Raw genomic sequence first — 72,089 nt, 5'->3', positions numbered from 1 at the left:
ATTAATACCTGGCATATCTTCATATGACCAAGCAAATACATCGATAAATTCTTTAAGTAGATTGATTAAATCGGTTCTTTCTTGTTCATTAAGTGGTAACCCGATTTTAACTTCTCTTTTAATGGTTGAATCATTTGAGATTTCAACCGTCTCAGTTTCCTTGATTATCAGTGTTTTCTTTTCAAGTGTTTCCATTGCTTTAATAATTTCTTTGTCATTTTCAATGTTAGTTAAGCAATGCTCGTCATTTTGGGTTAAAGAAAAACACGAGGAGTAAGAGGAAGAAGACATATTATTAAACTCAAAAATCATTACATCAAAAAGAGAGATGTCCTCAGGGACTTGATTGCTAACTATCCTAGGGGAAGAGATAGAAGGAGGGGGTGCTACAAATAAGGATTAGATGACTTTATAGGAAAAGACTCCGATTCTGACTCTGACTCAGACGACTCTTCGAACATCGGTCCTTTCCCTGTCGTTATGGAGATTCTCCTTCCGCTTGGAGTAGTCACCTTCACTGTCTTACGCTACCCTTGTAGTGACCCTTCTACTAGAGTGACGAGCTTTGAGGGGTCAAAGATTTTGCTTTGTAGGACCGTTTAGATGAGCGAGGAGTTATCCTCTATGTACTTTGGCTCATCTTTTTCTCGCCCAAATAGTAATCCCATGACATTAAAGTCAAAGCATGGGGGTGCTTTCTCCTTGTGAATAGGAGTTGGGATTTCATCTAGAAAATAACATTCTAGGAAAATTTTGAATCCCGGTTGCCTTATGCCATTTACAACAAAAGGTTCGGGAAATTCATAGCATGGAAAGTCCTCTATTTCCTTTATGAATTGTCCATTGAGAGTAAGAGGATACTAATCCATTGGGATTGCTTTCTTTTGGATGCGAGCGTTCCTACCCGCCTTAGACCTTTCCTGGGCTCGCTTGAGATCTTCCCGACTCGATGCAAGTGACATGCTTTGACTTTTGTGTAAGACCATGGGACTTAGTACCTAGACTCGATTAAGGACTTGACACGGTATTATTACCAGTAAAAATTAACCGAATTGATTAGCAAACTGTTCAAATAGACACAAGGTGATGACTCGAGCAATAAACCAAACTGTCGCCAAAACGACAGGACTGGCGCCTCTCTTTGCAGTGTAGCGCCAGACGACAGGACTGTCGCCATGTGCTACGCTCCACAGAGTGGCACTGTAGTTTAAATCAAGGCGCCATTGCTGGAATGTCGATCTAGAACTGCTTTTGGTATTATTACTCTACAGGGTATGCCTTAAGTCTACTAAGTCAAATCTGATTAAATTATTAGACTTTAATTACTCAAATTAATTAATTAATTAGGCAAAGTTCTTTTAGTCATTAATCAACATATTTAGTCTTAACACAAGTCAAACAAACGGTTAGGAAAAACACATAGAGTATGCACAACCAATAATGCACAATTAGTCAAGTAGGCACGATATGATGCAATGAGTTTGTAACCTAACCATGGCTCTAGTTCTCTAAATTTCGGGATATGGGTTAGTCAAAGAGGGTCCATGGTTAATTGTCCGGATGCACCGCGCGGAAGCCTAACCGTGAAGGGTTGGCGCGAGTGGATAGGACACCGCAAATTTAGAAAAACTCGCTTCCATGGTTTGGTGAATTCAACGTTCTCGGATGTACCCTTTGTTGCACAGAGCGTTCAATTAGGTAGATGAATCATGAACTCCCAGATGCTTATGTCCATATGTAGAACACATATGGGTTTCAGAAAAGTGAGAAAAACTCAATCAGGAAGTAGGATCGAGCAAACAGTGCTAAAAACTTGTAAAAATTATAACGCATATTACTTGCTCGGTATTGGAAGAACTTGGCGCCAGCAAACAGAGGTCGGCGCCACAATTTGGCTTTGGCGCCTGACAATAGAGACTGTCACCTGGCGCCAGAGTCAAATAAGTGGCGCTAGACTCTGTTTGTTGACGCTAGTTCTTACATGCCTCAGCAGCTTTCTGTGCTCGATAAAATTTTCAAGTTTCGCGCAGCATTATTTCGGTAATAGTTGTGAAATTATTTCTCAAATTTCCTACATGTAAGAATCCTATGTTTTAACTCATTACGAATGGTCTTTTCAATGAGATCTTTTTTATGCATATGACAATAATGTTAATCAAAATTACGCGCATGAAATACTTAGAACTTTTCAAGTCTCATCCACTCATTCTGAATCATTGCCGAAATAAATTTAAGGAATTAAAATAGAAATCCTCCCCAGTGGAGTCGCCAAAAAGCTGTAGGGAATATTTCATGCATTACCCCTAGCTTGAACCCCACTGTGATCATACACTAAAGCATGGTGGCGTCCAAAGGGAAGGAACATAGAGCAAAAGAGTCGCCTACAAGTTTTAGGAACTTGTAAACCGTTCACGAGGTGAAGGTTACACCCCTTAACGATCTAGGAGATCATCAACTCCAATAGGTCTGGAACCATGACTGGTAGTTCGGAGATGAAGGTACAAATCCAACCTAAAAGAGATTGAACATGCCCTAATAATAGGCCTCTACTTTATTCTGATCGTATGTATTCATGTGCGCTTTCTGAACAACATGCAATCAATAGGATTAACCCTAAACCTATTTATCTATCTTGGTTGAATATTAATGCACAAATAAATCTATTATTGGCGATCACTTGGATTATAATCAAATTAACCCTAAACAAAATTATTAATTATCTTATTAAGCATGATTACAAGTACCAATTCCCTTTAAACATGCATAAAAGGTGTGATCAAGCAATAATAATAAATATCAAGCAACATAATAATAATAATAATAATAATAATAATAATAATAATAATAATAATAATAATAATAATAATAATAATAATAATAATAATAATCATCATCATCATGATTAAAATAATCCTTTTAAAGCATAATAATAATAGCAAGATCCTAGGCATGATACAAACAAGATTAATAACAAATCCTAACATGTCAGTAAACATCAAAGATCAAAGCTTTAACCCTAACATAATACTAACATGAATTTTGGGAAAGACAATAGGAAGCATCGTAGGAAACACAATTGTCATATTTGATATCAGAAATTATAGTTATTACACTAAATATGATACTAGGAAGATCAAAACGCCATAACATGACACTAGGAATTATAATAACAACCTAGACGTGATTTCTATATCATAATAACAATGTAAAAAACTAAAGCACTTACTTGGATGCCTCGTACCTCTTTCTAATAACAAAATACACACGTTAGTAACTTCAAGGAAAATATAAATCAAACAATTAAAGTAAATAATTGAAAGAGAGATTTGGGACCAAACCCTCAGAAATTAAAACCTTTCACGTTTAGGGCGAAGACAACTTCGAACTTGGCTAGGTGTTTCTAGATCTTGTGAATGCGGAATTTTGTAGAGAAAGCTAGAGAGAGAGAGAAGAATTCTTAAAAGCTAGAGAGAGAGAAGAAAATAATTGTTGTTGATGAGAATTGATGATTGAAAACGGAGGTTTTAGGAGGTATTTAGAGAGAAAATCAGCCGGACGGATAGAAAAACAAATCAGAGTTTCAATGAGAATAAAACAAGATTAGCGCCAAACGCTGGTCATTAGCGCAAGGCGCTAATTCCTGTCATCTGGCGCTAATCATTAATTTCACCCGTTTCCTTAATTTTGATAAAATTTTTCCGTACAGAAGGGCAAAATCGTATTTTCCTTAAAAACACTGTTTTATTCTGATTAAAACTCCAAAAAGTCAACCAAAGTCAATTTATTAATGCTAATCGATTTAGGAAATGAAAAGAACCTTCTAGAAGAATCTAGAAGACTAAAATCAATTCTAATTGCATTATGAATGATAAATCCATATTAGGCCCTCCTCTAGATCATTGCGCCGCATATAAACATCAAACCGGGCCCAGTTTAGTAATTTGGCCATAACTTCCTCATTATTCATCTGAATTGGGCTTATAATATATCGTTGGAAAGCTCTTTTCAAACCTGATCCAACTACACCATTATTGGACTCTTGCTATGGACCAAACTAAACTAGATTGGCTGTTTTCTTAAAATAAATTTTCAAAAACAGAGAGAAAGAAAAAATATTAAAACCATCCGCAACACTAGACTTTCCAGACTTTCACCTCATTTGATTATGATTCGACGTGAAAGGTACTCATCACTGGGTTTGGTTTTGGGGAGACACAAATGGGTGTCTACATTACTACATCAACCTCTTAGACCTAAGAGGAATTTACAGAGAACTTTGTCATCTCCACGTCACTCATCACCTTCAAACTACTTTCAGTTTGTCCCAATGGCCACTAAGGAAGATATTGAGAACATTAACAAGTCCATTGAGACAATGTCTAACATGTTACAAGCACTCACTACCAGAGTCAACAAAGTAGAGCAAAACAATGTTACTACGGCTGTAATGGACAAGATCAAAGAGCAAATGAGCAATATTTATGAGGATTTCACCTATGTGGAACGGCCTCCCACTCCTTTGAATGTGAAAGACAGACTCCCTGAAAAGATCTCCACTGCTTATATTCCAAAGTTCAAGCCTATTGACAATCTAATATTCCATTTGAAGGCGTTCTCTACAACCATGGCTCTTAAGGGATTGGACGTAACACTCTTCCCTACGGTGTTCCCTCTCTCCTTAGAACATGCTTGCCAACAATGGTTTTATTCCCTAGATGCCAAGCGTACTGCACCTTGGCAAGATGTCACCGACAGTTTCATGAACCGATACTAGTGTAACATTCAAAGTAAAACTTCTGAACGTGAACTCTCCATTCTCTAACAGAAAGATAATGAAGGCTTCACTGCTTATCTGAACAGGTGGAGGGAATCAACTGCACTGTTGGTAGATGCTCCCAAATAAAAAGATATGATTCGCCTCTTCATCCAAAATTTGACTCACAAGTACAAGCAACATCTCAAATTTCTTCCTTTGAACACTTTTAAAGCTGTATATGACATTGGCACCAATATCGAGGATGATCTAATAAAGACTGCCGGTAGTAACAATAATAACACTTGGAAAAACAAGAAGAACGACCATCCTTCTTCTTCGTCTTCTAAGAACGATACTACCAACAATATAAGCTTAGTTGATCTCAATGAAGTTTTAGCTCTTGATGCTCCATTGCCCAAGAAGAAAAGAACTTACACTTCTTTAGGAATGACTTATGATGCTGCATTTGATCGCCTTTATGGTCAAGGCTTGATCACACCTATTGGACCATTTTCAGAGCCAATACCTGAAGAAAGGAGCGCCAAATGGAATCCTAATGCCCATTGCAAGTACCATCAAGGAAGGGGCCACACTACGGATCAATGTTGGAATTTGAAGGAAGTCATTTAAGACTTGGTGGATGCAAACAAACTTCCTATCCCTCCAGGGGCAAGAAGTAATGAGCACAAGGCGCACAACAGATCATTTGTGCAAGATTTCATGATTTCTTTTATCATTCATCTCCATTCATGTCTAGCATAGGTTTTCCATATCAAATTTTTATATGTTTCATGTGTTTCGTTCACCTTTATTCCATTAATAAAATGAGCAATTTCCTTTACATCTTGATCACAGCATTTTTCATTCACTCATTCTAAAAAAAAAATCAATTACTTAACTAACACACAAGGTACACCAATGACTTGAGGCACCTTTTCAACCCTGTCATTCCCTGTTAACCATTCAATCACATTCCATTTCTTCATCAACCACTTTGAGCCTCGTCTAACGTTTGACCTTCATTTCTTTAACTCACATTCACTTAACCCTGGGATTGGAAGATGTGTAATTGTATAACATTCAAAAAGCAATTAAAAAAAAAGCAGCAAAGCAACAATAAAACAATGTCGAAAGGCAAGTGTTCCAATGTCTTTGATATGAACACGTCTCAAATTGCGTCTCTCATCGAGTGCTTGGTACCGTGCCTGAGAAACATGAATGCTAAGTGAGTGATGGACCGCATGATCTGAGATTGCCTACATTGATTCAAAAGGAAAAAAATAAATAAAAAGAACTACAAAAAAAAAAAAAAATGAAAATAAACTTGCAAAATTCAAAATTTTCAAATTCACAATTACACATCTTAGGGATTCTCTCGGGTCTTGAGCCTTGCACCCTAATATTCTTTAAACGATCAACTTAACCATATTACAACCCTTGAAAGACCTCTTTGAGGTGTACATACACTTTTGGAAAGTTCGGCTAGAGCTACGTTCGACCTGATTCCTAAAGGATACGTAAGCAACCTCACATCGAGGTGCGGCAACATTCATATCCACGTTCATATTCACATTCATATGCTTGATCGAGTCAAAGAATATCCCATGCTTACCCCCACCCATTTAGAGCTAGACTTGGGGGCTTGAACCCACATCATTTAGCCTACTCAGCCTAAAGAGTCATCATCTTTGGCTCTTCTCATATATATTTCCATCACCATAACCCTTGCAGCCAGCCTTAGTATCACATTCACAACCTTCACTCACACATCCATATCCATATCAATCATCCTTCCCTTTAAGATCCCTTTATCATGAAATCTTGTTTCAACACTGTGCATGTTTCATTGTCTTTCAGGACAACATTCATTAGAAGAAACATTGTATACTTGCTTAGCTTCCTGACGTGGGCAATGTTGATTGTTTCATGCATCGCATAATGTGCTGAGAAACATTTATATATCAATGATTTTTAATCATTCAAAGCATATCGTGCTTAGCTCCTTGACCTAAGCCACATTCATTATGCAATACTCAATTAACCACTTCATCTATATACGTGCTTAGCTTCCAGACCTAAGTTATGTTCAAGATAGTTTCTTTACACCATATATGATGCTTAGCTTTATGACCTAAGTTCATTCATCTATTGTGTCACATGATGTAATTGTCCTTAGCCTCCTGGCCTAAGAACATGCATCATGCATACATTTTATTAAAGACAAGCAATTCAATCCGTACAATTCATTTTGTCTTGCTCAACGAGGAAATTCAAAACTTCTTCTCATTTTCATATTTTCTCTTTTGGGGAAACTCAAAAACTTTTTCAAAATTATTTCTCATCAAGGGGAAGTTCGAAAATAAAAGTTCAGTTTTCATGTCTTTCTTTTTCGGGGGAAAGTTGGTACCCTCCACTCGTCTCATGACAAAAATGACTGAAATTTTTTGCTTTTTGCATTGCTAATTGCTTGTGTCTGCTCATACATTCAAATCATACTTATACACACAATCACAAGTCATACACATGTCATGTCGTGACAATTCAAACTTGGCCAGGTCAGTTGGTCAAGTCAATCACAATCTATACGAGTCCCTTGGCAAATTTTATTTTGCAGGTCTCAATTACAACCCACGTTCGGGGAAAATCAAACCATCTACAGCCCACGTCCGGGGACAAGCGGACCATCTACAGCCCACATCCAGGGACAAGCGAACCAATTACATCCCACGTTCGGGGACAAGCGAACCTTTTACAGCCCACGTTCGGGGACAAGCGAACCAACTACAGCCCATGTCCGTGGACAAGAGGACCATCTACAACCCATGTTCGGAGACAAGCGAACCATCTACAGCCCACGTTCGGGGACAATCGAACCATCATCATTTTAGTGATGATGATTCACGATGCAAAGTTCTCGATACACAGAGACTTGCAATCTCATTAGTCGACTTTCCTCAAGCATGAAAAGTATTTCAACAAAATGTCATTCGGTGGATTCCTTCAAGCATAGGAAGCTACCAAACTCATTTGTCACCAATACACTTGTGTGAGATAAGCATTCTATTCCTTTACTCTTTTATTTATGGAACTAACATTTTTTGCAGGTATCGACATATACAGAGTTATTTAGGATCGCAGAACGTCTTAAATCATTCTCTGTCTCTATCGACTACTTTGACTATCGTTTTCGAAATTGACGTTTCTACAAAATCAGTTAAAGTGGGGGCTTCTGTAGACACCTAAAAATGTCTCCCTAAAACCAAACCCAATGATGAACACCTTTCACCGCCATTATTGGCCGGGTTGAGTATTTAATATCTGGAGTGCTTAAATCCATGTTCTATCCAATACATTTCATAAACCAATCCATTTCCTAGGTCATTTCCCTAAACCGTAACTTGTTATCCACTTTTTGTGTCCACATCGCAAAACCGAGCTGAACTGATTTTTTGGTCTTATAATTTTTATCCAATTATTATTTGTTTTGATAGGTCTTGAAATAATCTTTCCAACCAAATATCATAAGCCCAATTCCGAGCTATAACGAAAAAGATATGAGCAAAACACTAAACTCGGCCCAAAACCGACACCCTTCCACTAAAATGGCCATATCTTAAAATCTAAAAATCATTTTGACCTGATTCGAATTTGTTTGGAAAGTGGACTTGATAATACTTTCAATGATATATTATATGCCTTATTCCAAGTTACGGATCAAAAGTTATGATGATTTTAAAAACGGGTAAAAAACTGGAATCACCACACACAGTGCAAAAGCACCGTGTAACAGGAGTGTGCCCCGTCTGACGGTGCCTGGCACCATGTCATGGTACTGAACATCGTGTTACGGTGCTATTTTCAAAGCTTTTTTGCGTCAAATTCCACCGTGGCACGATACCTGTTGCCGTGACACGGTACTGAACACCGTGTCACGGTGCTTTTTCCATGTAATTTCTGTGTTTTCCCATACCGTGACACGATGTAATGTACCGTGCTACGGTGGACACTATCGTGTCACGGAATTTTCTCGCGTTTTTTCCGCGTAAACCCTTCACACGTTTTCACTTTTCGTCGGTAAAATATTTCCCGCGTCACGGGATTTTCCCCCGTTTGACAGTGCCTTCCCCCGTCTGACGGTGCCTGGCACCGTGTTACGGTGTTCTTTACCGTGTCGCGGTGTTATTTTTTAGGGTTTTTATCTTTTTAGGGTTCCGTGTGTTTTCTATGCTCATTTTTCCTATAAATAGGATCCCCCTTTTGCAGTTCGGGGCATCAAATTCTCTCTTTTACACCAAAAATCATTCTTCTCTCTTTTTCTCATATTCTAAGCCTCAAACCTATATTCGTCATTACACCATTCTTCCCTTAAGCACTCCAAGGAGTCTATACTAAACCCGAGGTTCCGTCCTTAAAACAAGGCGTGAAAGGTATAAATAACTGAGGGTTTGGACCAAATCAACTATACTTTTTTTTTAATTTAATTTAATTTTCATTTGATTTATATTTTTTTATTGAAGTTACTAAAAATTTATTCATGATGTAGCAATTTAAAGGAACGCGCGGAATGTGAGTAATTAATTAATTTAATTAGTTATTTTATTTTATTTATTTTTTGATTTGACTAATGCTATTATTGTTAAGTTTCTTACAATATTTATGTTTACTCTATTATTATTTATGATCACCATATTGCATGTTTGAAGGGAATATGTAATTGAAAACCACGCCTAATAAGATAATTTGGACAACCGGTTTAGGATCCTTTTAATCTTATTTTTAATTCAAGTGATCATTAATATTTTAGAATAATGTGTTGCATTAATATTAAACCAATTTAGCCAAATAATAGTTTGGATTAAATTAAATCTTTGTTTGCATGCCTTAGAGATCGCAGGAATCACTTTTCACTATAAGAATCAAGTAGAGGCTAATACTGGCGAATGTGACTCCATGACTCACTTCGTACCATCATCCCCGATCCTCCTTTCGTGGTTCCTATCGTTGTTTCCTATCCTTGTCCCTTATTCGTGGTTGCCTTTTATGATCCGTGAACGGTTTACAAGTTCCTTAAAAACTTGTTGGCGGCTCCCTACTTTGCTTTGTCCCTAATAGTTATCCCTAATCGTAATGTCAATTCCCACTTCCTATGAGTGCCAAACATATTCACCACATGTTTAACGTAGGCGCACTTCGAGTGACGCCTACACTAGTCTTGTAATGTAGCTTCTCTTACTAAGAGGACCTAGCCGCCCGAGTGATGCCGTTATAATCCCCTATTACGGTAGATGTTTGACCATCATCAAAGTGGGCTAGTACTCAAACAAGAAAGCACACAATACTCATGGTCGAGGAAAAAGGTTCCGATAGCAAAAATGAGAAGTATACTTATGACGATTTTTAATCTCTTAAAGTATTCTCATAGGTCGATCCAGTATAGATCTAAACCAATACCTGTGCAAATGATTCATGAAGATCATGTCCTTGTAGCACAAGAAACATTGCTATAAATTAAATTACACAGTAATCTCAAATGGTCATTAATCGTCCATCGTTTAAATGACCCCGATTAGGGATAATTTTTTATTATAATATTCAATGTTCACTTAATAGGTGTTTCCTTACCAAGAATGGTCTTGATGGCCTATTTTGAATATTTCAACAATCGAATGGACTCATTATTTAATTTTAAACCACAATTAAATAGCAAACGGAGTGATAAAAAATTGCATGAAATTTTAAATTACTCTAAAACCTGAATGGTTCATCTTATGATAAATGGTTTTTCCAAATTTTTTGAGAGTAACACTCTTTATAAAACATTTATCGAAATCACCCCCATATCTAATATGCTTGATTTCTTTCATGCAATTGTGAATGTTGTCGTGCACTTATTGCATAGGTTTAGTTATAACTACTTTGCTAATCTTTGCATCTTCATTACTGATCACTTTCATAATAAGATGATAAATTTTGAGAGTGCCATGGATTATATGTGATTTAGGATTTATCTTCAACTTGACAACCTACATTCATTAACGTTCAACAACGAACTTTCCATAGAACATCTTCTTTATTATCGCCTTTAAGGCAACAATATTCTCAACATATATTTTATTAGACTTCTTGATGATGCTTTGCTTGGGTCTCACAATGATTTGGGATACCCTAATCACTTGTGATCATGGAAATTTAATTTAAATTCCCGCCATTACACATGGATGCACATCCATGTTACCATTCTCAAGCCACGACTCATTGTTTGCTCGTGCTTGATTCAAAGTTGTGGCAATATAGTTTGAAGATTGGTAGAGGTTTGGTTTTGAAAAACAGGCTTGATCACTCTTTATTTCATGATTAGGCTAAGCACCAATTTCCAAATTTTTCCACACCCTTACCCCCCTAGCCAACGCTACAACCCTTTCAATATTCTTTTGACTTAGGTTGGTTGAGTCTTTAGTCGATGGTGAGAGGGAGATTTCAAGTATAGTGAAAGGGATGACTTGGTAAGATGTCGGGTTCCCCTACTTTATGTTGTTTTGATTTTTGTTCCGGCTCCTTCGAGGAGTCATGAGATGCTAGCTCCAAGGGTGGATTTGAATCTAGATGAGGGAACACAGTAAGAATGTATCGAATGCGGGGAGAGTGGAGCATGTTAGAGTTCTCGATGCTTAGCATGATTTATCCTTCAATCAACCTTTGGCATCCCCTTGCAAACTCACTTTTACTACTTAGAAAGCTTGCCATCCACTTGTGCTTGTTGTCTTTAAAAGTTTGATTTGATTATGGTTTGTATTTGCTTATTGATTCATCATCTTGTTTTCTCTTTCTTAGTTTGTCTTGAATGCATTTTTATGAGAGTTGTGGGGAAAACCCTTAGGAAACCCTCACAAGATCACAACTCGTCCACATTGGCGACCTTGAGGTTCAAATGGCTTGTTGCTGATGCTAAAAGCAAAATCTGCTTTTCTTTATTAGCTTTAGCTCTCCTAGTCTTCTTTGCTTGAGGAAAAGCAAAAGGCAAGTGCGGAGGATTTTGATGAGTGGCATTTATTCCACTCTTTTATCCTTTGTCACTAAGAATTCTCCCCTCATTTGCGCTTGTTTAAGCTTTTTCAAAGCGCTTTTTCTTCGTTTTTTTGATGCTTTGTCTTTTTTAGTGTTTCCCCCTTTTTTCTTCTTTCTTTATCTCTTTCCTCTGCTAGTTTGCTTATTTTGTGTATGATTGTTTGAGCAGGTTGAATGGAAGGCGTGCATTACCTTTCCTGAGGCTTCGTTTATACTTTGGAATGCTTTGAAAGAGGTGAAGAGTAAGGCATGAAGAGATTTTGAAGATTCAGATCAGGCTGCTGGAGCCGCCGCTCACCCCTGTAGGAAAGGCCGCTCTTATCCGTTGGAGTGGCCGCTCACCCTTTTAGGAGCTTCCGCTCCCACCTGTATGAGTGCCGACTCCTATCAGGGTGAGCGCCCGCTCCCCTAGGTCGTAGATTATGTGTTAACCCTCTAGAGCGCCCGCTCCCCCCCCCCCTCCCCCCCCCCCCCCCCCCGGATGGAGCGGCCGCTCTACTGGGAATTTTGTACTCTTTTATTTTTTTTTAGACTTAATTTTGGGGAATGAGGAGGGTATATACCCTTATGGATGTAATGAGATGATTTTCGGATTTAAACCCTAATCTAAAGAGAGAAATTAGCTTATTCTTCAAGTTTCTTCATTGTATTCAAGATTTGGTCAAGGTTATTTTAATGCAAAAGTTTCAAGCTTTCATCTTTAATTAAGTTCCTCTTTAGTAATATCTAATCCTTTATTTTTGTTTGATTTATTTGCTTTTTATTGCTTATTTTCATCTATCTCTTTAGTTGAACTAGTTGCTATTGTTTTTATTTGTTTTCAATCTTGTTTAGTTTTTCTTGTTGAATCCTTGTTTAGTTTTGCTATGATGGTTAGTTTCTCTTTCCTAGGCTAAGTTTTTAGCTAGGGTAAGGGGGTGGAAAACATGTGTTAATATTGATGATTGATGAAGATCTGATTGAACTTATGCCATAAATTGATAAAAGATATGATTTTTGATAGCTTGAGATTATTAGTAGCACATTATTTGATGTTCCCTAATTTAAATGCATGAGAATGATTTGGATTAGATTAAGATCACCTTTATTTTGATGATTGCATGAAAATGAATTATTTAAGTAGAGTTTTATGTATTGTGCACTCTTAATCTCTTGCATGATTAGTGACTAGTTGGATGCATGAAAATGATCTCAATTAGGACAAGACTTAACTCATTGATTTGCTTAAGCAATTGCATGAAAGTGAGTTGTTTGAGTAGAACTTAGCATTCTATGGCATGTTCTTTATGATAATCATCATTGTCCATCTTTGTTTGATCATGTTTGACACCCCCGTACCCCTAGCATTGTTTATCTTTGGTTTAATCCTTTTTAACTTTCTTTCTATATTGGTTTAGTCTACTTAATCGAGAAAACCAAAAAAATTAATCTCCCATTAACTCTTGCATTAGTGGATTTGATGTTTAACTTGCGTGCTTCCTCGTGGTTCGACCTATACATGCCGCTAACAAGTTTAGCGAAAGGTTTAGGTTTATAAATAATTAATTTGATTAGGTTAGTAGTCCCAACGACGTACTCTACCTTGATCAGGTTTCTTCTGCTCTCTTAATTCCTTCTTCTTGTTTTCTTCTCTTTTTTATTCTCTGTAAATAGAGAATAATATTCTATTAGGATGGGGGACTTAGTTCCCTCTTCCAACAACAATCAGTCCCATGATAGAATAAATTATTACTGGTGTATAATTGGGAGTTTCGTAGGGCATATTCCACCTTATGTGGAGTATGTCTAGCATGTCGTCAATTCAAGGTTGATAAGACGTGGAGACATTATGGTCCACTAAGATGGATTTATTTTCTAATCGAGTTCACGAAGCCTCTGGATTGTCAAGGTATCATAAGGGAACATACGACAATTTTTTATGGAAGAGTAATCGTTTTCAGGCGATACCAGCCTATTGATGTTCCACAACATATCGAATTCTCTATGGCTCATATTTAGATAAGGGTTTATAGCTTACCGTTTCCCTTTTTAACTTCTCACTAGGCTCTTCGTATTTTTGAGCGTATAAGACATAAAGATACACCAGACTAAGTCAATGATCGTGCACCGCGCTTCTCTAACCTCTGTGCTACAATAATTATTGATCGTTCTAAACCGTTGGTGCCGGGGTGCTTTATTCCTATCACTGAAGAAAGGTAGTGTGGGTTTATTTTAGATACGAAGATATTTTTAAATTTTGTAAGTAGTGCGGTGTGGTAGGCCATTTAATAATACGATGCAACCTAACATCTCAAGCTGCGAGATGTAGACTTCGGTAGCGAATGGCTGCTAGGGAAAAATACGGCCTTTGCATCTTGTATGGTCCCATGGATTAACCTCATTATACTAACATGATACGTGGTATTCCGGATCGATACATTTTCAGGAACACAATGTAAGGAGGGCGTTCACATTGTAGGGGATATTTCTCCTTAAATGCTCATGGCTCTTTAAAGGCCCAGGCCTTTACACTTGTTAGGGTGTATTAGGATTTGAATTCCTGACTGTTAGGGGACCTTGAATTAGAATGGATCCAATCATCACACTTTTGTGTAAGAAAAAAGTAGGAGTCACCAATGAGTTATATGAGAACTCATAAACCTCGTTCATGCATTTCTCCCAAGTAGAGTTCAAGAGATATTTAGCACGAACCGTAAGTTTACACAAGCCCAAATTTTTCTACATAAACAGATATGAGTTCGGGAGTGAGGGTACTAAGATAATGTTCCCTTTAGAGGGGAATCGCTATCTTAGCCCTAGTACGACCTCTACTACCTCTTCCTTTTTCAGAATTTCATCACCAAACAATATATGCAACATGATACCTAAAAACTAAGTTAGTTATTAATTTTGCTTACACGTGTCAATCACGTAGGAATTACATTGCAAGAGTCGTTATTCTTATTTAATCAATATTCGTGAAAAGAACAAATATAAACAAGATTCGCCTTGGCTTAAGTGATCAATCAACAATTAATTATTCAATTCTATTCTTTATTTAACGCAAGATACTATGCGGAATTATTTAATAAAAAGTTTGTTTAAAGTGATCAAACAACACTAATTAATTAATTAAAGTTATTTTAAACAAGAAATAATGTGATTGATCTAAATGCTCGGGAATTTACCACTTCACTTTGCTAGATCTTCATTTAGAACACTTATAGACTCCTTCTTGTTCCGGAACCTCCACCGTAGTAACAAGTATTAAGGGGGGTGAGTGTTTAGGACAAGAGGGTTTGATAGTTCATAAGTTCCCAAAATTTTTGCCAGAGTTTTAGGTTAATTTATGTTTGTTTGAGCCTCGTATTAATCCCTATTTATTGGGAATGGATACGTTTAAGGTTTTGAACATTGTGTCAAAGCAGGTGTCGCGCGCATTTTGAATGGGTTGCGCGCGCCAGCCCAGCGCAAGTCACTGAGATGCGTTGCTTTTGGCAGCGCAATTGAGGGTCTTGCGCGCGGTATTATCGTAAGATTCAATTTTATATTTTTATGAAATTCAGGATCTTCCACAAGCGCATCACTAGCAGTTGCAGTGGGTGATGCGCGCGACTGAGTAGGTTGCGCACGCGACTCATTTAGATGCGCGCGGATTTTATTGCGGCGGCATTGATTTTTAACCTAGGCGCATCTAAATCCGTCATAATTAGGTTTTAACCTGGGGCTTAAGCCTAATTATGATCGGACTTAGTTTATTGGACCTTATTGCATTTGTTTTTTGGTTAGGCTAGTCATTTTTGTGTTCTTGTGATTCTCTCAGTTATCCATAAGTATTCAGCAGACTAATCCAACACGAAGATGGTTTTATTTATCATCATTACACATCCTGTCGCGACAAGAGGCCAAAAGTAGATGTCTACACACAACAACTAATCTTAGGCGATTGGAGTAGCCGGAAGATTTATATGCGGAGTTGCGCCACCAAATGGACAACGAAATCACATGTTAAGAATTTGATCAGTCTTCGCCATAAAGTGATACGGAGGTATATTATTCTGGAGACGACGATCTATATATGGATTCTCAAAATCATGGGGAGGTTGATTTTGCTCCAAACCTCACTCCCTTACCTAGTTGACACTATAGGCTGGATGGGGATCCTTATGCCCAGTTTTTCCCTTTACAGCAGCACGGGTTCTTTAGGGGATCCAAGTGAAAAAGAAGAACCAGCCATGACATGTTTTGGTGGTTGGTTGCAGATTTCAACGGGCATCCCACCACGATGGAGCCCAGCCCATGCTTCTCAAGGGGCCACAAGAAGAGCACTGAGCATCCTTGATACTAACATTCCCCCGCCACTTCCGCAACCTCATTTCACAAATTCTGCCTTCGAGGTGGGGGAGTCATCAAGTGCTGCTAATCGACAGTAGAGGCAAGGACCCACCTTGTCTCATACATTAGGAATTTCCGAATGGGTTACTGCCTCGTTCACCCAATAGATTTTGATTACTCCGTCAGGCCTTCCAAAAGACATTGCTAACCTTGGGTTTGCTGCTCCATCGCCAACAAGTGTGACAACTCCTTCATAGTTACTTTTAGCTCCGCCCCCTCAACCAAGGATAGTGCGCATTTCTTCTCCTAATACTACTATTCTACCATATGCTAGGAATATTATTGAAGCACGTAGGAGGCTTGTGCACTCCCTTACTAATAGCATAGTAACATCGAGAATGTATCTAAAATCAATACCAAACAAGGCTTAGTTCTATGAGCCAATTTTTCCTCATATACTCGCAATGGAGTTTGATCCACCAAACTCTATGGTCTCACAAGAACAGATTCTCAATGAACCACAAATGTTAAGTTTGTTGGATTGTGCAGGTGGTTGGATGAGAAAAAAAAGCAAGGGAGGAAATTCATTATATGTCAAGGGCATGTGATAATGGTTCGGTTGGGGAGAGCTCCTTTGATTTGCATTGGGTCACAAGAAAACGACGCCGAACTCTGGAAATATGGCCAAAAAAGGGAGGCTTCACTACAACAAATTCACCTTTGTGCCACGAGTAAAATCGTGGCACAACTTTAAAATTCTCGTGGCAATGTAGTGTAGCCACGGGAATTTTTAAATTTACTCTTGTGACACAAGAGGCCGTGGCTAGGAAATTTGCCACGGGAAAATGGATGTCGTGGCAAATTTCGAATTTTATGCCACGGGTATGTAACGTGACAAACAAATTCACTTGCCACGAATATTAATGTGGCTAACAAGTTCTTTGCCACAAATTCTACCGTGGCTAATAAACTTAGTTGCCACAAACATTACCGTGACCAGTAATCTTCTTTGCCACAAATATTACCGTGGCTAATAAACTTTGTCGCCGCAATATACTGTAGCTAATTATTTATTTGCCACAAATAATACCGTGGCAAATAAATCCATTGCCACATTACTATCATGACAAATAATATCATTTTACACTAATGACTATCGTGGCTAATAATTTCAATGGGCATAAGCTTTAATTTGTTGCAACATTTATGGTATACGCATAACTGAATATTAAAGATGGAGTTTTTCTCAAATATGTCATTCTTGAAATCGATATATAACATTAAAAAGGTGATATTATGTCTTGGAATCCCATTCATTCAAACATACTTGAATTCGATATCCATACATACAAACATACTAGAAATCAATTGTCTCATTGTCTCATCACTAGCTCACTCTTACTAAAATAAATAAAAAATAAAACACTCAAATCGTTTTGCTGAAGAACAATATATACTCTATATATATGTACAATGTGACAATATGTCTGTGCTCCGCTCCTTGTTACCTACAATGAATAAATAGATAAATGATCAAGTTAATATTTTTTCAAAAAGAGCACCAAAAAAAGGATATGTTTTCAAAATGAAAAAGTCAAATTGACACAAAATATAGAACAATTAACTTTAAGCTCATAAATTATAACAACTCGCACATGGCAAAATTCTTTAATGTCTAACTACTGCTGCTATAACAGGTGAATAATGTATAACAGGTGAATAATGTATAACTACTTTAAGCTCATAAACTTATATCTAAGATGAATCATGCACCAATGAATAATGTATAACAGGTGAAGATAGCATTACTTACTTCATTCCTTTGAACCTTGACTTCCTAAATCATCAGAATCTGATGAACTTCCTGCTCCAAGAAAATCAAGAAGTTGACTAAACTTCTTCTCCCAAACTGCATTATTATCAGCAATTTTTCTGTCCACGTCATTCTTAACAGCTTCCGCCTCTTTTTTGGCTTGTTCAGCTTCTATTTTAGCCTGTTCTGCTTCTGTTCTAGCAGTTTTAGCTTCTTTTCTTGCATCTTCAATTGCTTGATCTGCTTTCTTTATAACTTCATTCACCTCTTGAGTAAGATCAATTCGAGAGGGCTTTACTTTAAAATGTTGCGTTATACTTCTACCAGGTCCATGAGCTTTCAAATACCCATGTGTATCTTTGCCAAGCACATCCTGAATAATTTGCTCATCTGTTTTCTCATTAAGACCTTGCTCTCTTTGTTCCTTTAATTTGTTTATCTCATCCTATGAATAAACAATATTAAGTTAGAAGATAAGATGGTAAATGTTAAATAGAAAATAACAAACATAAAACTTATAAACTTACTACTGCATGAGTGTTATTTGCCAAATTGATTGCATTCACAGCCTTCTCAGATTTTCTTGTACGAGTTGCAACCAATACATCAACTCGAGAACACTTCCCGCCATTCTTCTTCTTCTACAAACATTACAGAGTTTTTAGAATCAAATTACACTCCCAATCATTGTACGTTTGCATATTTTGAATAAGTACGAGAATTACTTCGTAAAATTTTTAGTGGTTTAGAAGCTAATGACATTTGGTTATGTCCAACAGAATTTAAATTTCCATGTGTCAAGAATTCAGCTAATAAAAAAAAATAAATAAATAAATAAAAATAAAATAAAATAATTTCAGCTGGTGTGCAAGTTTTGTTGGATAATAAGGCCTACAGACCCTGAAGCCTACAAGCTACTGCTCCTTGATTTTACTATTGAAGAAAAAGTATGATTGTTTAGGTATAACGTCAAAGTGATACCTGACCCCTCTAGGATGTCATGATCATACGTACAAAGGAAGTAAAGGCTCCTACTGTACTCTGATCGACAAAATTAGTCTGATCAAAGCGTTTTCCTACCAGTCAGCATAATATTGCGGAGCACAAAGTCTAGCTTCGCAGCAGTGAGCTGCCGCCGAGTTTGATGCAAAATTTTATAGCTTGTGTAGAGGATGTAAGAGCAGAAGAACTCCCACAATTCAATAAGTGGGTAAAGGACAATAAATTCAAAGTCAAATTCTTCAGTTTGATAAGATTTCAGATCAGCTAAGAACTGCAGCAGCTAGCTCAGGTTATTATAACATTGATGACTCTTGCAAATTAGCAAGGTTTGTCAGCAAAAGAAATCAGAATTTTCAGCAAGACAGTAAGATTTTTCAGAAGAAAAATCGATATTCTCACAAAATCTAAGCAGTAGTTTCAGTTTTTTCGATGGAAAATATGAATTTCAGCAAGGAAGAAAGCTTCTCAGAAGATAATTCAAGATTTTGGCAAAGCAGTAATATTTCTCAGCAAGAGAAACCAGATTTTTCACCAAGTCAGTCAGAGTTTAAGCAAGAAAATCGATGTTTCCAGCGAAAATCAGAACTTTTTAGCAAGCAGGATAATCAAATGTTTCAAAAAACAACAAGATTTTCAAGAAGAAAAAGTTATATCCTTGCAAAATTTCAGCAGGAGTCAGCATTTCCAGCAGAAAAATGAGAATTTCAGCGAGGTTGTAGGCTTCTCAGAAGAAGAAATGAAATTTTTGCAAGGAAATAAAGTTCCTCAGCAAGAAGAATCTGATTTTTCAGCAAGTCAACCAGATTTTTTCAGTAGAAAAATTAAAAACTTCAGCAGGGAAATCGAAATTTTCAGCAAAAGTCAGAATATTTTCAGCGAGCGGAATATTCCGATGCTGTAGCAAGAAAGTAAGATTATTATCAAAGCAGTTCAGATTTTTCAGTAGAAAAATCAAAATCTCAGCAGATTTTTCAGTCGTGAATCATCAGTCTCCTTTAAGTCTTAGAACCGCTGTAGCACCTCTAAGACTTAGGGGGCTAGATGCAAGGGAGCAACTCTACACTGCTCCATCATTTGGGGGTTCTGTAATGTGGGATGACTCCCTCTGAGTCATATCACTAACAAATCCGGTTCTCACAACAAGCAATCCTGCCCCAAACACTGCTTCCGCTTAAAAAAAAAAAAGAATTCAGCTGGTGTGCAAGTAGGGAGGGGATGCAGGTATGTGCAGGCAGGTGGCATCTGGCAGGAGGGGGTCGGGGCAGGTGTGCAGGCAGGGAGGGGGAGGGGGCTGGTATGCAGGAAGGGAGGGGGCTAGTGTACAGGCAGGGCTTGTCTCATTAGTTTATTTAGTGTAGCCTTTTGAGCTTTTTGGAAAATGATAGAATGTAGTAAAGGTACTGATTAAGGCTTGATGTGACATCATAGAGTATTGTAGTCCTACATATGGCAAGAATCAAAAGTTAAAATTAGAAAGAGTAGTTATTACATACAATTTCTTGTCTAGTGCGACCGAAGCTTTTAGTGCCATTATAGTGAGGCATCTTCTGTTGTGCCCTACTTTCACTTGCTTTTTTGCTCTTCTCCTACAATAAAAAGGATTTAATCAATAATATACGTTAATTATATAAGAATAAAGATATACTATCCGTGTATTTTACCATAACCGCCTCTTCACTCCAATAGTCAACCAAGAACTTCCATTCCACTTTAGTCAGATGACTAGGCTTATTTTTGAGACGTTCTTCTTTTGTTTTCAAGTTTTTATCATTAAAGTACTTTGATTTCAATTTTCTCCTAGCACCTCTGAATAAACGTTGTGCATGTTTCATAACACACTCCTGCCTATTTTCAGGGTCATCAAATGACCACTTCTCCTGCAAAAGACAAAGATAAATTAATTATTGCTCATACATCAAGTTGACAATGTTTAATTGTTAATAAGAGAAAGAAAAACTCCATAAACATGTTTATTATGATAACATATTACCATGATGCAAGCCCACAAATGGTCTAATGTTTCAGATTTATAATCGTCCCAACATTTAACTTGTACCGAACATATAGCTTTATTTCGAACTTGTTGACCCAAGAAGAAAGAAAATAATGAAGCATTATCACCAATAGCCACACCATCATCGTCAAACTCCACATTCAATTTTTCCCCAGGAGGTAACAAGGTAAGCTTTCTACAATATACCGTTCCTCTTTTTTTTTAGCAGCACCTGTATCAAGCATAAGCTCACTGGGTAGTGAATTAACATGACTTGAAGCATATTGTCATATATACATATATGTTTTAAGGGATAATAAAGTCAAACCTGATGAAATGTTAAGGTCCTCATTCTCTGGTACAGTCATGAGTTCCTTGTCGTTCAATGGTTCAGTATCCAAAGATGCATCTTCAAGTTCAAGTGGTTGACCAATCTGTCGTCCTTCCTCATCATAGCTCCCCTCAGCGGTGTTATTATTCTCCCTTGTTTCTCCAATTTCTTCATCGTTTTCTCCAATTTCTTCATCGTTTTCTGTTTACATGTATAGAATAAAATCACTAGCTAGATTGCATTTTAAAATAGATTATTGTATGTAATAACTACTCTTTCTAATTTTTGTTTAAAATAGATATTGGTGTGTTTTCGAGGACTGATTTCACTAGCTAGATTGCATTTTAAAAAATTTTACTCGTACTTTCTTCTTATGAATGCATTCATGGACAGAAGCATGTATGTCTAATCTAATAACATTTCAGTGTTACTATTTTGAGCCTCTGCTCTGTTATGTTATGCCATAATAGTGAGAGTGATTTCAATTTTCAGGGACCCTCGAATCTACAACTCCCCCCTGTCTACACATGCACCTACCCACTCTCTTCACAAGCACCTGCCCCTTTCCCCTACCTGCTTGCAGCACACTCATTCCTATACCAAACTAAAGCTAAATTATAGTTCTATTTACCAGCAAATTTCAATAAGAGAGTTCACATCACTTTTACCTAATATGACATTTTGAAAGCAAAACAGCAACTAAGGTACCTAATAAGATCAAACTGACAGTAATAAGCTAGAAACCAAAATCAAGAATAATGAAGTACCTTTTTCTAAGATATCCATGGCCATTGTGTTTTGTGCTTTCTTGTTCGTCTTAAGAAACTTTGCCACTGAGTTTGGTGGAATGAAATTGCCTTTTTTGTTTCCTTCTCTCAAATGTCTTATGTTAGCCTGATAAAAATTAATTAACAAAAAATTACCAGAACTATAGAGGTTGGTTGAAAAACTAAATAAATCATACTTATTAGTTCATATTATACCTTTCTTGTAAACCTGATTTGAGGTTCTATTTCACGTTCCCGATCCTCAAGCTCATCATTAGTGGGAACATATTCATCATCTTCCATGCCAGCAATTTTTTTTTCCTTTTTTTTCTTTTTTTTTTTGTCCCTTCAACCAAGCTTGTCAAAGAAGATGCGATTCTTTTTATGCCTAACGACTTAAGTCTGTTTTTGTTGGCTGCTATTGTAAGAAGCCTCTTTTTTTCATACTCATTCATCTGCATTTACAAAGTAAAAAACAAATAGGGTTAGACAATTTTACAATAGAATTTTAATGCACATTGAGTGCCTAAATCTAATTTACTACCATCCACTGCATCCCTAATGCAAAGCTGTTGCCAGCTACTATACACATGGTGTACAATTACTGTCAAATACTACAAGCCATTTACCAATAACTGTGCATAAAACAAAAACATCCTGACATATATCTATTCAAATAAGCCAATAAAAACACGATTGCAAAGTGTGAAAAAATAAGTAATTATAACTACAAAGGTTTTTTAGGAATCCATGAATATATGTATCAACACATACAATTCATGCTAAAAAAAACAAAAAGAAAAAAAAAATTAAGCAATATCAATATCATCATCGTCGCTCTCTTGGTCACTCTCACTGTCATCCTCATCATCATCCTCTAGCAAATCATCCTCTAGCAAGTCCATATCATTTAGATCTTTGGGTTGATTTTCCTTGGTAGCATCTACAATCATTTCTCCAATATCATCTCTTATTTCAACAAATGGATCATGAGTCTCTTGCAAATTACTTGAGCTTGAGATATGAGCACCTTCAGATTGTAGTTGTTGCAATGCATCTTCTTCACTTTCAGTCCCTTCCTTTTCTACAACATTATAGTGATGCCTTGGGTGGGTCTTCACAACAACAAGCCAATAGGGATCAAGTCCGTCACTAACATAGAAAACTTGTTGAGCTTGAGACATGAGCACAAAGGGTTCTTTGGTACGCAATGAACAAAGACTATTGACACTCACATTGCCATGTTTGTCAACTTTGACACCTCTTCCTACCCTATTGACATCCCACCAATCACAATGAAACAAAACCACACGCTTTCCATCTAAATATTGTATCTCAAGTATGTTAGTGAGAATCCCGTAGTAATCTTTTTCCATATTCCTAGCAATGCCTTTCACTGTAACACCACTATTTTGGTGTACCCTTTTCATTTCTGTATTCTTTGTGTGGAATCTGAATCCATTTGCAAGAATCCCATTGAAGCATTGAACACCATTCAAAGGACCTAAAGCCAATGTTTTCAAATCTTTCACCACTTGGTCATTGCAATCATTAGGCAAATCGATGACCTAACAATAAATAGAATATTAGCTAATTAAAACTTAGACTAGTACTACACTTGTAATTAAAAAATAACTACAGCTGATTTTAAAAAATACCCGGTCACAAAACCAATCAACTAAATTTTTGTTTGATGTGGACTCTTTATATTCACTGAAATTCAAAAGAATAGTTGTTATAAAATAATCATGGGAAAGTATACTTGAAGTTTTTTTATAAATAGAAAAGAAAAATATCATACTCTAAATAAGTTTGTGCTTCATCACAATTCTTAAGTACATATTCTCGAACTTGTGTTAACTCTTCTTCACTAAGAGACCTACATTTAGCCTTCCCTAGAGGAACACCAGACGATGCAAAAATTGATAGACCCTTGTAGTCATCATTTTCCGCATCATCATTCCTCTCAGGTTGATTAAATTTTGTCTCGATTTCATTCAAGTATTTTGAACAAAAGTACATGCACTCCTCAATGATGTCACCTTCCGCGATGGAATCCTCTGGCCTACTTTTATTGCGAACATAGCATTTAAATCTACGTAAGAGCCTACAAAAATAACAAATTTTTAATAAAGAAAAAAAAGTTGACTTAGTTAATAAAAATTATTAAATCAAATTTGAAATGCATAAGTACCTTTCTATCGGATACATCCAACGATATTGTACTGGTCCACCAATTTTAGCTTCCGTAGCTAGGTGAAGACACAAGTGGACCATGATGGTGAAAAAAGATGGAAGAAATATTTTCTCCATTTCACACAAGGTGACTACAATTTCACGTTCAAGATTTTCCAAATCTTTCACTTTCAATGTCTTTGAACACAAGTCCTTGAAAAATGTACTCAACTTCACTATCACATCGTACACTTTGAGTATGGACACCCCACAAATTGCAAGTGGCAATAGTTGTTCCATAAGCACATGACAATCATGGGTCTTTAGACCATAAATTTTACGCTTATCGAGGTTTATGCATTTAGAAATGTTAGAAGAATATCCATCGGGAACCTTTAAATTCTCTAAAAACTTACACACTTTTTCCTTTTGTGCCTTAGACAAGGTGTATAGTGCCGGAGGAATATGCCACTTTCCATCTCTTAATGTAGGAGCAAGATGTTTCATAACCTTCAAATGCTTTAAATCATGTCTAGCCTTTAGATTGTCTTTTGACTTCCCATCAATATCTAGCAATGTACCAAGAATATTATCAAGCACATTTTTTTCAATATGCATGACATCAAGATTGTGACGAAGTAAGAGGTTACTCCAATACGACAATTAAAAAAAAATGCTTTTCTTCTTCCAATTATCATCCCTCGTTGGCAATTTCATTGTTTTACCAAATTTCATGCCTTCAAGGTCCTTTAGTTGTTCTAAAATCTCATTGGAAGATAATTTCCTAGGAGGACCTCTTTTTTCTACTTTCCCGTTAAAGGATTTATTATCTCTCCATTTATGATCGGTAGGTAGAAATTGACGATTGTCCATGTAACAACATTTCCCCTGATTTGGTAGCCGAGCAAAGCTAGTTTCTTTCATACAATGAGGACATGCTTTATAGCCTTTGGTAGACCACCCAGATAAGTTTGCATACGCAGGAAAATCATTTATGGTCCATAACAATGAAGCACGCATTTGAAAGTACTCATTCCTTGAAGCATCATAAGTCTGAGCTCCAGTTTCCCACAATTCTTTTAACTCCTCGATTAATGGTTGCAAATACACATCAATGTTATTTCCGGGTCCACTTTTCCCTGGAATTAACAAAGATAGTATTGTGTAAGGTTGTTTCATACACATCCATGGAGGGAGATTGTACACAACAACCACTACTGGCCATATACTATAGTCACTTCTAAGCCCGCCAAACGGATTGAATCCATCACTTGCTAAACCCAACCTAACGTTACGAGTCTCTGCAGAAAAAGTAGGATATTCTTTATCTAAATGCTTCCAAGATTCACTATCTGCTGGGTGTCTAAGTACTCCGTCATCTTCTCGTTTATCAGAGTGCCACCTCATCTCATTTGCTGTTTTGGACGACATGAATAGCCTTTGCAACCTCGAAGTTAGTGGGAAATAGCATAACACTTTAGGAGAAGCTTTATCACGCTTAGTATCGCATATGGAACACTTTTCAAGGTTAGCATTCTCTTTCCAAAATAGCATACAATCATTTTCACATGCTTCTATTTTTTCATAATCGAAACCAAGATTAGTAATCATCTTACGTGCTTCATAATAATTTGATGGCAAATCAGCACCTTTAGGCAAAGCATTTTTGAACATATTAAGCATACTAGTAAAAGCTTTATTAGTCATGCCATCCATACATTTGATTTGGAATAACTTCAAAATGAATGACAATTTAGAAAATTCATTACACCCGGGGTATAAAGTTTGTTGAGCATCTCTCATCAAATTTTCAAACATTTTTGCCTCTTTTGTATCCTTTTTATATCTAGGTTGATCAAACACCTTAGGTTGTTGCTCGGCATCTAACATGTCATCTATGTCATCATTATTAGAAACTCCGGGACTAAACCTGTCATGGATCATTCTATATATATCATCATGAGCACTATCTCCCAAATCATTTCTACTTTTCTTTTGTGGGGGTTTGAATTCTCCATGATAGATCCAACGAACATAACCTTGCACGATTCCATTCACTATCAAGTCGGTGTAAATTTCGTCCCTTGTTTTATGTGGACCATTGTTGCATCGATTACAAGGGCAAGGTACCTTCTTTTCCTCCTCTCCTAAATCACTATTCATTTCTAAGTCACCAAAAGCAAATTGAAGAAAGGAATTAACTCCACTTATATATAGATTGTCTGTCCTATTAGCACACCTCATCCACTCTAACCTCTTTTGAACCTCCGGAGTATCCATGTGACAATAAAAGCTATGAATGGAAAGAGAGCTAGCTAATTGAAAAGTGATAATAATAATAAAAAAATTCATAATATTTTGTGTCTTACTTCTTTAAGGATGTGTTTGTTAAGAAGGGTTATCATTATTTAAGAAAACAACCTATTCTGACCACTCATACTTTAATATTGCTGACACTGAAAATTGCAACATTCCAAAGAGGGAGCTTCAAATTCATTGTTCAGCCTTCTACAAAAATTGGCCTTTAATGTCAACTATCATAGATTATTGTTTTTCCAGCTACATGATATGGCATACAATGAGGTACAATGAAATATCTAGCAACATAAAGACGTCATTGGAAACATCAACTTCAGATTTTAACATGATGTGATTATGAAATTTGATTATTTCTTTTCCCCTCAGATATTGTCATTATGGACCGTAAGTCCGATGTAAATTGGAGGATTGAGTTCATAAACTGAAGATGTTGGTCAAGATCTATAGCATAGTTGCAATGCATTTGAACTCAAGTACCAAATATATCATATATTAGCTAATTTAATGTTACTAATATCATAAATTAGACTAATTTAAGTAGCACATGCACACAAATTATCAGAAAAACCAGATTATACAAAAAAATATAATCAAAGATACAAAGTAATTACTTTTCACAAAAAAAAAAAGAAAGAATAAATTAAATGAAATCAGGAAAATTGCCATACGAAATTATGAAAATTAAAGATCAAAAATCTTAAGCCACACCAAATTGTAGCAGAAATTGTAAAAATAAAATCAAAATTCGAGAACAAATCTGTTCAACCATAGCAACTAGAATCCAACGTAATTCAATTTCTTCCACATATGTATTAGAAAAATTAAATTAAAGTACCAAATATATCATATATTAGCTAATTTAATTTTACTAATATCATAAATTAGACTAATTTAAGTAGCACATGCACACAAATTATCAGAAAAAACAGATAATACAAAAAAATATATAATCAAAGATACAAAGTAATTACTTTTCACACAAAAAAAAAAAAAAAAGAGAATAAATTAAATGAAATCAGGAAAATTGCCATACGAAATTATGAAAATTAAAGATCAAAAAAAGAGAATAAATTAAATGAAATCAGGAAAATTGCCATACGAAATTATGAAAATTAAAGATCAAAAATCTTAAGCCACACCAAATTGTAGCAGAAATTGTAAAAATAAAAACAAAATTCGAGAACAAATCTGTTCAACGAATTGATCTAACCTTGAAATTTTGTCAAAGAATTGATCTTCTGAGCGTTTGACGAATCTTCGAATGAGGGTGTTTCGAAAGAACGGTTTTGATTCTTAAGCAAACGAAGGTTTCTGAAATTTTTGTTAGTACGAAGGTTTCTGAAATTTTTAGGAGAATTTCGTGGTTTTGTTGCATAGTTTATTAAGAGGCGGCTAATTAAAAAAAAAAAAGTGGCGCCTAATCAATTTTGGGATTAGTGTTTGTGAGTTGTTTTTGTTTGGGGTAATTAGATACCTAATCTGTGAACTACCTTTTTTTTTTTTTTTTTTTTTTTTTTAATACAGTCAAATTACATTATTTGTTAATTAAGATTATGTGATACTTTATATAAGTATCAGTATAAGTGTATAACATAATGAGCTTATGTCCTTTTTAATTTTTTTGTGTTTTGTTGATATGTGTTTGTTTTATTTTTAATTTAATTTTAAGTGCTTAATTCTATTTTTTTATTATACATGTATGATTATTCATAATGTAATAACTCATTAATTATACTACCTTCGATTATAATATTCCAAAGTTGCAACTAACTTGGACCGGAGGTAGTATATATATATATATATATAATATTCTAAAGTTGCAACTAACTTGGACCGGAAGTAGTGTAGTATATATATATATATATATATATATATATATATATATATATATATATATATATATATATATATATATATATATATATATATATTATAAAGGTGCTTATTAATAAAAAAAAATTAAAAAAAACGAAATTACTTATTCAGGGGTTACTTATTTAAAGAGTTACTTGGTCGGTCAAAGGTTACTATTATAAGTTACTTATAACCAACCGAGTAACCCATGAATAACTAACCCCTAACTGACCAGATAACCCTTGAATAAATAACCCCACAATAAGTATTCTCGAAATATAAAAGTACGTACTACGGAGTATATAAATACTTACTATTACATTATCATGTAACTAGAGTGGACAGCACGAGTGTTTGGGTCAATTTTAGATCTAGTTATTGTGGGTTACAAGTAATTGATGTAAGACCATGTTAATTACATTAGAAACGTTTGTTTGATATCACTTGATCTTGATAGTTGAGACCAACAAGAACCATATGTATTAGAACATTTAGAATTGATGTTTAATAATGTTTTCTTACATAATTAATAATCAATTTTTTAAAAAATATATTGTGTGAATATCATTTTAGCTTAATTTCAATTCAGTTCATCTCAGCTCCAATCAATTTAGTTCAGTTTAGTTCAGCCAATACGGTAAACGGTTCTGTTTTGGATTAGGTTTATCAATTTCGAGTTATAATGGGTTCAAATAACAAATGGGTTGGTTCTGGTCGGTTAAAAATTATCGGGTCATTATCATCAGTTCAAGTCATAAAACTTGAATGGGATTGTCATAACAATCCCGTTAAAGTTGAATAACAAATAAGATTATTAGAGTAATTTTATCTTATTTTAAAAGCATGTTTTAACAACCCAATTCCAATTATTTTTTATCATGCCAAACTCTTAATAAGGGTATTCCATTCAAGATAAGATATTAGAATTCAAATTTAATACGATTAAAGTAAAACTAATCGAGCTATGTAATAGTTTAAAACTAATCGAGCTATCAGCTATGTAATAGTTTAATCTTTAGTATAGCTCACTTGATGTGCAGTTTTGCAACTATGCTCACATATATATATATATATATATATATATATATATATATATACTAACACAATCTTGATGTTCTTTTCCTCTCTCTCTAGTTTTTAGAGAGAGATAGTTCCCTCTAGGGTTTTCTCTTGGTTGGGTTTTTCCTAGCATCTTTTACTAGGGGTTTTTCTTTGTTTTGTCTTCAATTCTTTCCTACTTTTCTTCAACTCCTTCATTCTTGATTTTTATTTGTGAATTTTGTAGGGGCTTCCGCTGGTTTTTACCGGTGTAAATCCCCAAAATCTCTTTAATTGCTTTCAATAAAAAGATACCATCCTTAAGATGGTGTTCATGGTAGGGATTTTGATTACTTGTTCATTGAAGAATGAAGATCGAAGATTTTGCAATTTCTACCGGAGTTTAGAAGACCACGGAAGTATATTCATCCAAAAAATTATGCATCTGCAGATTTTATGCCGAATTAGAGCGAACTCACATATTGTATTGCTTCGGATGAAGTTTTTTGTTAAGGCTATTATCAATCAATTCTGCGATGTTAATTTTAGGGTTTTATATACTATTAAATTATATCATTTATATATTATAAGACCACAAAACTAATTTAATAAATTTATTAGCAATTCAATTCTTATGTTTATTTCTTAATAATTCTAATATAGAATTATAATTTTACAAATGGAGTTGTTGGGATTTGTAAATACCTAGAATTGCTAATCTTAAAATACAAAAATTTAATTTAATTTTACAAAGATACTAGTGAAAATTAGGAAGGAAACTTACCTCCTTAATTTGATAAAGCATATAATTTGATAAAAAAAATATGTGGGAAAATTACCTCCAACAAAATTTGTGGGAAAATTACCTCCAAAAATTTATCAACTAGTGAAAAATTCCCTCCAACAATAAGTAAATAAAGATCGTAAAAAAAAAAATAATAAAATCCTACTCCCTCCTGTTCTTCGGTTCTCTACTACATTCTCCATTTTCCATTCTCCATTCTCTATTGTTTACCGATTTCAAGCGTTTTCTCCATCAGCTTTCCACGGTCTCCATTCGGATGGCTTCCTCTCTTTATTTCCTCCATTGAAACAACTTTTAAGGTAAGATATTGCTTCTTTATCTATTCATCCTACATCAATTTTCACAATATAGGGTTAATCTCGTTAATTTGATGATAATAATCTGAAATTTAGGGTTCCTATCTTGTTAATTTGATGCTAAAAATTTAGGGTTCCTTATATAATCTCCTAAGTTTCAACTGAGTTAATTTCAAATTTTGCCCATACTTTAAATATAATTTTTCAGTGCAAAACCACGAATGAAATTGAGTCAATTCAATCAAATAGCACAAATGAGATTGTTTGTAATTGGATATTTTGAAATTGATTTTATTGATATTCAATCAATACACGAATTAAGAGCAAATTTACCAATAGGCTCTTTCTTTTCCAATTTGTTTTTCAATCTATTGAAAGCAGCAAAACAAATTAATCTTCTTCCTCTCTCCTATTTTTTTCATTGTATGATAAATCTGGAAAATGATCATAGTGAATTAATGGTTTCAACGATCAGATTGTTTTGGATGGTTGGTTCTAATTTTTGGCATTTTCTTGTAGTAGATTATCTGAGTGTTTGTTTCTCTCATTTTATTTTTTACCAATTTTGTTATGTTTGGTGTTTGTTACACCATAATCATGGATTATATTGGTAGAGGTAGAAGCAAATTATTTAGTCCTAAAATTGATGCTATAAACCAGTCCATATATAAACCAGTAGTTGTGGATTCAGTATTGCGAATGTCTTGCTGATATTGACAAGACTCACTATCATGACACCAATGTTATGAATATTTAGAAAATTGCCTATGGTTTCTTGTTTTATTGTTAAAACTGGATTTAAATACAAATAAATACCATCTTACATAGCTTTTGTGTTGTCCAGAGTAGAGACTCGCAGCAGATGCAAGGACAGAGGAATGCAATGGTAGTAGTTGGTCTTGGTGCTTTTAGTTTTTCCGAACTCCAGATGATGCCTCGGTGTTGTGTTTGAGGTTGTTAAAGCCACAACCACAGTAGCTACAACTGCTACCGACACTGCAGCATGTAGCTGTTCATTGTGAGTTCTTATCTCTTGTTACTTTTTCTACCTTTGATCCTTAATTCGTGTCCACATTTTTCTCCATTTAGTCATCCTTTTGCATAGTTTAATAACTATGACATGTATTAAATTAGCTGCTGTTAGTATTACTCAGACTAGTATGGTTTGGTTGGATACCGGACCTTTATGCTTTGTTGCTTGTCTCAAAAAATCATAATGCATCATAATTTGAGCTATTCTTTTCTATGTTAATTTTGATTGCTAAAACAGTTTACAATAAAGGTAGTTCAACTCTTATGAAGGAGTCATATAAGGATAAATTATTGTGGGAAGTAAGAAACTAAGAACGTTAGTCTTCTTTTCAAAGGTATGCTTAAAATTGGAATTCTAGAGAGGGGCTTTCTGTGTCAACAACAACTCATATATGCTATAGGTTAGGTTTAAAGTTTTAATATATGCTGCCAAAGTCATTTTTTAATCTGATTTATTTTCACTTACCATTCTAAATTTGTATATATTATCTTTAATTAAAAGTGGGAATGGGTTGATAAAAGGGGATGAGGTTAAGACTAAAGACGATATGATGGCATTGCTTTATATCTGAGTTTTTGTATTCTACTGTCGGTGTTTCTGAACTACCATTGGGTTCTTTTTATTCACATGTGTCATCCTTCGATTCCTTTCCTAAAATCTTAGTTCCTTTGTAGATCATATATGAATCTGGCCCCTATTTTTCACTTTATAGAATTTTGGCAGTTGAATCACGGGGCAGCCTCAAATGGCTGGAGTTGATAGGGCTGGTGCACCTACACCATAGAGATAAATGACCAACAATGCCCTAGCTTACCTGAAGGCAGTGAAGAAATTATTCCCGGAGAAGGAGAAATATGATTAATTCATCAGGACATTATGAGGCAATAAGCTGGAACATTGGTATTTTAATTCAGCCTAAGATGCAGTTCTATATGTTTCAGAATTCTGTAGCCTATCAATTCTAAACATCAGTTCTGATTGTTAGCTCTGAAATCAGATCTAAATTATAGTTCTGAAATTCATTTCAAAATATCAGTTTTGTTTTTTAGTTATGAAATCAGTACTAAATTTCAGTTCTGAAATCAGTTTTGAAATTCAGCTCTGAAATAAGTCCTGATAATTATTTCTAATTCAGATCTGAGACGGTGTTCTGAAATCAGTTGAGAGATTGTGATTTGAAATTAGTTCTGAAATTCAATTCTGAATTTCATGGTTGGTTCATTTCAGGAGATTGTTGGGTCTTTTACGAAAACAAGTTGGTTTCTGCTACAATGGCTTCAGATGAGCAAGAACCGAAAGTTCGGTGCTGATGGTGTCATTTACGCCGAACTAAATAAAGTTTTCAGGAGAGAACTCACTGAAGATAGCTACTCTGGTGGCAAAGTTAGGGTTACTCCTATGTGCACGTAGATCATCATTAGGGCTACTTATATCCATAATCTTCTTCGTAATTTACCCCTTTTGTGTTTTGGATTCGATTTTTTCAATTCTTTGTTTCTGATTTTGTTATTTTGATTGATTGTATTAGGTGAGCAGGGAAGAAGGATTAAGGAATCCCTTTTTTTTTTAAGATGGATGAGTGTGATGTAGCAAACTTTATAGCCTTTTGCTGGGCTATTTGTGGTGCTAGGAACTCTCAGATCATGGAGGGGGAGTGTAGGGACTATGGGGAAGTGCTGAGCTATGCTATAAAGACTGGAAATTCCAAGCCTGGTTTCTGCTGTGCTGTTGCTGTTGGTTAAAGGAAGGCTGCTGTCGATTGGACAACATATGCAGGACTCTTAAAGGTTAATGTTGATGCTGCCTTTGTAGGTGACTTTGGGTGTGGTTTGGGGTAGTGATCAGGGATGGTTTTGGTGCTGTTATGGCTTCAGGGGTCCAGTAGGGCAGTGGGATGTGAGGGTGGATGAAGCAAAAGTCGTGTGAAGCAAAAGGATATGTTTTTTTCATAAAACCGTAGCAATTAGGTCAAAAATGCTATGATTTTGAATTGTAGCAAATACATGTTCCTATGTGTTACTCCTAGTTTTGCGGTTCAAAACCAGAGCAAAAGGCTTGAATAAAACCGTAGCAAGTGTACTAGTGTATTTTGCATTGGTACTGCTCTACTTGTTCAGAATTATTGTAACGTATGACTTTTAATGTCAAATATATTCATCAATTTGACAAGACTAAGCTAATGTTCTAAAAAAATGCAAATTAAAAAAAAAAACAAAAATTAATAATAATAAAATGCAAAAGAAAATATTTTTTTGTGCCATTTTACACTACATTGTTTTTTTTTTAAAATAATCAATAATTATAAGATACCACATTTTTTAAACAAATTTATTTGAATATTATTTGGGTAAATGTCATATGGTTATAAATTTATAATAGTGCATAACCAGCAATTTTATTTGAAAGAATTTTTAATTTTTTTTTTACATATTAATTTGTATTTCATGTTTGAAACTAATTGTAAATTTAACCATAATAAAAGAAATTTTGTTGTAAGATTCCTATTATTAGACTAAGTTTATTTTCTTTAAAGAAATATGGTCGGTTTATATTAACCTATGTTTGCCACATAAATAAATTTTGATGTGGCACAAGTGTTATAATGATTGTCACATTGAATAAAATACCCATGACACAAGTGTTTGTTTGCCACGAGAATAATACTGTCGTGGCATTACTGTCTATTTTCCACGGGAATATAAATACGTGTGGCATAAGTGTTTATTTGCCACGGGAAAAAAATATAGTCGTGGCACTAGTTTCAGTTAGCAACGAACATCATCTTTCCCGTGGCATAATATTTGTTGTCATATCAAGTTTATTATTGAATTTAATTTTTCCCGTGGCAAGATCAAATTATGCCACGAATTTATAATTCCCGTGGCATAATTCGTGGCACAAGTGGTGAATTGTTGTAGTGCTTTAATTTCTTGAAAAGAGACAAAGATAAGGGTTACGAGTTCAAATCAAAAGCAATATCTGATGTTGATATGGCTAGGCAATAGGGGTGAAAGTGCATATTTTTTTAATCGAAAAGGTCATAGGGAAAGGGAGAATGCTGACTTCCTCATCTTCTTTGTACTCCAGTCCCACTAAAAAGAGGAGATGTGAAGAAGTTACTTGAAGGTAAACTGATGGGGATGATAACATGGAAATTGAAGTGCAACAGGCAATTATGAGTTCAATGGATGAATTTTTTGGTAAGGTGGCTGCGCCGGATCAGCCACCGATGGATATATGAAAATTCTATCTTGGAAATATAGGGTTTCAATGACGTACTAGCCCCTGCACATCCTTATTTGGCGTGGTTAATTTGTACTAAATTTCCTACTTTCTTGTTTTCATCAGAACTAAAAGGTCTTTAGCTGATGTTAAACTTTTAGTTGATCCGTTTACTCTAAGTTTTTCTTATGGAGTAGAGGCAGAGGGGTATAGGGGGGGCTTGTGGTTTTTAGTTGGTTTCATGGGGATTATAGTTGCATTGTCCTAACTCCAAATTATATTCTTTGTAATCTCAAAGAAGCTAATGGAAGTAATAGAAATGTTTATTTTTGTAAGGCAAGCCTAAGGTGGAGGATATGCCTAGAGTGTTGGAAGAACTTTCTACTTTGCTTTATTCAACTCCAAATTTCCTTTTAATTGGGGATTTTAACCAAATTGATTCTTAACAAGGAAAATTATGGGGTTCCACTACAATATGGGGTCTTGATGAATTTATGGATTGGCGATTGGAAAATGACATTGTGGATGTTCTGTTCTCGGGTCCTCTTTGAGTTCTTTAGGAACCAATTGTGCTATCGGATCATGTGGGAATCTTGTATGACTCAGATCCAACACTACCTAATTCCAACCGTCCCTATCAACTAGAAAGATGGTGTTTGAAACTTACAGATATACATTCGATGGCTTCTACAATTTAGACATGTAATTTTAATGGTTCAAGCATGTTCGTCTTGGCCAAATGTCTTCAATCCTTTTGAGATAAAGCTCAAATATGGTGCCTTGACAGTAAAACCTTTTGGGGCGTGAATTGGAGAAACATTACTAGTAACTTATCAGTGCAAGGGGTTGCGGTTTCCACGATTAGTGAGTGGGAGGACTTTTTAATAAGGATTTACAACATAATCCCTGTAGGCGTTGTTCGAAGTGCACTTATTTTAAGCATGTGTGAATATTGTTAGCACTCATAGGAAGTAGGAATTGACATATACGATTAGGGACAACGATTTGGGACAAATAAAGTAGGGAGCCGCCAAAAAGTTTTTAAAGAACTTGTAAACCGTACATAGATCATTTAAGGCAACCACGATAAGGGACAACTTTAGGCAACAACGATTGACCCATGAAAGTTACACCCCATTCATAATCCATGGGAAAACTAACTCCATATTGTTCGGAAGCACAAAAGGAGGATCGAGGATGATGGTATGAAGTGAGTCATGCAGTCACATTCGCCCATATTGGCCTCTACTCGATTCTTATAGTGAAAAGAATTCTTGCGATCTCAAAGGCATACAAACAAAGATTCAATTTGCTACAAACTATTATTATGTTAAATTGGTTGAATATTGAAGCAACATATAATTCTAAAATATTGTGATCACTTCAATTAACAACAAGATTAAAAAGGAAGCTAAACGGGTTGTCCAAATTATCTTATTAGACGTGATTTTGAACTACATGTTCTGTTTAACATGCAATATGGTGATCATAATAACAATAGAGTAAACATTAATATTGGAAGTAATTTAACCATAATATTGTTAGTCAAATCAAATAATAATAAACATAATTATTAACATTTCGCCCACTCCTTTAAATTTCTACATCATGAATAAATTGTTAGTATCTTCAATAAAAATATAAATCAAATTAAAATTAAATTAAATAAAATAAAAAGAGTGTTGTTTTGGTCCAAACCCTCACTTAATTGTACCTTTCACGCCTTGATATAAGTATAGAACCTTAGGTCAAGTATGGACTCCTTGAAGTGCTTATGGAAGGAGTGAGGGAGAGGCTAGCATTTAGGCTAGAGCATAAGAGGGAGAAGAGAGAATGCCTTTTGGTGTATAAGAGAGGAAGAAAAAATGATTTGGTGATCAAGCTTGGTGATGATTGAAAATGGGGTGATATAATATTTATTTATAAAGAAAAAATAAGGGTTGAAGAATCAAGGAAAAATCCGAATTCGAATCGGAAAAAAAATATTGTTATAGGCAGTAGTTTTTGCGGTTTTTTATTTTTTTATTTTTTATTATATCTTTTGATCTAGAAATTGGAATAAGATAAATAATATATCGTTGGAAATATCTTTTCAATCCCTATCCATATATTCAATCATTGGACCCAGATTATAGACCAAATTAAACTTCCCTAAACGTTTTTATAAAAGGACACGAAATGAATGATTTTAAGGGACGCAAAATGAATTATTTTGGGTTTAAAGGCATGAAAAGAGGAAAATAAATTATGGTTTGGGGAAATGGGCTAGGAATTTGGTTGTTTTAGTAAATGGATTGGGATTGAATATGGATTTAATAATTCCAAGATTAAATACTCAACCAGACCAAGAATGACGGTGAAGGTTGTTGATCATCGGGTTTGGTTTTGGGGAGACATTTTTAGGTGTCTACAATCCCGAATTATACTATGGACTTCCATTTTTGGCAACAATGACTAAAACATAAGTGGTTTAGGGAAGGTGACTTGCCGTCATCGATGTTGTTTAATAGGGTCAAACAAAAACAGAAACGGAAGGAAATTATTAATCTCCTGAACGACGAGGGTAATTGGGTTACTATAGACACCAAATTGTGTCTCCCCAAAACCAAACCCAATGATGAGTATTTTTTACATCATTGATATCGATTAAGGATAAATGTTGAAGAGTCTCGTGAATTCTTCTGTTTTTAAAAATGTTTTAATAAAAATATTTATTTCTGTTTTCGAAAATCATTCATTTCGTATCCTATTTATGAAAAAATCCAATCCAGTTTCATTATTCCATAATATGGGTCCAATAATTATGTAGTTGGATAGGGCTTTAAAAGAGATTTCTAACGATATATTATAAGTCCAATTCTAATAAATAATGAGGAAGTTATGGCCAAAATACTAAACTGCGTCTAAACCAGTTTGATGTGCGACCCAACAATCATGTGGAGGGTCTATTAATCTTAATTATATTCCTAAACCAAAAAATTTAATTAGAATCTTCAATAAGTTTCTAAAATTTCTTAATTGTCATTTATGAAAAGATAAGATTAAAGAATTTTAAATTAAATAAAACTCCTATTTTTGAAAGTCCTAATATTATTCGTAATGAAAGATGTTCAAAGACAGTCAGATATTAATATTTCGCCTCCTAATTTTTATCCAAATATTATATGATTTGATATCCTTGAAATTATCTTTCCAATGATATATTATAATACTACCTCCGGAGGTAGTATTAATTTTGAGCTATAACGAAAAAGATCTGAAAGAAATATAAAACTCTATCCAAAACTGACACCCTTTCACTATTTTGGCTATATCTTTTATTCTACAAAATATTTTAATCTGAATTTAATTTTGTTAGAACGTAGACTTCAAGATCTCTCTAAGGACATATTATATGCCTTATTTAAACTTTTGAATCAAAAGTTATAATAAAAACAAAATTCTTAAAAAAACTGTTTTCATTGCGCTGCAATACCTTTTATCTTGCCGCGTTAAAAGAAATTTTATTCCGATTCGAATTCTAACTCTTTTCTAATTGCTTTTGGTCAATTTTTCTCTGAAAATAAGGTGGATTTTAAACATTTTAATCACTAAAAATCATAAACAATCATCATATATTCTCTCTCTCAAAGCTATAAGCTTATTCTTTCTCTCTTGATTTCTAAACCTTGCATTTTAAAAAATACACCATACATCCATCACGAGACGTAGACACACCTAGCCAAGCTCGAAGTTGCTTTCGCCCTAAACGTGAAAGGTTGATAATTACTGAGAATTTAGTCCCAAATCCCTATTTCAATTATTTAAATTAGTTGTTTGATTTAATATTTTCATTGAAGTTACTGACACGTGTATTTTTTTGATAGAAAGAGATACGAGGCAAAAATATGATTAATTTTATTGTTATATTTCTATAGAAAACATGTTTATATTATTTTAATTTCTAGTATCATGTTTAGGTTGCTTCCTATTTTCTTCTATCATGTTAGTATCATGTTAGGGCTAAAGCTTTGATTTTTAATTTTTAGTGGCATGCTAGGATTTGTTATTTATCTTTTTAGTATCAGGATTAGAATCTTGCTAATATTTTTATGCTTTGATGAGAATATTATTTTGATGATAATTGTTGTTATTTATTATTATGTTGCTTGATATATTGTTGTTATTACGTGGTCACCCCCTCTCTTGTAGGTTTGAAGTAAATTTGTACTTGAAATCTTGTTTAATAAGATAATTAATAAATTTATTTAGGCTAATATGATTTTAATTCAAGTTATCGTCAATAATTGATTTGTTTGTGCATTTATATTCAACCGACATAGATTAAATAGTTTTAAGATTAATATATTGATTGTAAGTTAATCGGAAATCGCACATAAATATGAGAAGAATAAATTACAGGCCTATTTTTATAGCATGTTCAATCTCTTTTAGGATGGATTTGTACCTTTATACCCGAACATCCAGTCATGATTTAGGACCACTATGGAGTTAGCGATCTCATGGATCGTGAAGGGGTGTAACCTTCACCTTGTGAACGATTTACGAGTTCCTAAAACTTGTTGGCGACTTTTTTACTCTAGCTTCCTTACCTTTGGACGCCACCATGTTTAAGTGTATGATCATAGTGGGGCTCAAGTGTGGGATGCTTAAAATTATTTCCTATAGTTACAGGACAAGATAACGTTCGTTTCTAGTCCCTTGTAGGGATGGAAAATAAATCTGAGTTTGACTTGGATCCGACCCGATCTGAAGAAAAAAATCCGATCTGATTCTGTTTAAAATTAGTTCAAATCCGAATCTGATAAATTATATCTGAATCCTAATGAGAGTCGAATCGGACTTGGACCTTATGAAAAGTCCAACCGAGTCCGATTCGACTCTGAGTCCAACAATATGAGTATATGCTTTATAAGTTGGGACAATCGCTTGCTTGTTTTATATCAAAACTTTATTATGTAACTTAATTGATATTTTAAATATGTTATGTTTATACTTTAATCATTATGAATATACAAACAATTATAGGTATATCACAAATTAAAAAAAAAGGATTATTTTGGAGGTCTGAATAAATGGACCGAATTTGGATCCAAAAATTACGAGTCCGGACTCGGATTCGGATCTGCGTTAAGGGTCCATTTACTAAACAGATTGGATTCAATTTAGTTACATCCAACCCGAATCCGTTCTGTCTCCATCCTTATTCCCTTGTACACTGGAAGGAGTTTCTCACCGATAAGGAAAACATTTCTTAGGGAATTAGGGGTTTACACAAGGTTTCTAATACCTTGTTAGATGGATTTTCTTAGAAAATTTGCATCAGTGAACGGATCAAGTTTGCAAATATGAATTGGGTAAACGGTGGGATTTCGATTGTCGCTTCTGATCAAACTTTAAGAGAAGTTAGGACGAGTTTGGTTAGTGATCTGATATTGAGAGAGCCAAAGAGAAGGAACTTAAAAAAGGTAAGGGATTATTTTGAATAGGATAGTGCAAGAAATATCTTGAACTTAGAGTTGTCTGAAACACATGAGGCAGATGTCCTATACTAAAAGCATCATAGGACAGGAAAATATACAACCAAGATAGGGTATGCTTTTCTTCAAGAAGCAAAGGCTACTGATCTCGATAGTGGGCTGGCACCGGGATTCTGCAAAATTTTATGGCGCCTTAATATCTCTCCAAAGTCGAGTCTCTTCCTTTGGAAATTAGTAATGAATGGGATAGTAGTAAACTCAAATTTGCACTAAAAGGGTATACCAGTAGAGATGGCATGTGATCTTTGTCAAGGGGAAGAAGAAGACACTAAGCACTTGTTTAAAGACTGTGGTCTAGCCAAGATTGTGTGGGAAAATTGCTTGTTAGGTCCCACTTTAGCATTGGCTAAATTTACTCAATTGAGACAATGGATTCATAGATATATCCAGCTGAGCAGGACGGTACTCATAGAGATAGAATTACTACCTTTATAGTGATTATGTGGTGCTTATGGATCAACAAGAACAAAAATGTCTTTAGAGGAGATGAGGGTGATACAATTTCACTCTTACGTCATATAGGGAAGGCAAGGAAGATCTAAAGACCTTTTGAAACAAGCTGGTCTCCTCTATAGGGGACGATGTAGGGACCATACCCCTATGTTTCAACTATGCTTCGCTTGGAAAGGAGAATTTCTATCTCCGGACCAATGGGGTTAGCTCTCAAGGGGTTACAATCCTTATCGACGGGTCTTGGCAGAAAGATACAAGAAAAGCAAGGATGGGATGGGATAGGCGCTTCATAATGGTATTCATGAGTTTTAGGAAGGTGGTGGGCAGTCTCAACCATTCACGTAGAAGCCCTGGCTTGCCTATTGGCTATTAGATGGGCTTCCACTAAAAACTGGCAAAGGATTTTCTTGTTCACGGATTCTACTATTTTAGTGAACATACAAGATAATCGTCAAGACTCAGACATCGACATCCTATGGACAATACGTGATATATAGAGGGCGGCTAGCACTTTACAAACTTGCGTTGTTTGGAAGGTGAGCAGGGACTAAGTACACAAGACATACTTTGTTGCTAACGACTATAGGACCACTCTTTGTAGCTTTGTTACTTAGATTTTTCATTCTCTTTTGCTGTTGTCAAAAAAAAAAAAAGAAAAAAAAGAAATTGGTTTAGTAATTATATTTTTGTAAATTAAAAGATTGATTAATGGAGGGAATAATTATACTATAATAGGAAAATCATAAATTCATTTTATACATTGATTGAATTATTAAATTAACTTATTGGAGGATTGATAAAATTGTTTAATAACTTAGGAAGTTAGTTGATTGTAATGAAAGATAGAGGAAATCATAGCATAATCTTATAAGGTTAAATTATTGATTATCAAAAGAAAACATAGAAATTGAGAACATAACCTTTCACCTTTCTTCCCTAAAAAATCCAATCTTTTAATTATCCCATAAAAATCCAACCCTTTACCCCCTATATTCATCTAAAGATCCAATTGACTTATAACATGTTAAAGAGTTTTTTTTTTTTAAAAAAATCTGTTTCCTCCCTAATTTAAAAACAAAATCTTTTTCCTCCCACCATGGCCACCCCCTTCCATGGCTGCCTACCACTATAGCCCCACCCACTACCGCATGTGATGTAACCAACCCCACCCATTGTCATCCCTAAACTCCTTGAACACCACGAAACCCTCGCCACCACCTAAAACACTAACCACCACAAACCCTCAATACTGACCCACTAACAACAGTACAACAACAACACTCACAAACGGCAACAATTAAACTAAATCACAACACCATCCACCATAAACCCTTAACACCAAACCCACGACCATCACCTATCAGCTGTGCACCACCGCCCTACCTCACAACGAACAATACTGCATCGATCAATGTCCCCCCATTGCAGCACCTGCATCTTCCTCACTCAACCATATCCCTCACTAATCCCTAACAATCACACTAACTCAACAAACCACCGCCGCACAACCATCAGTATCATTCTCCAAAGTAGAGCAGCCCGCTAAAAGCTACAATTCTGCCAAATTTCAAATTAGTTAAAGGGGACTGTTGGGGTTGAAAGTGGTTGTTAGGATTTCAGGGGTTGGGTTGGTGTAACACCCCAATAATTCTCCCTTTTCCAAACCACTTACTTTAAATAAAAATAGAGGAGAATTATTGGCATGTTACCGCCACGTGTTAAAACGTTAAGGCTTTATCAAAGTATTGCAGCGGAAATCCAACTTAAATATTAAAATAATATAATTTAGAAAACCAATAAGTCAAAGCTTACAAATTAAAACCGTAAAGGCACTTATTTAAAACCAAACCAATATTCAAAGTCCCAAAACATAATTAAAGTAGTAAAACATAAATAAGTTCAACACAAAGAACGAATACTCTCAATCACACCAATCCCTTGACAATGCGTATGTCAAATCACCGAACTTCACATCATCAAGCTAACCTGTGCAATACTGCTCCCCAATAATACAAGTGTAATAATTGGATCATCACAGGGTCATTGAAAGGCGAAGGCCATGACCAAAAGAAAACACACAAAAGCACTCAATCAGCAAAGCTGAGTACATACAAGCTACAACGCACAAAACCTAGCATGCTCAACTAGTTAAAGTAAATAAATATACAACTCGAATTCATTAATCAAGACTCCACACTTTAACATTCAATCGACTCAACATACTTGCTAATCAATTCCAAACACTTGACTCTTTATATTTAATTTAATTAATTTAATTTGGAGTAAGTAATAGATGAGGTTGTCCAATCCACCAAATCATTTTGGTCCCAAATGAACATTTAAAATAAAAGTTTAGCGCGATGCAAGAATGGGCGCGACTCCATTCTCACAAAGTTAGTCTAGGATCCCATCTAACTTTCATTATAAAATAAAATGTAAATAACAAAAGAGAAGAGGACATGTTGATCAAACAAGCCTCGAAAAGCCACGGGCTACCACCGTGTACCCCAACCCATAATTGTCAATACTCCAGAAGTGCACGCTTTCCAGAGTTTTATTGCTCATCCATGTTTCACTTTATGTGATTATAATTTTAATTAGTAGCCGACTCAATCAAGTAGACCATTCATAACAATCATACATCAATTCACTTTTAATCTTATTTAGGACAATGGTGATCACATAATAAACTGACCTTTAATTCCATTAAACTTCCAAATTATCCAAAATTGTTGAGCATAGTCAACCCACCTAGATAATTCGGCTTAATCCACCTTTACTCAACATACTAACAAGTCATGGTTGAGTAATAAATAAATAAATAATAATCTTGTGGAATACTTAATAAATTCATTCCACTCAAACCATTTAATTCCAATCCTTTGATAATCCAAATGTGGTTAATAAACCAATCCAATAAAAATATGCTTGTATAAACATTCCATACAAATAACTAATCCAATATAATTCAACATGCTTGTATCCATAATTCCATACAAACATACTCAATTCACCAAAACATGCCTCATAAAAATAAGCACATGAATTAAATCAATGTATAACCAAACAATTTCCGTCCAAGTGTTCCCTAATCATGAAACTAAGTTCTTTCCTTTTGGTACCTAAACATGATACTACTTATAACGAATTAGACATGTACGTACCTCGTATAAACAATCATTTTTGCAACTTTTAATTACTTAAAAGTCTCCTATGTAAAAATCACTTCCTAGAAAACAACCAACAACAATAAATTAATACTTAACCAAAAATTCCAGCAATATAAATTAGATTAAAACTCCTTAAAACTTCATCAAAAACATGTTTTTATTCTTAATTATGCATTAGAAATACAATAGGAATAAAAGCCCCAAATTAATTGATCATAAGAACCCTAAAATCCCAATTTCAATAAATTGAAACCCTAGGTTTTATAATCACAAAATCTGAAAATTTATAACATAATTAAAATCTGAAATTATAAGTTTATGCTATCAAAAACATGAATTTGATACTAAAAATATAAACTAATTTAACAAACATTGAACAAAAAAAAAACAAAGGGAAGAGAGAGAAGAGAGAGCAAGCAGCCACGTGGGCCGCGCTGCTGGTGGTGCGCCGGCAGTCAGGGGGCGGCGCCGGTGACCGGCGGTGGTGTGGCAGTAGGTGGAAGTTGGTGGGGGGCAACAAGGTGAGTGAAAACTCACGTAAGAAAGAAAGGAAAAGAAAAAAAAAGAAAAAGAAAAGAAAGAAAAAGGAAAAAGAAAAATAAGAGAAAGGAAAGAAAAAAAAATAAAAGGGAAAAGAAAATACTAACCTTTTTGTGTGGGGAAAATTTGGGGATGTATGGAGTATTTATAGGAGAGAGAGTGGTGTAGGGCAAGTTGTAAGGTTGGGCCTCATAAAATTAATGGGCCAATCAAGTATGTAAAGTGAGATTGGCTTTGATTGTTTGGACATGAATTATAGAATGATGGTTCATAAAAATCATATTGTAATAAAAATAATTTTCCACCCAAAATAATTTGAAACTTTTGAAATTAAATTCCGGAAAAATACAAATAAATATTATAAATAAAATATAATTTTATTTATAATATATTTAAAAATACGGGGGATTACAGTTGGGCTGCTGGGGAAGGAGAAGTGGGGATGGGGAGGGGAAAGGGGTGGGCTTTTCCGATCGGGACGGCGACGCAGGGGTGGTCATTTGGCCATAAGAGGTTGGCTGGGGGATTTAGTTTATTTATTATTAAAAAAATAATAGATCTATTAAAAGCTGACACGTGGCATATAACTTAAAAAAACCGATCACTAACAGGTAATGGATCTTTGATGAAGATAGAGGGTCGGGTAAAGGTTGGAATGATGGATTTTTATACGATAAACAAAAGGTTCGATTTTTAAGGGAAGAAAGGTGAAAGGTTAGACTTTTCATTTACATTTTTCCTTATTAAAAACAATTGATTGCTGATTAATGAATGAATGAATATTTTTTTATTGAATCAATTAAAATATAGAATTAATTTCATCACTTTTAATATAATTCTAAGGGATATTTAATCTTTTTAGGGGTGACACTATAGCCTCCCCTTTGGCTTAATTATATAATAGAGATCTATGTGACTATTTTTTTTCCAGCATTTTTTCAAATTATACAATGTCTACTTGTCCCTCCACATTAAAATTCCATGCTCTTTCAGTGACAACAAAAAACATGAATTTAAAACTCTAATAGGTTTTAACAGGGTATTGACATTGAACTTATATCACTTATGGTGTTAATAATTATTTATACTCTATTTATGATAATAGCCAATCCAACTTAACTTGGTCCATGACAAGGGTCCAATAATAGTGTAGTTGGATCAGGCCAGCAAAGAGATTTCCAATGATATATTATGAGCCCAATTCTTATGAATAATGAGGAAGTTATGGCCGAAATACTAAATTGGATCTGAAATGGTTTTATGGTCCAATGATCTAGTGGAGGGCAATTAATTATTATTCCTAAAATTATTAAGATTAATTCTAATCTTCTAGAATAGTCTAGAAGGTTATTTTGAATTCTGATGGGGTTAAGATTAATAATTATATTTTTAGAAAAAAATGAATTTCATTTGAAATAAAACAAGTATTTTATTGTGACCAGAATATGATTTAAAATTAATAAACATGGAGTTTAATTACTTAATTATATTAGGAAAAGGATTCTGTACAAAGCAGGTTTCATCTTTTAATTAGCGCCAAACGTGATGCTTGTCGTTTCGCGCTGGGTCAGTCGCTGGAGACATGAGATAGTTGTATTCCGATTCAAATTCTGATTTTTTTCTATCGTTTACGGAATATTTTCTCTATAAATAGGGTTTTATTTCCCCGTTTTTATTCATTAACAATCATCAACAATTATCATTAATTCTCTTAAAGCAATAGCTTAATCTTCTCCCTCTTTCTAAACTTTTACAAAATTCCGCGTCCACAAGTTCTAGACACACCTAGCCAAGTTCGAATTTGCCTTCGCCTTAAACGTGAAAGAAAGTGATACAAGGCGACTGATGAGTGGCATTTGTGCCACTTTTCCATCGTTTTTCTCTAAGGATTCTCCCCTCATTTGCACTTGTTTGAGCCTTTTTAAGCATTTTTCCCTTAGTTTTGCCTTTCCCTTTCTTTTCGAGTGTTTCCTTTCCCTTGTTCTCTTTTTGTTGGTATTTTTAGCGTTTCTTTGTCGTTTTGTAGGTTCTTGGCCTTCTTGGATGAACTTTGGAATGTATGACGTGCTGTGGAGAAGGAGCATGAAGCTCAAGAAAAGATGAAGGAAGGAGGAATCAACTAGGTTCAGTCGAACCCCCTGAAGGTGTGGCCGAACCTAGGTGTGGCTGAACTTACTTTGTGGTGTGGTCGAACCACCTTGGCAGTTTCAAGCTGGAAAATGGCCGTTTTTCAGGAGTGACCGAACCTCAGAAGTTCGACCAGACCAAGATCAGGGGAGGTTCGACCGAACCTACCCAGGGTTCGGCTGAACCTACCCTGTGGTCCGGCCGAACCTTCCCACTGTTCTGTCGGACCATCTCTTTTATTCCAGCTGCTTTGTACGGTTTATTTTAGGCAGTTATTTAGAACGTTTTTATGTAATGGTATTGGATTATCTCATCATCCTAGACAATTAACCCTAATCTTAGAGAGAGGTAGTGTAGTATTGCTCAAGTTATCTCATTGTATGCAACTTTGGTTAAAGCTTTCCCTTCAATCAATCAATCAAGCAACTTTGCAAGTTTTCATCTTTCATTTATTGCTTCTTTAGTAATCTCTAATCCTTTCTCTTAGTTTTGTTTATTTACCTCCTAGTTGCTTATTTTTATTTATTTTTTGTGGATTAATCTATCTTTGTTATTTTCATTGCTTTTGATCATGTTTGATTTCATGCTTCTTGTGTTTACTCTTAGTTTTGCTATCATGTTTACTCCCCCTTTTCTAGGCTAATCTCTTAGCTAAGGGAAGGGGGTGTGAAATATGCATTGATTGATGGATGAATGATGATAGTTGGATTGATTGCATGCCTTAAATTAATGACAGACATGATTTTTAATGGCTTGAGATTATTGTTGCACATTATTTTATTGCCTTCTAGTTTAAATGTATGAAAATGATTTGAACTAGATTAAGATCACCTCTATTTTAATGATTGCATGAGAATGAGTTGTTAAAATGGAGTTTCATGTATTGTGCTTCTTTATTCTCTTGATTTGCTTGTGTCGAATAGGATGCATGAGAATGATCCTAATTATCATATACTTCTTTCATTGATTTGCCTAGACCATTGCATGAGAATGAATTGTTTAGGTAGAATCTTGTGTTCTTTGGCATGTTCATCATGATAACTATCATTGTTCCCCTATTTCTAATCATGTTTGACACCCCCGAACCCCTAGCGTTGTTCTCTCTTGATTTTAATCATCTTTATCTTGTTTGTTTATAGTTCTAGTGTTTACGATCCAAAAAAACCAACAAAACAATCCCCTTTTCACTCTTGCATTAGTGATATTTGATGTTGAATTAGCGTGCTTCCCTAGTGGTTCGACCCTTTACTTGCCACTAACTAGTTTAGTGTAGGTTTAGGTATTATAAATGAGTAATTTGGTTAGGGTGGTAGCATAACGACCTATATAATCCTTATCAAATTTTTGCGCCGTTGCCGGGGAGGCGGCTTGTTTAGCGTCTATTATTGCTTTTGTTAGAGTCATTTTGCTTTCTTTTCTTTTTGTTTTGTTTTGTTTTGTTTTTTTTTTTTTTTTTTTTTTGGTTTTATCATCCTTGTCATTGCTAATTGTTTGCTTAGCTTTGGTGAATGCTTAGGAGGTCTCAAGGAGCACCCTTACATCAAATTGTCCACGAAATCAACCGAACCTTGAGACAAGTCCATGGGCTTTATGAAGACGAGGGAAGAGGTTTTGGTGATATAGTTGATAGTGAGAGTGATACTTACTCTTCAAGTTCACCACGCGAATCAATGGCGGGACAAGAGAATGATGTCTTGTTTCGTGAGTTTGGAAATCCGGAGGATTATGAGCTCACGGGAGGGATTTTGCTACCCATCACGGAAACCAACTTCTCAATCTATCCACAATATACTCGAATGGTCCAATCGGAGCAATTTTCCGGAAGTGCAAGTGAGGAACCTATTGAACATTTGGACCGATTCCTTGAATTGTGCGCAATGATGCAAACCAATTAAGTGAGTCAAGACTACATTCGTATGCACCTTTTTCGCCAATCTCTCACCGGACGAGCAAAGAAATGGCTAAAGCAAGTAAAGCCTAACTCTCTCACAACATGGAGGGAGGTTGTAAAGGCGTTCTTGAAGCGCTTTATCTCCGAAGAGAAGACCGTCGAAATGAGAAGGAAAATTGCATCATTTGAGCAAGAGGCCGATGAAAGTCTTGGTGAAGCATGGGAGATATTCAAAGAGTTGGTGCAAGCATGTCCCCACCATGAGTACAATCAAGGGTTGCACATGCGGTTTTTCTACGACGGATTGGAGCCCATGTCAAGAGCCAATTTGGATGCGGGGGCGGGTGGTCAATTAATCAAGATCCCTCAAAATCAAGTTGAAGCCACAATAGAAGAGGTAGCAAAGAATTACTCTTGAGGGGGGGGGGGGCGAAGAAGAAACGCTCCAAAGAGAGGTGGTATTTACGAATTGGAGAAAGTTGATCAATTACAACATCAAATTGATCAACTAACAAAAGGGCTTTCCAAGTTGAACACGAGTGTGAATGCAAGTTCAAGTGGTGGAGCAAGCTCTTCTCAAGTTAACTCTTTCTCTTGTCAAAATTGTGGAGGAACGAACCATGATACATCCTATTGTGGAGGTTTAAGCCCCGAACATGTAGCGGCATACAACACAAGGCAAGAGGGATTTAGAGGAAGGGGCGGTGGAGTAGCTTGGAGACAACCACCACCCGGGTTTGCACCTCAACCTCAACAATGGAACCAACAAGCTCAACCTTCCTATAACTCCAATCCTCAATATCAAATTCCGTTTCCATCTCAACCCCAAAACCCAAGAGGAAGCTATCCAAGGAACAAACAATACAACAATCAAACCTAAGCACCTCAAAGAAACCATCAAGAACAAGCACCTCAAGCGGATCTAACTCAAACTCAACTCCTCCAAGCCATGCATGCGCAAATGCAATCTTTTGGGCAACAAATGCAAGAGATAAGAGCTCACAACAAGATGGTTGATTCACAACTAGCTCAATTGGCCGAGAGAACTCCTTTCAATTCACCATCCACTCTACCCGGACAACCACAACCTAACCCATCTCACAATCCAAAACCCGATACATGCAAGGCGATCACATTGAGGTCGGGAACTTCCTATGAAGGACCAAATGAAGGGGATAGTGAGGAAAAGAAGGGAGGAGAGGAGAGTGTGAATGAAAACAAGGGAGGTGAGAAAGAAAAAGGTGATGAGATAAAAGAAGGTTCGGAGAAGAAGAAGATTGACAATGAGAAGACAACTTCAATTCCTAGTGAGGCTAGGAATCTTGATGGACCGGTTCCTTTTCCCGGCCGGCTTACGGAGAGGAAGTTGAATGACAAGTTCACAAAATTTCTTAGTGTCATGAAGAATTTGCATATCAACCTCCCTTTTCTTGAAGTTGTGACACAAATGCCATCTTATTCCAAGTTCCTCAAAGATATTCTCACCAACAAGAGGAAGCTCAATGATGAGCTTATCACCCTTCCACATCAAGTGATGCTCTTGTCCAACATAAGATGCCCAAGAAGGAAAAAGACCCGTGAAGTTTCACTTTGCCGGTGAAAATTGGGAACATGGAAGCTAGGGGCGCCTTAGCCGATCTTGGAGCAAGTGTTAGTTTAATCCCTCTATCCATTGCTCAAAAACTCATTATTGAGATGATCCCTACAAGGAAGACAATTCAATTGGCCGATTGATCGGTGAAATTACCTTGTGGAGAGCTTGAGGATGTTCCAATTCAAGTGGGACACATCTACGTGCCTTGTGACTTTGTAGTGATGGATATGGAGGAAGATTTTAACACTCCTTTGATTTTGGGACGTGAAGCTCTTAAAACTTTGGGGGCGGTCATCAATTGCAAGAACAACACCATCACTTGTGAAGTGGCCGATGAAAAAATTGTCTTTGAATTTTCGAAGTTGCTCAAGACCCCCATGGTTGAAAAATGCTATAGAGTTGATGTTGTGAATGAAGAGTTAGATCGTTTGGGGAGGGTCGTGATGGGGCCTCAAGATCCAATTATAGAAGCCCTTACATGCAAAGAAGAGTTCCACTCTCAAGAGGCTAAAGAATTTGTCATGGAAGTGGAGGAATCCTCAAAGGAGGAAGTTGAACAACAAGTTGAGACCGAGCTTGAGTCCAAGGAGGAGAAATTGGAGGAGAGTTCTAAGCCTCCTCCCAAGGTAGAACTCAAGCCCCTTCCCCCTTCTTTGAAATATGCTTTTCTTGATAAGGAGGGAAAATACCCTATTATTGTCAATGCTACCCTAGATGGTCTTAATTTGGAAAAACTTCTTGATGTTTTAAGGAAATATAGGGATGTGATAGGGTATATCATTGATGATATTAAAGGTATTAGCCCTTCTTTATGCATGCATCGTATTCATCTTGAAGATGATCATTCCACCTCCATTGAACCTTAAAGAACGTTGAACCCCCACCTTCAAGAGGTTGCGAAGAAAGAAATTTTGAAACTACGTGAGGCGGGCATCATCTATGCTATCTCCGATAGCAAATGGGTTAGCCCGGTTCATGTGGTTCCAAAGAAGGGTGGAATGACCATAATCAAGGATGAAAAGGGAAAGGAAATCTCCACCCGGACGGTGACTGGGTGGAGAATGTGCATTGATTATAGGAGATTGAACAAAAACACCAAGAAAGATAATTTTCCTCTCCCTTTCATGGACCAAATGCTTGAAAGGCTTTCTAACCATGCTCTCTTTTGTTTCTTGGATGGGTATTCCGGATTTTTTCAAATCCCTATCCATCCAAGTGATCAAGAGAAAACTACTTTCACATGTCCATATGGGACATTTGCATAATGAAGAATGCCATTCGGATTATGCAAGGCTCCCTCTACTTTTCAAATATGCATGACTTCCATTTTCTCCGAGATGCTTGTAAAAGAAATTGAGGTTTTCATGGATGATTTTAGTGTTGGTGGCTCGTCTTTGACACTTGTCTTTTTAACCTTGAAAAAGTTTTGAAAAGGTGTCAAGAGACGAGTTTGGTTTTAAATTGGGAAAAGTGCCATTTTATGGTTGAGGAGGGCATTGTCCTCGGCCATAAGGTTTCAAAAAATGGCATTGAAGTAGATCCGGCCAAGGTTTCGGTGATTGAAAAGTTGCCCCCTCCTACTTCCATCACGGGGGTACGGGCTTTTCTTGGGCATGCCGGTTTTTACCGGAGGTTTATCAAAGATTTTTCTTCAATCACCAAACCCTTGACCAAATTACTCAAAAAAGAGGTTGTTTTTTACTTTAATGAGGCTTTCCTTTAGGCGTTTCGTAAGCTTAAGGAAGCTCTCATTTCTTCTCCCGTTGTGCAAGCTCCGGATTGGAGCTTGCCTTTTGAGCTAATGTGCGATGCTAGTGACTTTGCTGTAGGTTCCGTTCTTGGTCAAAAGAAACAACGAAAATCATGTGTCATCTACTACGCAAGTCGGAATCTAGATGAGGCTCAAAGGAATTACACAACAACGGAGAAAGAGATGTTAGCGGTAGTGTTTTCTTTCGATAAGTTTCGGTCCTATCTCATATGCTCAAAAGTTATCGTGTACACGGATCACATCGCGGTGCGGTATCTCATGACCAAGAAAGAAGCAAAGCCTCGCTTGATCCGTTGGGTTCTCTCTCTCCAAGACTTTCACATGGAAATGAGGGACAAGAAGGGAGCGGAGAACTATGTAGCGGATCATTTGTCTAGGCTACCATTTGAGAACAAGGAGGATGTACCGATTAATGATAAGATAGGATTCGAGGCTCTCATGGCTTTGGTGTCAACTTCTACCCCTTGGTACGCGGATATAGCCAACTATCTTGCGTGTGGAGTCGTTCCCCCGGAGTACTCTTCTCAACAAAAGAAGAAGTTTTTCAAGGAGGTGAGAAGATACTTTTGGAATGGCCCATACCTATTCAAGCAATGTGGAGATGGCCTTTATCGGAAGTGCGTTCCAGATCATGAAATTCAAGGTGTTCTTGAGCATTGCCACTCACTACCATGTGGAGGACATGGTGGTGTTGACAAAACAGTGGCAAAAATCTCTCAATTCTTATTGTGGTGGCCGACAATGCATAGAGACGCCCACCAATTCGTTGCGCAATGTGATAGATGTCAAAGGAGCGGAGGCATTACCAAGAGGGACGAAATGCCCCAACAAAGTATTCTAGAAGTGGAACCCTTTGATGTTTGGGGGGTAGATTTCATGGGACCTTTCGTTTCTTCTTGTGGGAATCTATATATCTTGGTAGCGGTCGATTATGTGACAAAATGGATTGAAGCCATACCCTCACCTATCAATTCAATGATCACAAGGTTGTGCTTAAGCTCCTAAAGAAGATCATCTTTCCTAGGTTTGGAGTTCCGAGGGTGCTAATTAGTGATGGAGGCTCCCATTTCGCTAAAAAGCAATTTGAAGCTCTTCTCAAGAGATATGGCGTTCATCACAAGGTTGGATTACCTTACCACCCTCAAACTCAAGGACACATGGAGGTCTCGAATCGTGAAATCAAAAATCTTCTCGAAAGGATGGTGAACAAATCAAGGAAAGATTGGTCTCTCAAACTTGATGACACGCTATGTGCTCTTAGGACGGCGTACAAGACTCCAATCGGCACAACCCTTTATAGGTTGGTGTAGGCGTCGCTCGAAGTACGCCTACGTTAAAAGCATGTTGTGAATATGCTTGGCACTCATAGGAAGTGGGAATTGACATTACGATTAGGGACAACGATTAGGGACAAATAAATTAGGGAGCCGCCAACAAGTTTTTAAGGAACTTGTAAACCGTCCACGGATCATAAAAAGGCAACCACGATAAAGGACAACGATAGGCAACAACGATTGACCCGTGAAGGTTACACCCCATTCATAATCCATGAGATTACTAACTCCATATGGTTCGGAACCACGAAAGGAGGATCGGGGATGATGGTACGAAGTGAGTCATGGAGTCACATTCGCCCGTATTGGCCTCTCGATTCTTATAGTGAAAAACATTCCTGTGATCTCAAAGGCATACAAACAAAGATTCAATTTGCTCCAAACTATTATTAAGCTAAATTGGTTGAATATTAATGCAACATATAATTCTAAAAATTTGGTGATCACTTGATTAAACAACAAGATTAAAAAGGAACCTAAACCGGTTGTCCAAATTATCTTATTAGGCGTGATTTTCAATTACATATTCCCTTTAACATGCAATATGGTGATCAAAATAAATAATAGAATCAATATCAACATAAAAACCAATTTAATCATAATTCCAACAACATAAAAATCGTTAGAAAAAATAATAATAATAAAAAGAGAATGATCCTTACTTTGAATCTGTTTGTTTGCAACTACAAAATAATAAACGAGTTAGTAACTTCAAGGAAATAACAAAACAATAACTAAATTAAATTAAATAAAGTAAGGTTGATTTTGGGGCCAAACCCTCAAACGATTCTACCTTTCACGCCTTGGCTTAAGGACAGAACCTCGAGTAAAATATGGACTCCTTTGAGTGCTTGAAGAAGGAATTTTTGAAGTGAAAAGGGTAGGCTAGTGTTTACGTTAAGAGCATAGAAGAGAGAAAAATAAGAATAATCCAATTCCCCCTACGTACATCAGAAATGAGGGGGTATTTATAGGGAAATGTGCTGAGGGAGCACACAGAACCCTAAAATGATAAAAACCCTAAAAATGCATCCCGTGACACGGTCAGACTGTACCGTGACACGGTTAGACTGTACCGTCAGACGGTACAAGTTCCCGTGACACGGTCAGTTTTGGAGTGTCGCGGGAAATTTTTAGAAAACGGAACGGAAAACGCGTTAAGGGTTTACGCGGAAAGGACACGGAACTTCCCGTGTCACGGCAGACCTCCCGTGTCACGGGAAGTCCCACCGTCAGACGGGAAGAGTTCCCGTGACACGGTCAAGCTTGACCGTGACACGGTCAGTTCCAGTCCACTTTTCCGTCTAAATTCATTTTTAACCCTAATTTCTTTCGGCTTTTTAAGTGCTGATTGATAATTTCGGGCTTTTTTCTGACTTTTATTATTCGGGCTAAAATAAGAAAATAATAAAAATAAATAAAATATTTGGGCCAAAAAATAATAATAAAATAAAAAGGTTTGGGCTTAAAATTAATTAACAAATTAAAACTATGCTTTTACCAAACACCAAGACTGATCCATAGACCTTTCAAAAACAAGAATTTAATAAGATACGATTTTTTAAGCACTCTCGGGATTAAATACTAAACCCGACCAATAGTGGCGGTGAAAGGTTATTTATCATCGGGTTTGGTTTTGGGGAGACATTTTTAGGTGTCTACAGTTGGTCTATGGCAAGGCTTGTCACTTGCCGGTTGAATTAGAATACAAGGCTTGGTGGGCTATCAAGGAGCTTAATATGGATTTGTCTTTGGCCGATGAGAAGAGATTGTTGAAGCTCAATGAACTTGAAGAGCTTAGGGATGATGCTTATGAGAGCTCAAGAATGTATAAGGAGAATACTAAGAAATGGCATGACCAACATGTTCGAAACAAGAGCTTTAAGGTTGGAGATAAGGTCTTGATCTTCAACTCAAGGTTTCGCTTGTTTCCGGGTAAACTCAAGTCTAAGTGGTCGGGGCCTTTTGTGGTATCGAAGACTACTCCTTATGGTTCTTTTGAGTCAGATGCGGATGGGAACAAGTTCATGGTCAATTGTTCTCGTTTGAAGCATTACTTTTGCAAAGAAGAAGTTGGTGTGATTGAGTGTCTAAGGCTTGACCCTTTGGGTCCTAAGCCACCCTCTTTAATGAATTTTCCTCATGGTCAAGCTAATGACCTTATAAAGAAGCGCTTCCGGGAGGCAACCCGAGTTTTTAACCCTTTTCTACTTTCTTCTTTTCTTGTTGCTTTTATTTTTCTATCTACAATTTTGGATTGTTGGGATTTAAGAGTTTTGATTTTGTTTGGATTTTTGATATGCTTTGCATCTAGCGTGATGGCATGGTGTTTAGATGTGTGTTAAGGACAATTTTTACTTGTGCGATTTTTTTAAGGGAGTTTGGCCGAACCACTTTATGTTCGGACACTGCAGCATTTTCAGGGAATTATGGCAGCATTCTGCCAAAAAGTTCAAACTTGCATTTTGACAGAAGGTTCGACCGAACCTAGAGATGGTTCAACCGAACTTTTACTGTAGTTCGGCCGAATTGTCCTTGGTTCGGTCACTCCTCAATTTTTGAAAAATTTCAGCCCCATTCTGCCAAAATTTGTAAAAACCATGTTGCAGTATAAGTTCGACCGAACCTTGGGATGGTTCGACCGAACATGCCTTGTAGTTCGACCGAGCTGTCCCTAGGTTCGGTCACTCCTCCATTTTTGCAAAATTGGGGAAGCATTCTGCCAGAATTTAAGAAAAATGAATTTCAGCTCAGGTTCGACCGAACCTGGAGTAAGATCGACCGAACTTTCACTCTAATTCGCCGAACATACCCCTGGTTCGGCCGAACCATATATCAGTTTTGGAAAAATAAAACGCTGCTGCCTTTTTTATCTTGCTGCTGATTTTCGTGGCTTGATACTCCCATTTTTGCATCTCGTTTCCCCATTCTCCTCCTTCTGACTCTAAACGTCCATTACAACCCCTCTTACAACCTCAAATCTCCATCAAAATCACTCCAATCTTCATTTTTTCTCACTTATTCTCCATCCTCTACTCAATTTCTACAATCTCCACCAAAAATTCCTCACAAAAATCCCATCTTTTCATTTTCCCCAATTTCAAGGGTTTGAGTGCTTTGGTGTTTTTTGGGTTTCTACTCGCTTCCAATCAATTGTGGTATGGTTTTCCTAGCTTTTGCAAGTTTATTTCTTCAATTTCTCATAGTTTTACCATGTTTTACATGTTTAAGTATGAATTTTGGTATTCTTGAAATTGTTAGTAATAACTTGATTGATTCACGTGGTTCTTTGGATTTACTTGTTGCAAATGATTGGTTGTTGATAATAGAACATGTTGTTATGATGATTACGCATGTTTGCCTTGGTTTTATTTTGATCTCAATATCTTTGCTTAAGAATGTTGATTTCATACAAGGGTGTTCATGTTACTATTTTATGATTGAGAAATTCATGAGTTGGATGTTGTTTGAGATTGTTGGATGTTGTTGGAGATTTTTGTTCATTGTTTTGGTTTGTTTTTGATGGATTGATGAATGATTATCATGAAAATTAGGGGACATCATGCCAAATTTCACCAAGACTTTGTTAGGACTCATATAGGAATGACACAGGATTTCTTATTCAAGCCTTGGTTCAAATGTATTCATGCATGCCTTGAATTTTATACTCTCATGCATACACTTTTACCTTGGCTAGCTTCTTATGTCATTTCTTATCAATTTGTTCTAATGATATGCTCTTGGTGAATTTGTAGAATCAAAATGCTCGGCAAAGGCAAAGGAAAATCAAAGAGTAAGAGAGTGGGAGAATCTTCAGGACCACAATTCCCACCTCCTCCCGGCATCAATGATCACGACATTGTTGCTTCGGACGAGCAATTTTGGCCCATCTATGAGTCACTCATCAAGCGTCCAATCCGTTCTACCAGATTCTTTTGCCCCCAAACTTTGAGGAATTCCAAAGTTACACTTATGAGCGTGTAACTTTGGAATTCCTTGCCTCTCTTCGCAAGGAATTCATTGAGCCGGAGGATGATGATGAGGATCCTCAACTTATGATCCACTTTAGAATGTTCAACGAGGATCACTCTTTAACAGAAAGTGAGCTAAATGAGATATTCTTTTGGCATGCCACCGGACTTGATCACCCATCAGAAATGACCTCCACTCATCGCATACCCTACAACGAGCAAGAGTGGTGGAGAAGTATCACCAACAAGGATAGGTTTCAAACCAACTCATCAAAGGTCAACAATATCATTCACATAGCCTTGAGGTATTTTGTACGGCTTCTCCAATATGCCGTGTTCTTCAAAGAAAACCTCGGCTCAATGGTAAAGGATGAGATTGCTTGCCTATTCTTGGCCGATAACCCTCAGCGGCTCAAATTTCAATGCTCTTCCACCTTCATCCAACGGCTCTTGGATACTAGGGATAACCGTCTCGGTGATGAGATCTTCATGGGTGGCATGATTACTATTATTGCTCTTTCTTTGAAGAATGGAGCATACAAAGATCAAATTGAATTGCTCCCACCCGTGCACCCATCCCGAGAGGAGGTCACCGACGAGTCCCCTCCCTATGCTATTTCCATAAGCGCCCTCCGTCACAATCGCTTCATCAACTACACCAATAGCAAGCGCCGATTCATCCTCTTGGTCGATAGGGAGATAGAGTTGTGTATCCTCCCGGACCCCACCCTTACTACGGTGGACCACTCCGCTCCTCTCAAATGGAAGATCCCTCAGCAAAACATCCCCAATAAGCTGAGACGACCTAGAGCCCAGGGTGGAATTCCTCAACCTCCACCGGCCCCCCAAGCGGAGCAATTCGTCCCCCCCTTTCAGGGGGGAGGTGAGGCATCTTCCTCTTCTTCCATCCCTCCTTTTGATCTAAATGCCTTTTGTAGTACCCTCGATGATATCTGTTGAGACAATCAAGCTTCCATTGGACAATGGGGGTACTAGGCGAGGGCAAATTATGACAATCTTGTGCAAGCGGGCATTCAAGCGCCCTATGTTAACTATCCTTACCACCCTCCTCAAGAGGGTCCGGTCAATCATTGGGGGCCCTATGATCCTCAAAACCCCACCCCCTTGCTTCGCCTATTGGGAAGGTCCCATCAACCCTACCCAACGCGTTGGCTCCCCACCATACGACCCCTATCGTCCGGGTGGGTGTGATCCGGCTTATGACCTGGCATCCACATCTACCCCTACTCCTTTTGATGGCAGTTGGGGTAACCAAGGGTGGCCCTATAAGCACTTCAACCAACCCTTCCACCCTTTCATGGACACTCCCGGGTTTGATCCTGCTAACCCACCTCAACCTAGGGGGCGCGGAGATGATAACCCGTGATGAGGGTTCCCTTCCCTCCCCCCCGGTCTTCTAACTTGTAACTTTTGCTCGGGACGAGCAAAAGAATAGTGTGGGGGAGGATGTCCTTTTGGTTGGTTGAAGTGTACATAGGAGGGTAGAGTGGTAGGGTAGTAACTTGCATATAAGGAGGATAGTGAGGATAGTGGCCTTGTTATTGTTGATGGCATTGTGATGGTGATGTTGTGATGATGATGTGACGGTGATGTGATGAGATGGTGATGTTGTGATGATGATGATGTGGTGATGTGTTGGTGATGATGATGATGTTTTATGATTATTTTTGCTGATTTCTGATGATTTTCTTTGATGATTCTTGAGTTTTTGTAGGTGGAGATGCTCCCAAGAAAAAAATCGAAATTCCCGAAAATCCAAATCCCCTTAATCCAAACTTTGTAGATAGCCCTTTTTATTTATTTTTCTTCTTTTTGTTTATTTCTTTAGTCTTTTTCTTTGTTTTCTAACTTTTTCTTGTTTTGTTGTAGTTTCTTTTGTTTAGCTCACCTTTCTTGAAGCTTGAAAGCGGAGATGAAGGAAGTTAAGGAGCATCCCGAGCTCCCTTGGTGAGATTGTATATATTACCTTGTCTTCTATTTCAAGCAGCATTTGGTGAGACCTTTCCTCTTTTTCTTTTTCTTTTTCTTTGAGTGCTTAGTTTAGGTTTAGTTTAGGAAGAGTTGAATGGTTCGAGGTTGATTGATTTTGGTTCTAAGGAACCTGGGATCGTTGATGTTGATATCAACGATCACTTGTATGTCGATTGGGATTTATTTGGATTACATGCCTCGATTATGAACCTTCTTAATTTCTTCCTAACTTTTTTGTGTGCTTTTCTTGTTTTTTTTTATTTATTTTGATTTATTTATCTTTTATTTTTGATTTATTTATTTTTTTTTGTATGACAAGCATGATCACGACAAGTTGAAATATTTCTGATGTGGATTTGCTCATTCATTTGGATTTGTGGACTTGTGTACCTTCTTGATGACATGACTTTGAATGCTTACCTTCCTAGTTGATGAGGGATTACACGGTTTGAGAGTGCTTAGGGTTGAATTAGACACATTGTAAGTTAAGGTAGCTCGGTTTAGAACTCTTGAGGACGTTTGAACCCCTAGTTCACGGGAAAGTGGTAAGATGGTGTTGCTCTCCGTAGTGAATAGGATTCCCTAGGTTGGTATTTGCTTATTTCTTATCCCATGTGAGCGTCATTTGTTCAAGCCTTCATCACTCTTGTGAGCGGCATTTAGGATCCTTGACTATGCATATCTTAATCTTTTTGTTGGTATCTAGCTCCCAAAATCGTGACCATATAACCCTAGAGGAGGAAGAGGGTATTTCTTCTCAATTTTCTTTGTTTCTTTATGTTTTGTTACAAATTTGGTTATCATTTTACATTCACCCACTTGCCTACCATGTTGAGCCTTATTTCCCCTTTCTTGATTTAACCATATTACAAACCTAGTGGCCTATGTTCTACCAACCCTTGTAGTTAGTGAAGCATCGGCTTGTGAGGTTCGAGTTTGATAATGTTGATTTTTAGCAAAAAGAAAAAAGGTTGTGTAATTTGGTTCAAATATGGTCTTGAAAGGATATTCGTGAAAAGAGTATGCAAAAGGAGTGAACTAAATAAAAAGGGATGAAGTAATGTTTTGTGATTTGTTTGAAAGGTTGTAAGTTTGAGACTTGGTTCAATTCTTAGGATGTTCTTGAGAGATGGCCACTCTTATGCTTCACTTAGGATTTGCCACCAAAATTTTCAAATTTATTCCCAACCTTGATCCCTAGCCATAACATTACAACCCTAGTTAAGACCCTTGGACTTTAGGGGGGCGTGGTTAAAGAACGGTGGAGGGATATAGATTTCAACCCTATGGAGAAAGTGTGCATACTTAAGATGTCGGGATAACCTTATGATTCCACATAAAAATTTCTTTTTCTGGTTCCCTCGAGGAATCATGAGGAGCTAACTTAGGGATGATTTGAAGCTAGTGGAGAGAACGCGGAACGTCTTGGTTGGGGCTAGGGCGGAGGATGAAATCATTAGTTCTCTACGCTTAGCTTAGGTTTGTCTCCTTCAACCATGAGCACCTTAGAACGTGTTCCCCCTCTTTGAGTTGAGAAAAGTAAGCATTCTTTGTTACATGTCCCTATGTTGGAGTCCATTTGGAGCATTTCCCATCGTGAAGCTTGATTGATTTTCTTAACCCTTGTCATATTATTCTTGTTGTGTGTGCTGTCTTTTTGTTTTAGTATTCCTTGCTTGAGGACAAGCAAAGGGCAAGTGTGGGGGATTTTGATGAGTGGAATTTGTGCCACTTTTCCATCCTTTTTCTCTAAGGATTCTCCCCTCATTTGCACTTGTTTGAGCCTTTTTCAGCATTTTTCCCTTAGTTTTGCCTTTCCCTTTCTTTTCGCGTGTTTCCTTTCCCTTTTTCTCTTTTTGTTGGTTTTTCTAGCGTTTCTTTGTCGTTTTGTAGGTTCTTGGCCTTCTTGGATGAACTTTGGAATGCATGACGTGCCGTGGAGAAGGAGCATGAAGCTCAAGAGAAGTTGAAGGAAGGAGGAATCAACTAGGTTCGGCCGAACCCCCTGAAGGTGTGGCCGAACCTAGGTGTGGCCGAACTTTCTTTGTGGTGCGGCTGAACCACCTTGGCAGTTTCAAGCTGAAAATTGGCCGTTTTGCAGGAGTGACTGAACCTCAGAAGTTCGACCAGACCAAGATCAAGGGAGGTTCGACCGAACCTACCTAGGGTTCGGCCGAACCTACCCTGTGGTCCGGCCGAACCTTCCCACTGTTCGGTCGGACCATCTCTTTTATTCCAGCTGCTTTGTACGGTTTATTTTAGGCGGTTATTTAGAACGTTTTTATGTAACGGTGTTGGATTATCTCATCATCCTAGCCAATTAACCCTAATCTTAGAGAGAGGTAGTGTAGTATTGCTCAAGTTATCTCATTGTATGCAACTTTGGTTCAAGCTTTCCCTTCAATCAATCAATCAAGCAACTTTGAAACTTTTCATCTTTCATTTATTGCTTCTTTAGTAATCTCTAATCCTTTCTCTTAGTTTTGTTTATTTACCTCCTAATTGCTTATTTTTATTTATTTATTGTGGATTAATCTATCTTTGTCATTTTCATTGCTTTTGATCATGTTTGATTTCATGCTTCTTGTGTTTACTCTTAGTTTTGCTATCATGTTTACTCCCCCTTTTCTAGACTAATCTCTTAGCTAGTGGAAGGGGGTGTGAAATATGCATTGTATGATGGATGAATGATGATAGTTGGATTGATTGCATGCCTTATATTAATGACAGACATGATTTTTAATGGCTTGAGATTATTGTTGCACTTTATTTGATTTCCTTCTAGTTTAAATGCATGAAAATGATTTGAACTATATTAAGATCACCTCTATTTTAATGATTGCATGAGAATGAGTTGTTAAAATGGAGTTTCATGTATTGTGCTTCTTTATTCTCTTGATTTGCTTGTGTATAATAGGATGCATGAGAATGATCCGAATTAGCATAGACTTCTTTCATTGATTTGCCTAGACTATTGCATGAGAATGAATTGTTTAGGTAGAATCTTGTGTTCTTTGGCATGTTCATCATGATAACTATCATTGTTCCCCTCTTTCTAATCATGTTTGACACCCCCGAACCCCTAGCGTCGTTCTCTCTTGATTTTAATCATCTTTATCTTGTTTGTTTATAGTTCTAGTGTTTACAATCCTAAAAAACCAACAAAACAATCCCCTTTTCACTCTTGCATTAGTGATATTTGATGTTGAATTAGCGTGCTTCCCTAGTGGTTCGACCCTTTACTTGCCACTAACTACTTTATTGTAGGTTTAGGTATTATAAATGATTAATTTGGTTAGGGTGGTAGCATAACGACCTATCTAATCCTTATCAGCGACCAAGTAAGTTTATTTATTGCTATATTTCTATAGAAAGTGTGCTTAGATTATTTTAATTCCTAGTATCATGTTAGGATGTTATTTATTTCTTTCTAATATCATGTTTAGGTTGTTTCCTGTTTTCTAATATCATGTTAGTATCATGTAAGGGGTAAAGATTTGATCTTTTATTATTTAGTTACATGCTAGGATTTGTCATTAATTGTGTTAGTATCATGCCTAGGATCTTGCTAATATTATTATGCTTTATTAAGAATATTATTATGATGATGATTTGTTATGTTGCGTGATATATTATTACTATTTCTTGACGTTATTACTTGATCACACCCTCTCTTGCAAGACTAAATGGAATTTGTACTTGTAATCACGCTTAATAATATAATTAATAATCTTCTTTAGGCTAATATGATTTTAATTGAAGTGATCACCAATAATAGATTTGTATGTGCATTAATATTCAACCAACATAGATTAAACAGGTTTTCAAATTAATATATTTATTTTATGTTAGTCAGAAAGCGTGCATGAATATGAGAAGAATATAGTAGAGGCCTATTATTAAGGCAGGTTCAATGTCTTTTAGGTTGGATTTGTACTTTCATCTCCAAATATCCAGTCATGGTTCCTAACGACTATGGAGTTAGCGTTCTCATGGATCGTGAAGGGGTGTAACCTTCACCCTGTGAACGGTTTACAAGTTCCTAAAATTTGTTGGCGACTCTTTTGCTCTAGCTTCCTTCCCTTTGGACGCCACCATGCTTAAGTGTATGATCACAATGGGGCTCAAGTGTGGGATGCTTGAAATATTCCCTACAGTTACAATTTTTAAAAGTTATGGAGATTTACTAATTTAAAATATTTAGATTTGTGGATATTCTCTTAATTTTAATAATCACAAAAGGTGAAATTTCATCAAAGATAAAGATATAACGACTTATCAAATTAAAATATTTCATCTTTCATAGAACCTCTTTTTTTTTTCAAAAAAATTGTTAATGTGATTTAAATTTATTTATCAACATAAAGGTGCAATACTTTTTTTATTCCACTTAGAAACATTTCCTTCTAGTCCTAATGAAAATAGTATTTAATAATACAAATTAGTTAAAAAACATATACGATAAACCCTAATAATTAGATAAATAGAATCGTAGAACCTTATAATTAAGAAAGCATATAATGATACAAAATACTAATATTCGGGAATTAAAAAAAAATTGTAGCATAAACAGAACATTACAATTATTTATTAGGTAGTTATTTTTTTAAGGGAAATTTACAACAACAAACTGGAGTTGCTCCTTTGGCTCTTGGCATACATATACCATGAAGACTAGGTTGTATCTTGTTACACTCCTTAATACATTCTGTTTGTATACATGGTATAGGTAGAGTCGGCATACACACAAATTTAGGATCTCTAATACCAGCTGCTTCGACTTCCAACACTAATCAAAAAATCATGAAAAAAAGAAAAATATTATATAATATATGTTGGGGTTTGGTGAGTCCGACTCACCGCGGAAACAACCCCGACCCGAGGAACCACTCGCAATAATTAAAATCATAAAGCATAAATAAATAATCACAAAGAAAAGATAACGAATCTTACCCTCGAAACGAGCTTCGCCCAAAAACCGGGGCTCTTACTTGAAAGCTACGAGCACGTCAAGCGTCGCGCCTCCGACGGTATCCACCCACAAAAAGGCGAACACAACTTTAAGGTCCGCTACCTTGGGGTTAGCAAGGTCTGACCAAAACCCGAGTGTTATATGAGTTTAAGAGTTTTCCCAAAAATTATGGAATGCTCTTTTTAACTCCCACTCAAGCAAAGAATTCTCAAGCCATGCCATGACTATTTATAAGGAAGTATGCCTTGTGAATTTCACTCACCTTTCAATGTGGGACTTTTCACAAAAAGATCCCACATGGAAAGATTGGTGAATTCAACCCTTAGTTAAATAAACAAAGGAAAAAGTAACAAGTGTCACATGGTTAGGTGTGGACCACTTTCTCACTTGGTCCCCAAGGCATTTCACATGCAATGTGAACTAACCATGTGTCACCCAACCTTGAGCCCCAAGTTGGGTTCGGTTGGCCCATTTTATTTTGGCCCGTGTCCATGACCCATCAACCCGGGTCCACGGCCATTGCCACATGTGTCGCCACCGTGGCGCGCCGCCACCATGGCGCTGCCACGTGGCACGCTGCCAATGTGGCACGATGCCACGTGGCACGATGCCACGTGGCACGCTGCCACTTGGTGGCTGCCACTAGGTGGCTGCCAATGTGGCGGCTGCCAACGTGGATGCCACGTGTGCTGCCACGTGTGCTGCCACATGGCGTTTTGCCATGTCTGCTGCCACGTGGCATGCTCCTATTGGGCATGCATTCCTAGCCTTTTGCGTGGCTAGGATTTTACTTGTTACTTGATGCATTTTCCCGTCTCGCCAAATCCTAAATTTTGGCTCGACATTTGAGATTCTCCGACGCTCAATTTCGACGCTCCAAGCTCGAATTTCCGACGTCTAAATGTTTAACACTCGGGCGACGAATTAATTTATTCCGAATTAATTCGTCGAGTCAGTTCGTATATTTTGCTTGGGTGTGACCCGAAGGGTTCAGTCAAGATTAAGCTGCAATATTAATTATATTAATATTACTGATCGGAAGCGGCCTCCACCCAGGAATTCCGATCACTTGACCTTGCTGAATATATTAGCTTTCTAATAATTCTGAACCCGCTATCAGAATAATACACTTGTTCGAAGGACACCATTCCTTTCAATCTCCCACTTGTCCTTTCGGACAAGTGTGCATTTAGTGTATAGCCCTTATCCTATGTCTCTTCATGAACTACATAGTAAGATTACTAGTCATCTCTGTTACGTCCAGAAGTGTTTCTCGAAATCCGAGTTTGAATGTCAATAAGAAGATGATTTCTAAAATCCATCTGAGCACGGCCATGCATTTTTCACAGTCTCGCTCTTCGAGAGGCCTTGTAAACAACAAGACATGTTCCCTATTGTTAGTAGGGGGACATTTCTAGTCTTGTAATGTAGCTTCTCTTACTAAGAGGACTCACCCGCCTGATATCTGTCTTTATAATCCCCAGTTACGGCAGACGTTTGGCGGATACCAAAGCGGACCAGTATTCAAACAAGAGATCTCCCACTACTCATGGTCAAAGGAAAAGAGTTCCGATAGTAATAATGAGAAAATACTTATGACGATTTTTTTTAAATCTCTTAAAGTGTCCTCATAGGTCGATCCAGTATGGTTCTAAACCAATACCTGTGCAAATGATTTATATCCTCATAGCACAAGAAACGGTGCTACAAATCATACTACACACTAATCTCTGATGGTCATCAATCGTCCACAAAATATGACCTTGATTAGGGATAATTTTCGATTAAAATATTCAATGTTCACTTAATAGGTGTTTCTTTATCCAAGCCATTGACTTGATACCCTATTTTGAATATTTATTAAAATCGAATGGACTCATTATTTAATTCTAAACCACAATTAAATAGTTTTGTGGAATATTTAGAAATATTTTATTCCACTATGAAACTTCACAATGTTTCATCTTATGATAAATGGTTTTTACCAAATGTTTTAAGAGTAGTACTCTTCATAAAACATTCATAAAAATCATACTCATATTTGATATGCTTGATTTCTTTCTTGCAATTATGAATCTTGTCGTTCACTTATTGCATAGGTTTAGTTATAATTACTTTGCAAACCTTAGCATCTTCATTATCCACCATTTCCATAATAAGATGATAAAATTTTGAGAGTGTTAATGGATTACATGTGATTCAGGATTTATTGTCCAAGCAATGGCTCCCACTCATTTTTATGATTCGAGACCTTCTACTTGACAACCTACAATCATCAACGTTCAACAACGAACTTTTCCATTTAACATCTTTCCTTATTATTGCCTTTAAGGCAACAATATTCTCAACATATATTTTAGTAGACTCCCTGATGATGCCTTGCTTGGGTTTCACTCCATGCGACTCACAACGATTTGGGATACCCTAATCACTTGTGAGCATGGAAATTTTCCTTAAATTCCCGCACATTATACATGGATGCACATCCATGTTACCATTCTCAAGCCACGACACTTCTTGCCTCGTGCTTATAAATGGCTTCCTTGCTAAGGATCTAATCCTTGTTAAGGTTTGTGCTTGCAACATCAAAACTCAAATTATATTTGTTTCCATGCGTCAAGAACTCATCCAACTACTTATCTAAGTTCTTTGGATGTTCTTGACTATAATCTAATGATCTAATACTTAGATTAATGTCGATTGGTATTATATACGTACTTCACATGCTCTAAGCATTTAAGTCATCTGACGATTCCATATCATAGCTTTACATGATGGATTTAATTCTAGAATTATTCTCAATTTTATTCCATCCATGTAATATTTAGCTCATACAGTTACACTGAGTCTTGCCAAATTGTTCGCTATATGATGTGGTTGAAAGTCTCCTACTAGAGTCTTTCTCGTTTGACTTAGTACTTAGCCTAGCTTATACATAGGTCAAACATTTACTTAGCTTCATACATATGGGTCGAAAGCCTTTCAAAGTCCTTCATGTTTAACATGGTAATTTCTTTTACTCATTTAAACATTTAATTAAGTCTATACCATAGAACTTAATTCCCAACATGTACTAAGTATCGTCTTTAGCTCGGTCCATTGTCGAAAATACTTTCAAATCTAAACATTTAGCATTTGATGGTTGTTTCACAATAGAGTTCGTAAACTTCTTGTTGGACCATTACTTTTGCTCCCACTAAACTTCTTGTTCATCAGAATTTCTATGTTTCTCCATAAGTCAATCCTCTTATTAACTTTATGAGAAAACACGTTTCAATTCCTTCATGCAATGCTTCCTTTAATCTTATGACGGATTCCATGTGCTTGCTTTCAAATCTAGCATTATTTAGATTTTAAAAACCCTTAGACTATTCCATAGTCACTTCCAAAATCCTATTTTGGGTAGGCAGTTTTTGTATCTATTTTGCCATATTTCATATGTGCAATTTTGCTAGATCAATCACGAAAAGACTTGAGCATTCCGATTGGTGAATGGGATTTTATTAAAATCAACTCCTTGATTACAACCAATCTAGCTATGTATGCATATACATTTCCACATTTGTTAGTTTTCTCCTTGAAAACTTATTTGCAATCGATGGGTCTTTCATCTTTCATGCAAATTAATCAAGTTTCAAACATGATTTTCAAACATGGAGTCTATTTCGGATTTTCATGGTCTTTAACCATTATTCGGAATTTGGATTTGTCGTAGCTATCTTACAAGACATTATTCCTTTACTATCTAATAGTAAATAGTATGCTTGTAAGTCTTAGGTTTGTTTCTAACTTAATAGAAATTTTATAGGATTCAATCCAAGCCTTTGGTGAATTCTATACCTATACGGGGCAATTGCATCAAACACTGAGTTTTAAGGCGCTTTCAAAGCCCTTTTATTATGTTGATCTTACTCCAACATTTTTAATGTTTTGTGAGTAATGAATTCTCTTTTAAGGCACTTGTAAAGTCCTTTTGAGTATTCTTGATCAAGCATTCTCATGAAGTCCTTTAAGGTCTTCCGAGATTCTCAGTTCTAGTTTGTTGCTAAGTTCGATGGTCATCGAGTTCATTTGTCTCCCACTTGTCGTTTTGGAAACGTGTTACTTTCCAGAAAGACACTACTTAGAGCAACAAACAATTTTTGTTCTCAATTAGGATGTGGAGGTAATACCCGTAGTCTCACTTGAATGCTTACAAAGAGACATGTATATTGTCTTTGGGTAAAAGTTCGTTGTGAAACAAACAGTTAGCTCCTACTTGAGCTATCTTAGTCTTTATTGAGCCATTCAGCTCCCACTGAGTCACCTAGCTCCCACTGAGCCACTTTGCTCCCACTGAGCTAGTGAACTCCCACTGAGACTAAGAGCCTTAGACATATACTTGAAAAGACTTTTAGAAGTTATTTCTATCCATAACTGAATATGGCGTCCTTTCTTAGCTTCGACACATTGTTTAGTGTAACATTAGTCATTTGTGCAAATCTTTAAGAACTTTATAGGAAGGGTTGTGAACCATCATTGTTTGAGTCATTTTCAAATGACATCGAGGTCTCCATGAAGACACACTATGTTCTTTGTGGAGTTATTTATGAAAATTTCCATTCATAACTTTGAGATAGTCACGCTTGGCTCAAGCAAATATCGCTCGATCTAATCTAGACGTTTTGATATCTTGCCAAGTCGATTCTGTACTTCACTGAACTCTTGAGCTACTCAAGTCAAGTTTGTTCACATTTGATGAATATAGCCATATCCTTTCAAATTCTTTGTGAAACGTTGAAGTAATTAAATCCTCTTTAGCCTTCGGAGTCAACTGTCTATACCAAGAACAATAGCTCTCTGTTTTGTCGGTTTCAACAAGTAAGACCCGCTTGTCTTAGAACTATTCCAAATCGATCAACTATCAAGAGTCTATCTAATAGAGCCTTTGAGTACGTTCTTGTCGATGTGACATTGCTAAAGATGTTCGGAATGCAAATCAAGCCCATGACTTGAACTTAGTGAGTTTATCATGTTTAGGGAAATGTTTGTTTATAATCAGGCATTCTTGACCCAATGCTTGGATAACCATGCCATTCAAATAAATCTCGCAACTATTGCTCATTACTTTGAATGTAAGTCTTTCCGTGTGTAAACGGATCAATTGCTGATTATGGGACATAATAACCATTACTTGTTCCAACCTTTGGCTTAAAAGGTCTTTAAACAAAACATACGACCTTACAACTGATGTAGCTCTTCTTGCTTCATTCTAAGCTTGTAAGTCGATAACTTAGCTTAACTTCAATAGTTTGAGGTCACTATCATAGTGGAACACTCAAGCAGTATCCGATACTTGTGAAGATAACGAATTGCTAAGTTAACTACAATAACATGAACTCATGAGTTGAAATGAAATCTAATTCCTTTTCTTCGTTCCTTCTTTCCTATATTTCTTATCATACAATATCTCATAATCTTACTTTAAGAATCATTTCTTTAAGTACCTTGACTCTTATACTTTGTTAGGCATAATCAAGCACCTAGTGCGCCGTAAAACAAAGTTCCATCTTTTCCATTAATTCTTACTCGAATTACTACATCAATGAGTCCTACTCAATTATGTATGATGCGAAAGGATACGTTGGTTGTCAATCTTGAGATTGCAACTCAATTCCTCATGTTTTATCAAAACTACCTAGTATTTTGAATACATGATGTCCAACCATCCTATCGGACTTAGTTATAAAAGTCATTTATGAGAATTGTATTTTAGAAATGCTTTTCCTGTCTTTGAGATCTATTCTCAAGGATTTCCTTTACTAATCACGGAAACAATATTATTTGATTTATAATACTATAAATATAAGTGCTAAGTATAACCATTTATCAAGAACATAATAAGTTTGAAATTTAATAGCATTCATGCAAACTTCAATCTTATTAAACGTCTTATTTACGCATAATAATTGTCCCTATTTGGCGAAAATAAGGCGATTCCAAGATCCGAAGAAACAAAGAGTGGTTAAGCATGCTTTGGCTTATCTTAAACACTCAATCTTCTAGGGTAAGCATTGCCTTGCTAATGGCTCTAAGCCACTCTTGGTTAGACAATCGTCGCATCTAATGCATCTTTGACGATGTATCTCTTTTGCCACGGTATGTGAGGACTCCCCACTCATACCGATGAGTTAAACCAAAACCAACGTGCACACCCGGTGTGCCTTATGCCCCTTGGAGAAGTGATGGCACCTCGCTTTGGCGTAGCCTACCATCACCATCGTCCGGTTAGTAAGTGTTGTTTTGGAAAGACAAGTTTGACTCAATATTATTAGGGACCTAGGATTTCTATGTTGGTTGATTTAAGTGAACTTAACTAATCATCGCAACATCAAGAAAACCTAAACATGCATCTAACGAATAATTCACATATATATAAGCATAAAATATAAAGAGAAATTATAGATGCATATTGGCAACTAGCATGACCCCTTGAAATCTTCATATCTTCAAAAGGTCTTCATTTGCAATTCAAGGCTTTGTCTTCCAAGATACGCCGTCTTCAAGACTTAACCAAACTATGCAAAAACTAGTGTCTACAACTAGTAATAATCTAAATATTAAAGTATAAAAATACTTAACGGTGCGTAGACCGTATTTAGATTTACAAAAATACATAACGGCACGTAGTCCGTATTTTCTATCCTAGTCGGGTCCCACTAGTTGCCATTTCATAAAACCTGTGAGAGAGAATATACATTCCATTCATCCATTCACTATTTGTGAATGGCCCATAAAATTTACAAAATCAAACAAGTAAAATGCATTTAAACAACGCGCGCACTAGTAACTAATCTAGGTGGTTAATCCGATTAACACGCCTAATTAAAACTAGTCAAAGTTGTTTAACCGATTATGTAATTGACGTCATTAATAATTGAAGCTCCCACTAAATTCCGCATTTCCCTTAATTAATCTAATTAATTAAGTCGGTAGCACCCAAACTTGTCAAAATAAAATTTTGCCAATGCCGCTCAAAACCGAGGCCTAGCCTCCCAAAATTTTAATTAAAATAAACAAAATTAATTAAAATAAATAAAACGGCAAAATAAGCAATATTACGGCTAGTCACCTCACCGCACCAAGCATACGCACACACCCAAAAAATCACACATACGGCCCACGGCACGCGGCCACATGCTGCTGCCACGGCACGCCCGCGCGTGGCTGCTGCAGCCCGTGTGCTGCTGCCGCGCGTGTGGCCGCACGCAAGGTGGGGCAGCCACCTTGGCAGCCACATGCGGGCTGCTGTGCAGCCCGGCTCGCCAAGGTGGTTCTTTGCGTCGTTTTGCGTGCCACGGCCTCGGGATTTGATCCCTTTTCGCGAGACAAAAATAATTAATTCTAAATTAATTTTAGAACTAATTTAGAGAGCAAAATAAAATTTTAAACAAGTCTAACTTAATAAAATTTTCAAAGTGCAAATAACCAAAATAATTCCAAGAACCATTCTTAATTAAATTGGTTTAGCTTGGTGCAACATAAAATTGAGGCAATTTCTCACTTTCAATTTAATCAATTTAAATTAAACTTGAGAATTTGACAAAGTAAAGGGAAGTTGGAAAAATATGAACTTTAATGTTCAAATGAAAATTCCAACATCTAAATTTTGTGAATCCTTGAAAATTATATCTTCCAACATGAAGATAACCAAATTTCTATCACAAAAATCGAAACTTTATGTTTCCAATGAACTCAAAATGATTAAAACATCAAAGTTTAACATAAAATAACATGGAATTTAGTGATTTTTAAAGTTTCAATCACTTATCACAAATAAAGATTGAATCTTTAACACTTAGGAAGCCTCAAAAATAAAATTTTCACACTAAAAAGCAATTAGTTTGTAATTATGTGAAAATAAATCAACCTTTAAGCATCAAATACTACCAAGTAAGTGTGCTTTAAGGGG

The 72,089-nt window shown here is 36.3% G+C and overlaps 2 protein-coding genes, 1 long non-coding RNA gene and 1 other non-coding gene across 7 annotated transcripts; 1 reads left to right on the top strand and 3 right to left on the bottom strand.

The window, feature by feature from the left end:
• Window positions 1–17,410: 17,410 nt before the first annotated feature.
• Window positions 17,411–27,904, bottom strand: LOC145597442 (uncharacterized). 3 transcript variants are annotated; one of them, XM_081653620.1, is made up of 10 exons: window positions 27,746–27,904; window positions 22,258–22,496; window positions 22,042–22,168; window positions 21,272–21,475; window positions 20,941–21,195; window positions 20,612–20,827; window positions 20,444–20,536; window positions 18,476–18,589; window positions 17,949–18,393; window positions 17,411–17,643 (listed from the first exon to the last, which is right to left on the bottom strand). In XM_081653620.1, the coding sequence occupies exons 5-9, from the start codon at window positions 20,941–20,943 to the stop codon at window positions 17,950–17,952; spliced, it is 870 nt and encodes a 289-aa protein (XP_081509746.1). In that variant the 5' UTR covers window positions 20,944–21,195; window positions 21,272–21,475; window positions 22,042–22,168; window positions 22,258–22,496; window positions 27,746–27,904; the 3' UTR covers window positions 17,411–17,643; window position 17,949. The 3 variants fall into 3 exon arrangements, with proteins under 3 accessions (XP_081509746.1, XP_081509736.1, XP_081509755.1); XM_081653610.1 differs by having other exon boundaries at window positions 20,941–21,175; XM_081653629.1 differs by having other exon boundaries at window positions 20,941–21,175; window positions 21,272–21,454.
• LOC145570783 (uncharacterized) lies at window positions 22,851–26,496 on the bottom strand. Its single transcript, XM_081629925.1, has 5 exons — window positions 24,942–26,496; window positions 24,236–24,785; window positions 23,843–24,148; window positions 23,700–23,754; window positions 22,851–23,609 (listed from the first exon to the last, which is right to left on the bottom strand). The coding sequence occupies exons 1-5, from the start codon at window positions 26,494–26,496 to the stop codon at window positions 22,851–22,853; spliced, it is 3,225 nt and encodes a 1,074-aa protein (XP_081486051.1).
• Window positions 27,905–30,382: 2,478 nt separating the features above from the next.
• Window positions 30,383–33,831, top strand: LOC145584560 (uncharacterized). Of its 2 annotated transcripts, none has more exons than XR_014100367.1 (5): window positions 30,383–30,531; window positions 31,378–31,546; window positions 32,285–32,461; window positions 32,789–32,944; window positions 33,090–33,831. It is a non-coding gene; the product is annotated as an uncharacterized LOC145584560 (long non-coding RNA). The 2 variants fall into 2 exon arrangements; XR_014100366.1 differs by having other exon boundaries at window positions 31,373–31,546.
• A 14,833-nt stretch (window positions 33,832–48,664) lies between these two features.
• Window positions 48,665–48,772, bottom strand: LOC145607264 (small nucleolar RNA R71). Its single transcript, XR_014105533.1, has one exon. It is a non-coding gene; the product is annotated as a small nucleolar RNA R71 (small nucleolar RNA).
• Between the last annotated feature and the right edge of the window lie 23,317 nt (window positions 48,773–72,089).

The sequence above is a fragment of the Chenopodium album genome, chromosome 2 (assembly GCF_948465745.1).
Source record: "Chenopodium album chromosome 2, dcCheAlbu1.1, whole genome shotgun sequence".
Lineage (NCBI taxonomy): Eukaryota > Viridiplantae > Streptophyta > Magnoliopsida > Caryophyllales > Amaranthaceae > Chenopodium > Chenopodium album.
This window is presented reverse-complemented; position numbering and strand designations above follow the sequence as displayed.

Coding starts and splice junctions, on each gene's coding strand:
- LOC145597442 (XM_081653620.1), bottom strand. Junction 20,537..20,611: donor GGAGTGAAGAGGCGGTTATG/GTAAAATACACG, acceptor TTTTTATTGTAG/GAGAAGAGCAAAAAAGCAAG. Junction 18,394..18,475: donor CAAATAACACTCATGCAGTA/GTAAGTTTATAA, acceptor GTTTATTCATAG/GATGAGATAAACAAATTAAA.
- LOC145570783 (XM_081629925.1), bottom strand. CDS start 26,496: ATGGATACTCCGGAGGTTCAAAAGAGGTTAGAGTGGATGAGGTGTGCT. Junction 24,149..24,235: donor TGGATGTATCCGATAGAAAG/GTACTTATGCAT, acceptor TTATTTTTGTAG/GCTCTTACGTAGATTTAAAT. Junction 23,755..23,842: donor GAAGCACAAACTTATTTAGA/GTATGATATTTT, acceptor TTTGAATTTCAG/TGAATATAAAGAGTCCACAT.